Source organism: Notechis scutatus, chromosome 1, assembly GCF_049901735.1.
Source record: "Notechis scutatus isolate UNSWTSFEM ecotype Mainland chromosome 1, rNotScu1.2, whole genome shotgun sequence".
Taxonomy (NCBI): domain Eukaryota; kingdom Metazoa; phylum Chordata; class Lepidosauria; order Squamata; family Elapidae; genus Notechis; species Notechis scutatus.
This window is the reverse complement of record NC_142009.1, coordinates 20,642,693-20,714,781: the sequence shown is the minus strand read 5'-3', so window position 1 is coordinate 20,714,781 and position 72,089 is coordinate 20,642,693. Positions and strand designations below refer to the sequence as shown.

At 42.6% G+C, this 72,089-nt stretch overlaps 1 protein-coding gene across 1 annotated transcript; it reads right to left on the bottom strand.

Annotated features, from left to right (window-relative positions):
• Nucleotides 1-38,113: 38,113 nt before the first annotated feature.
• On the bottom strand, nucleotides 38,114-70,154 carry SSC4D (scavenger receptor cysteine rich family member with 4 domains). The gene is made up of 11 exons (XM_087957962.1): nucleotides 69,914-70,154; nucleotides 67,240-67,275; nucleotides 62,724-63,029; nucleotides 57,046-57,117; nucleotides 55,564-55,878; nucleotides 52,511-52,594; nucleotides 50,897-50,974; nucleotides 48,250-48,564; nucleotides 47,004-47,081; nucleotides 45,128-45,457; nucleotides 38,114-38,537 (listed from the first exon to the last, which is right to left on the bottom strand). The coding sequence occupies exons 1-10, from the start codon at nucleotides 70,029-70,031 to the stop codon at nucleotides 45,141-45,143; spliced, it is 1,719 nt and encodes a 572-aa protein (XP_087814088.1). The 5' UTR covers nucleotides 70,032-70,154; the 3' UTR covers nucleotides 38,114-38,537; nucleotides 45,128-45,140.
• Between the last annotated feature and the right edge of the window lie 1,935 nt (nucleotides 70,155-72,089).

The window sequence follows — 72,089 nt, the reverse complement described above, 5'->3', positions numbered from 1 at the left end:
GCTATATAACAACCGTCCCTGTCCTATTGTTTCTTTTATTTTTCTTATATGTATCCATGTATTCATAACTATGTTTTTACTTATACCTATTATCTTGTAAGCAATTGACAAACCAAATAAAATATAAATAAATAAATAAATAAAAATAACTGTGATGGTGAGCCATTTGTGCGGGCACGCGAACCCCAGCCTCCCCAGCTAATTTTCGGCCCATTTGAGGCCGTTTTCACCCTCTCAGAGACTTGAGGGAAGACTCTGCAGCCTCGGGAGGCTGAAAAACAGGCCCATTTCAGCACTTCCGGTATTTCCAGAAGGCCCGTTTTTCAGCCTCCTGAAGCTGCAGAGGCTTCCCTCGTGCCCCCGGGAGGGCAAAAACGGCCTCAAATGGGCCGAAAATTAGCTGGGAGGTGTGCACATGCACAGTGCAGGTAAGGAGGTGGGAAGGGTATTGCGTGCACATGCGCAGGGGTGGGGCGCATTGCATTGGGGTGTTGGCATGCATGCACCTTTGGCACACCACAACAAAAAGGTTCGCCATCTCTGCTATATAACAAGAGATGGAGCTTCTGTCACATAATTTGCATAACTTGATTTTTTTCAACACTCTCCCCTTTCCATAAACATCCTGGAGTTCTTTGCTGCCATCTAGTGGCACTCTGGGTTTTGGCAGCTAAGGAATGGACATTTCTTCTCTTTTCAGTTCTTTTGAGAATTATAGCATGCCAATATCCATTAAATCCCTCTAATATTAATTGAAATGTAAAGGAAAAATTTAGAATTATTGTCACTTCTTGAATCACAGCTCTTCCCAGCCATGAACAGATGAACTGTTTGCAATTAAAAACCGTATTGATGCATCCATCAGTACATAATTCAAATACAGTATCCAAAGGGGCAGAAGGTACGACAATGATTTTGATGATGTTATTCACAAGGATGGAATAGTTGACCTATTTTTTTTAAGATGAGATGGAGGAAGTTATTTTTAATATTAATAGATGTGCTAAGTCTGATAGAGGACTATCAAACAATATGATCTTGGGGTATTCCTTTAAGTCACTGAACCCCTGCCAAATCTGATTAGTGTTTCCAGATTTAGATGCTAACTATGCGTGGTTATTTTTCCAGGCCCCATTGCTCTCCAAGCTAATTCCCCTTTAAATTGGGTTTGAGACAGGGCATTTCTTCAAAGGGTGGGCACATGGCTCTTAGCTTCTAATGATCAACTATCTTTAGCCTTACCTTAATATTGTTCCCAGGTCATCTGTTCCACTTGTCCCTATCTGCTGGGGATGGTCTCCATTCTACCGTGTTTCTCATATAATAAGGCTGGGTCTTATTTTTTTTTGAGCCCTGAAAAATGGCTAGGCCGTCTTTTCGGGGGTGACTTAATTCCCACCCCCTTACATCTTCGGGCGGGCGGCGACGGCTTGGATGTTGACCTCGGCGTTGGTGGGGCACTTCGTATCGGGGTCAACGCAGGCAGCACCATATCCGGGTATGCAACAAAAGTACTTCCTAATGGCAAGCCCCCCCCACCATTCCCCCACCATTTCGCATGTTTTAATATAGGCCTTAATTTGGGGGGAGGGGCTTAATTTCATTTCATGCCTATAAAACATGCTTGGCCTTCCTATTGGGGGAGGCCGTATTGTTGGAGAAACAGGGTATGTTTATTATACAGTATCCCATTTTGGGATTTAGTCTGATGAAAAACAAGCTAAACATTGTTATAAATAAATGGAAATATAAGTATTCAGGAACTCGTCCTTGGCAAATCCTTGTCCTATTTAGCCTTTAAGGGGAAAATTGATTTGAATTTGAAGGAGAGATATAAGAGTGTTTCAGTTTTATCTTTCTGTATCTAATAAGTAAGAAAAAAAGGTAAAGGAGTCCTTGCAGATTTTACTTCACTAGTCAATTTTAGGGGAGTGGTGCTCATCTCCATTCCAAGACCATTGAGGCAGAGCTATCCAAAGTCATTTCTGTGGTCACATGGCCAGCATGATGTCACAGAGCACTGTTACATTCCCACCGAAGTGGTTCCTATTTATCTACTGGCACTTGCGCACTTTTGAACTGCTCGGTTGGCAGGAGCTGGGCTGGGGCAAGGACAGGAGCTCACCCCATTGCATGGCATCAAGTCTCAAACCTGGGCTGCCAGCCTTCCAGACAACAAAGCCAGTATCTTAACCACTGAGCCATCATTCTACTCCTATCTACTAAATATCTAATTGCAATTCTACCTTGAAATGAGGGTGGGCCACCTTTAATCATGGAGCTCAATTCCATTCAGAGTCCATGAGATCACAACAGTGTTTCGCAACTTGAAGTTGTATGCTGACTGGAGAATTCTGGGAGTTGAAGTCCACAGATCTTCAAGTTGCCAAGGTTGAGTAACACTGCCATAAAGAGTTGAATCAGACTAAAGATCTCTCCAGTCCAGTTTCCTGATTCCCATTATGGGCAAGCAGTTGCTTTCAAGATGCTCCCAAGCATGTAGGCAGAAACTCTTGCGTGTTGCTTTTTACCATGCATTGTCTTGGACATGAAATGCTATCCAAGAAAACATCCATAAATGTCTGAAACCCTTTTTAGTCATCAACCCTTTCATCTTGTGAGGTCATTGAGTATTGTTTTATTAATTTGAGGGTATGTTTATTTTTCAGTTGGGAAGCAGGGGAGAACCAAGAGTCCTAGGGCCACATGTAGCCCATAGCCTAATTTCAGGCAATCTATCACTTTTTTGTGGGAATTGCTATCTGTTTCCTCGCGCGCGTGCAAGGACAACGGGCCTTCTGGTAGTTGTTTGTAACACAGGCGAGGGACAAGGTCGAAATGTTGCCACTTCTTACCCAGAATTGTAGCAAACTTAAACTTTACAGCTTTGTATTCTCATATGGTATTTTGTGTGATGTAATGAGTTTGTAACAACACACTAACAAAAATTGCAAACGTTAACAAAGATTGCTTCTAATAAAGAGGGTGTCAGAGCTTGCCCTGGGCTCTCATCCCGATTTGGCTTCAAGACGACTGCCTCAGTGTCTTCATTCATGAGAGACCACCATAACTGGTGACCCCGACGTGATCATCTGCGAGGTGGTACGTCTTTGGACCATCCATACTCATCGGCTGGCATAGCCTTGGTATACCTCATCCCTGATTCGATCGCAGGCGATCGCCGTGGATCCTCGTGAGTATGGGTGGAGGATTCTCTCGGGACCAGAAATTGCACATTGAGGAACTAAGAGAATCAACCAAACGAAATTTTTTCCTTTTTAAAGAGGGGGCTCTCTTGAAAAACCCTCAGTAAAGCCTCTTTAGACACTTCCGAAATGATGGCTGCAGCTATCACCAGAGGTAATAAACCATCTGGTAATTGTTACAATTGTGGGAAGCCTGGTCATTTTAAATCACAATGTCGAGCCCCGGCGGGGGGGGCAGCAAAGCCCTCCGCCAGCAGAGATGCTCGACAGTAGAGGGGCCGGCAGCTAGCCCCTCTCCCAAGGCTGCCCATATACCATCCACTGTGTATGAATTATCAATGGCAGAAGATGTGTTCATATCCTTTCCCCATCTCTGTCAGCACACAGCTTCCTCCTTCTGCCTCCTTCTTCTCCGATAAAACTGCTCTTGCAATCTCACTCTCATGCCCTTCTCAAAGGAATCTCTGTGGTTCCCGATCTGCTCTATCCTTCCTCAAAACTCTCAGCCTCTCTCTCTCTTTTTTTTAACAAACTTTGTTAATTTTTAAAGACATGCAGAACATGGATACACAGAAACACAAAACATAAAAGCATAAAAAATCTCTTTTCTGAAAGTTGCTTAGTCCCAGGTCAAAACTCTTGGTACAGACACAGATTCAGATTCGTGTTCATTTTGCATACCATTGGCATTTTGCATACCATTGGCATTTTGCATACCATTGGCATTTTGCATACCATTGGCATCTTACTGGCATTTTCAATTTTCTACATAGCTTCTCCTCTCTTTTGAATTTTCTCGGTTTTATTTTGTTTATCTCCTCTCAATTCGAATCATAGTTTGTTATTCTTTGTTCTATTTCCAGCTATCCATTTATCTTTCTTCTTTGAAGAAAAACTTCTCCTGTGCACTGAATGGAGTGTGATGCCTTTAACTCTTTCCCCTATATTTGTAATACTTAATATAGAACACATAATTTGCACTGGGATTCTATCTGGTGCATTCTGAAATTGTGCAGTATTGTTATTCATTAGTGTTGCTGTTCATTTGTGTCTTGAACATTTGGTGCATTGCTTTTCAGTTAAACCACATCACATATTATTGATCATTATTTCATTGCAGTGTTCCCCCTTCTCCTACTTCAGATCTCTCATTTCACAAAAGGTTTCGCTGGGATAACATAGTCTAATCATTGATGTTGACAATCATTTATGTCTTAAACATTTTACCCCTTTCGGTTAGATATCATGCCTTTGTGGAAACACTTATGCTTTCCGGGATTGTTTCCCTCCCCCCACATCCCATGTCTTAAATCATTGTTTCATTACAGTACTCTCCTTTTCTTGGCAAAGGTTTCACTAGATTATACTGAGTGTTTTGTCACATTTTGAATTGCATGTTGTTTCCAGTTTTCTATGGTTATTTCTGGATGCAGGTGTAGAAATGCGGTCTTGTGTGCCTTTCTGAAATCCCTTTTTCAGTGGAATTTGTCTATTATCTCTGGAGAACTTTTGCTTAAGGCCTCTCATCTCTTCCTTTCTCCCTTGCTTCTTCTTCTCCTTGTAAAATATTGGAAAAGAGTGCCTAGGACACCTTTCCCTTCTTGCTTTTCTTTTTTTAAATTTTGATATACAAGTTTCAGTCCATCCACACGTGATGCCATTGTGTAGACATCCCTCGTACAATTACAACAATATTTAGGGGCTATTAATTGGACCCGTCCCTATTTTGGCATTACTACACACATGCTCAACCCCGTTTGATGTGTTAAAGGGAGGAACCACTCCAGGGGATAAAATTACCCTTACAGATCATCAATTAAAAATCACCCAGGACATATAGCACATTATGCAGAAAAGGTGGGTCAACCGATGTCACAACAATGCTCCTATTTCCTTAATCTTGCTCAATACACCCCCTCCTTACCTACTGCTATATTAACCCAAAAGTCTCAGCACACTAGCAACCTCCTTATCTTAGAATGGATACATCTTCCTCAACACTCCTAAAAAATCTCTTAGTCTGTTAAAACTGGTTGTTCAAAATGCAAATGAGGATTGAAAGAGGATTCTGCAGCCTCTATCTTCCCGAGGTGGGGCTTCCCTCTCGGACTATCTAAAGGCTTGCAGAATCGTGGGAACTGAGGACCATGATTGTTTGTTGCAAGTAGGTGGATGGGTCAAGCAGGGTTGAAGAAGGAAAGAGGAAATCAGGATTTGCAGTCATGATAGGAGCAGGGGAGGTCATAAAAGGGCTCCCTCCCTTCCTTCATGGTCTGTGCAGAAATGTGAGTTGTTAGGATTGGAAACCTGAGGAAAAAGAGAAAGATGAGTTGGGAAACTGAGAAGGGGTGAAGGTGGTTTCTGTGAATGCAAAGTATGTTTGAAAGTAAACAAGAAAGTAGCAAGGAAAAAAGAAATGGGAGGGCGACCCCTGATGGGCTGGCCTTTCCAGAGAACACAGATTGATTTCATCGAAGTACTAACTCCATACGCATAAAATGCTTTCAACTACTGCCTATCCTTCACTTCAGTCTCTGTCTCTAAAAATCTTCTCTCTCTTTTTGTTACATTGCAACACCTTGTTGCACAGCACCAGCACCCGCTCTTTGTAGCACACATTCGCAGCCACCAACCCTTCCCAGGAATTCTCCAGGAAGGCAATGATATGGCTGATGCGGCAGCTGCAACCGCAGACAGCGCCATCTCTTGCATGATTCTTTCACAACAAACACCCTGGGACAGTCATAGTTATTTTCATCAAAATAAAAAAGCCTTGGCCAGACAGTTTAAATTCAAATTTAAAAATGTCACAGGGTTGCCAGGACTCCAGAATGCATTGAATGTTTGCTTGTTTACTCTTAACTTCCTCAATGAGTCCGGATCCCCCCCATGCACAGCAGCATCACGTCATTTCGCTTCTTCGCCTCATCCTGAACCCAGACCAATGGTATCAGCTTCCAGATCCTCAGTGGAAAGGTCCTGCTGAACGTATAACCTGGGGACGAGGGTACGCTGACAACAACAACACCATCTGGGTCCTGGACGACAAGTAAGGCCTTTTCTACCCAAACCAGCCTTGCCTACATCAGCATCATGAAGCTGCCCACTGCATTCATCATTTGCTTCCTGGGTTTCCACATCGTTCCTGCTGATACGACAGCCACCCCATCCTCCTGCGATGCCTGCATCAAAACTACTCGCAGCGGAACAAAGACCCAGTCCACCCTGATCTATCATACTTTGAAGCCTGAGTGCAACTCCATGACAGTGTCCCCTTGTCTGCATAACAACACTCAATATGCACGATGCTACACCAAACAAGGTATCCAATGCTACGAACCAAAGGCTGTGGGGCCCATCACCGCCTCACTATATGTCTATGCCTACAAAGAAGGATCCAGCTCTGACCTTGCCTCAATGTTCTCTACCAGTCAAGCAAAAAATGGGTACATTACCCATAATGTCACTCGGGGGGTTACCAACACTTCTGTGTGTTTTGATGCTTGTTTTGCCATCAACAAAGGCCAAGGTCCTAACGACGCTGCAGGAGTCACCTGCAGCTCACACAGCTGGCAAAGATCTTATCTACAGGAAAGGAAATATCTCTTCCAAAAGGTGTCCGGGACTAATGTGGGGGGCCACCACTGTTTACAACTACTGATACACCCCACCTATTGACTCTGCTCAAGTAAGAGGCCCTCAAAATATTAATATCACTGTTAAATCAAGCTCTACTTCATGTACCACTGACAAATGTAATCCTATTTGCTTGTACACTCACTTACCTGAAACAAGGGGGTACCATACCCCCACATATATATGCTCAATAGAATTATAAGGTTGCAAGCTGTATTAGAAATTATAACCAATGAAACTGCTCTTGCTTTGAAAACATTAGCTAAAGAAAGTGCATTGTCTAGAACATATATCATGCAAAATCGTTTGATCTTCTTGCCAAAGAAGGAAGAGTGTGTGGAAAATTTAATCTTAGTAATTGTTGTATTGAAATAGATGATAGTGGAAAAGTTATTCAACAAATCACTGATAGAATGATCAAGATTGCACATGTACCTGTACAAACATGGAATGGTCTTGATTTTAGAGACATGTTTGGATCCTGGTTCCCAAAATTACCTGGTTTGCAAGCTATTGTAGCGCTTATTGGTATGATTGCTGCAGGATGTATTATATTGCCTTGTGTATTACCTATCTTTGTACGCACTATTTCTAACAGTTTATCCCTTTTGGCTGAGAAAAAAGCCACTGCACAGGTAATGGCTCTCTGGAATCAACAAATAACTAACCACTGCCATCCGAAGAAGAGACGGGAGAGCCAACCTGTGATGACCCAGACGAGGACAAGATGTTTGTGATGGTCGAAGAAGTCACGAACGCCATGGATAACATCAGCATACACAGCACTCTTGCCTACGTGCCTAACAAAGGCTGCTGTTGGAACTAAAACACTCCCTGTCTTTTAAAAAAAGAAAAACAGAGGAGATGTGGGAATTGCTATCTGTTTCCTCGCGCGCGTGCAAGGACAACGGGCCTTCTGGTAGTTGTTTGTAACACGAGGCGAGGGACAAGGTCGAAATGTTGCCACTTCTTACCCAGAATTGTAGCAAACTTAAACTTTACAGCTTTGTATTCTCATATGGTATTTTGTGTGATGTAATGAGTTTGTAACAACACACTAACAAAAAATTGCAAACGTTAACAAAGATTGCTTCTAATAAAAGAGGGTGTCAGAGCTTGCCCTGGGCTCTCATCCCGATTTGGCTTCAAGACGACTGCCTCAGTGTCTTCATTCATGAGAGACCACCATACTTTTTAAAATCACCCATCTGCTTCCTACAATTGCCAGGGGAGATGGAGAAAGAATATGTGTCTTTGTATATGAGAGATAGGGAGCAGTCCCCCCCAAAGATAAAAATGAATATTAAAAATAAGGAGAATACATGGACAGATCTTCTTTGGGGATGGCCCTACTCACTGTTTTGGCTGACTTATGGCCATGACCTCAACCACCCACTGCATGTGGTTTGAAACAGATTATTCACATGAAAATTCATCCCTCAAAAAGAAAAAAAATAATGTGATCTATCCTTGATTTTATGTGCCACAGGCACTTTGCAAACATGCTACTCTGCAGCAGAGCTTGGGAAATTGCCCACACAATCAACAAATTTGGCATCCAGCAAAAAAAAAAAAAAAACATGGTGTAAAAGGCAATGAAAGGCTGAGAAAAGAGTATTACAAGATCCTTTGAATCAAGGAGAAATCCTCTCCTCTCTCTCCAGTGAAGCCACAGCCAAGATAACTTGTGCCTTTAAGGCTCATGGAATGAAATGTCTAGGCGTCCTCTAGTCCAGGGGTCTCCAACCTTGGCAACTTTAAGACTTGTGGACTTCAACTCCCAGAGTTCCTCAGCCAGCTTTGCTGGCTGAGGAAATCTGGGAGTTGAAGTCCACAAGTCTTAAAGTTGCCAAGGTTGGAGACCCCTGCTCTAGTCAACAGGGCCATTAATGGGAGGTGGACCCTCCCAATCATATCTGAAGGCAGTGGTGGGATTCAATTTTTTTACTACTGGTTCTGTGGGCGTGGCTTGGTGGGCATGGTGTGGCTTGGTGGGCATGGCTTGGTGGGTGTGGCAGGGGAAGGATACTGTAAAATCTCTCATTCCCTCCCCACCCTACTAACCTGTTTTCCAGCTCCGTTCTCCTGTGGAGGGCAACCAAGGAAGACCCAGCCGACCAGCTGGGACTCGGAAAGCAGAGAATAGATGGGGGTGGGGCCAGTCACAGGTGGTATTTGCCGGTTCTCTGAACTACTCACACTTTCCACTACTGGTTCTCCAGAACTGGTCAGAACCAGGTGGGGAAAAGTGGGATGCAAGATCTTCACACCCCAGTGCATTAAGCCATGTTTTGTTTGATTTTAGCTCTGCATCATGTGAGAACCCAGCCAATTATTCAATCAGTCATGGTTAAGCAATCTTGGCTTAGAATGCGAGTTCTATGTGAGTTCCCATAGGCATTCAGGTTAAATCAATCTGTAACCATTTGCCTGAAATAGGGCAACTGCCGGAATCCTGACAGCAGGTTTCCTGCCTGAGCAGGGGGCTGGACTAGAAGACCTCCAAGGTCCCTTCCAACTCTGTTATTCTATTCTATTCTATTCTATTCTATTCTATTCTATTCTATTCTATTCTAAATAGATAAAGCATCAGTGTTATGCATCAAGTGTTATACACTGTTATAACACAGTGTTATCAGTGTCAGCACTGATGCTAAAGTGTCAGTGTTATCAGTGATAGGGAAGCCTATCCATCAGTGCCAGCAGCGGGGCTCTTGCCTTGCTGGTTCCAAGTCATCTTCTGAGGCAGGCTCATGAGCCTGCATTGCAGAAGACTTAAATGTGAAGATGAGGGCATGAGTCATTGTGACTTGGGACTCCAAGTCTAGAAAGACCCACAACTGATACATAGAAGTTCAGCAAAGACTTTCTTGACCACAGCTGGCTTATTCAAGGGAGTATATAATCTCATCTAGAACTAGCTTCAGAACTTCAGAGTTTCTTGCAGGGATTCCATTTAAGCTTGTTTTGTCCCCTCCAATCCTTCATGCCTCATCTCTTCAATCTGGTCTAGGGTAATAATATATATTTAAGCCTCAAGGGTATATTGGTTATATACCCAAAATCAGCAGATGACTTCCTGCAGTGGTTTTATGTAACAGTTGAGTAAGCTGTCAATATAAGATGGATGGCTACATACAAGTTTTACATAAAACAAATAACGTGGGGAAAAGACGCTGTAGTAAAAACCCACACTGGAGCAACCACTGATCTATTTTTCCCCCAACCAGAATCTCCTTTTCAGCACTGAGAACCATTGTAACATATCAATGAGCTGCTTTCCTTTCCATATGTTACACACATGCTACAACTGCTGAGCCACATACACATTCTGTACCAAATAGCAGAGAAAAGCTTTCAGCCATAACTCTGTTTGCTTGGTTTGCTTATCCTTGGTTAACCTTGGTTTACTCCATGAACCCACTTTTCTGGCTTTGCACAACCTTCTCAGCTGCAAATTAGTCGCTCGGATGGAGTTCATATAACACATTACTAAGACGGCAAAACCTTAATGGGGTTAAAACTAACCAGGCTTAGGGTGATTTGCAAATGCAGCCCACATGAAATGGGAGAAGATCAGTGGCTGAAGCTAAGGGTAGAATATTTCCAGCTGCAAAAGGTCAGAAGCTATACGAGACCACAAAGTCCTTTGGTGATGTCATCTTTAATGCATAGCTATCCAGGGGTATGCCTCAAAAGTATTCGGTGGGTTTTATTTCAGGAGGTCCATGCAGGATTGCTGTCTCATTCTTATGTTCAAATCACCCTTTCCCAGCACCGCACCAAGCTCGCTGCAGTCCAGGGGCTGAGAAATCCCTGTTTTTACATCTCTTTTGCAATCTCTGAAACTGCAGTGGAATTGCTGGTGCCTTTGCAAGTCATTATAATTCCAGGACTGCAATAGAGGCTGCCAACAGCAAGAACTGTTGCCCTCTATTCACTGCAGCTTGAGAGCATAAAACAGTGGTTCTGGAACAGCTCACAGCAGGTGTGTCTGTGTGTGTGTTTTAAGATGCACTCACCCAGGGAAAGGGAGAGGAAAGACTGCTGCATGGACTACATGCAAATCAAAGAGGAACAGCAGAGGGAGGAGTCTGGGCTAAGCCCAACCTGCAGAAGGTTTACAGAGGGGATCTCTGATTCTTGCAAAAAAAAAAAAAACCCCTTCAGGACTCCCACTGCATAATACAGTCACTGAAACGAGGTTGGGCATTTGAGGTTGTACATTACAATGTTGCACAAACCAGCCCTTCACATTAAGACAGGCTGTGATGGATTTTTCTTGGCATGCCATGATGTTACATTAGGTTTAGGGTTTAGTTTACCTGAACTTCAAAGTGCCAAATAAATCTGCCAGCCTTTTATAGCCTGAGGAGCTATAAGGTTCCTCCTGCAATGGGAGTAGGTAGAAGCAAATGAGAAAAAAAAACCCTTCCTCTTTTTTCCCCCTGCCCATCACGTTTTCTCTCTTCCAAGTTTTTGCTTTCTTGAAACTAAACTCTGAGTGTTATTACTGCTATGAAAAGGGAAAGCCTCAGAGTTGAGCTCTCTTGCTGGTAACTACATGGCCATGCCCAGTTGTTTCCTTGGCAGCAATGCAAAATTAGTTTGCTCTTGTATCAAGGGCTACTGCATGGGGACAGCAGTATTCCTACTGGCAGGAATGAGGCCGCTGTTATCCTCCCCTGGCCTTTCTGCTCATTGCAGTGGCAAGATGTCTTAACTTTAAGGGGCTCTTTCGTACCGGCCTGGTGTGCCTATTCTGAGAGATCCCAAGACAGGCTATGGGGAAGGACTCCTGATTACAGGCAGGCAGGCAAGCAGGCAGGCAAGCAGGCAGGCAGGCAGGCAGGCAGGGAGAAGTGGGTGTCCTAGGTATGCATGCATTGTTTTGGCAAAAGCACTACATGCTGGCACCATCAACAGCTGCATTGCAGCATTTCTTGAATAGGCAGAAGCTAAGTGGAGGCCAAGTGCTGAGGGTAGAGCTGTGGATGACCTGTGACTTGCCCTCTGCTCATGAGTGGACTTTGCTTGTTCCCATCACTAGTTGCAGAAGAGGCTCAGGATTAGGGCGGAGAGGGGGGTAGGGCAGGAATGAGTTGAGGCACTGCCTGGTTTTTAGCCTCCAGCATTAAAATATCTTGGAAAAGCTGCAGACCTCTCTGATTTTTTTTCTTTCAAATGCAAGGCTCTTTCCTTGCAATGGAATCCAAACACCTGCACAGATTTCAGGTCCCCACAAGGTAAAATCCCTCTTTTTTTAAAAAAAAAAAATCTAAATGTGCATCCGAATGCAAGCTGCCTTTGCTTGCAATGGGAGACAGGGCCAGTTTGCTAAGCTACCACAGCTGTGTGCGCCTTTGGCAAGCAACCAAACCACCTGTGCACAGATACAGGTGGGATTTAGACCCACACTGTTCCTGGGTCAGCAAAGGAAAGTTGCAAGATCAAGGGGTAAAATACACACTGATATCTGCCTAACTGGGACTCACTCATGGGGGTGGCAAATATTAATCTCAGAACTTTGAACCCCAGTATACAGCAGCCACCCAGAGAAGAGTCTGTGTGCTGCAGTGACGTTTCAGCAGCTAGTTCAACATTGTAATTCTTCTGTTCCATATTCATCTATCTGAGGAGTGATGGCCTGAAGTCCCAATGACACAAGACTTCTTTTGCTCTGAGCACTGCTGCTTAAAAAGGGCTGCTTAAAGTTCCTGCTATTTTAGACTCATCCATCCATCACAATAGAGGTGGAAGGGCCCTTGGAGGTCTTCTAGTCCAACCCACTGCTCGGTCAGGAGATCTTGATAGATATAGCTAGATAACTAGAGAATGAAAGGGGGGAGGGAGAGAGAGAGATTCCCCCCCATAAACTTAAAGAGGGTTAAATAGAGGTAGTCCTCGACCTATGAAAACAATTGAGCCCAAAATTTCTGTTGCTAAGTGAGATAGTTTTTTTTTTTAATAAAAGTTTTTTTATTTTTTTTATAAGTACAAACAATTCATCTTCCATTTAACTGTGTGTCATCTGGGTAGAGATATCTTGGGCAACAATAATCAAAATTATTGATTACATTGATATTAGTTCTCCATTGTTATTTTGTTATTAATATATATAATATCTCTTACACTATGACATGTTTAGATCTTCACTTAGTAGTAGTATATATATGTCTATCATTATAACAATCCTCTTCTTACCATGTTTAATTCCATTCAGATATTTTCCTTATTTCACTACTTTTTTTAGATATTTCTAGCTTTCGTGTGAGATAGTTGTGAACTGAGTTTTGCCCCGTTTATGTGATTGAAAGGCAGGCAAAAGGGAGAAAAACAAGATCAGACAGTAAGTACCGCACACAGGAAACGTGCTGGATTCCAGCTCCCACCAAACGCAGCCCGAGCACGATGGGTGTTCTGGTACCGGCGTTATCTGAGCAGAAGTAGGGCAGGGAAATACTGTAGAGAAATCTCTTGAATAAACAGGGAGCGTCGGAGCATGGAAGCAGCAACTGAGTACACAAAAACTCAACGTTCTCCTTTACAAGGAGGAGGAGGAGAAGAAGAAAACTCCACAGTGATAACAAGGGAATAAAGAAAATGCTTTGCTCCTCCAAAAGGAATCATTGTTTAATAATCCATCTTTAAATATTGTTGTTTGTCTTCTCTCAAAATGCCATTTCTTACCTGGGCCTGTCCCCAGGACTATCTGAGGTTGGAGTTAAAACAGGCCACACCCTACTGCAGTGTTTCCTCAACCTTGGGCGCTTTAAGATGGGTGGACTTCAACTCCCAGAATTCCCCAGCCAGCGATGCTGGCTGGGGAATTCTGGGAGTTGAAGTCCACCCATCTTAAAGCGCCCAAGGTTGAGGAAACACTGCCCAATTGATTTAAGTCTCTTGGAAAGAAGGTGATATACCTAGGAGCTCTTTTGACAATTGAGTCAATTGATTATATTTCGTACTGCCTCCTCCATCCGCTCACAGCTGGACCAGGAAACTCTTGCCTGGCTCCTCCAGCCTTCCAGCTTCTTCTGAGCCTGGCTTTTTAGGATGGGGGTGGAGAAGAGTTAGAACACGGGCAGAGGAATTCCTGCCCGCCCCCCTTGGCTTTCCCCTCCCTTTCCAACCTCTTTGCTTCCAATCCGGCTCCTTTGGCACCTTCCCTCCCTCCGTCCTTTTTTTTTCTCTTCTTCTCCAACCTGCCAGTTCTGCAGATGGATCCCAGCAGAAAGAAGCGAGTAAGCATAAAGGGCTTGGGCCATAAAGCACAATTAACTGACGCATTAATTTTAGGCGGGAGCAGGCAGCGGCAGCTCAGTCCAGCGCAGGCAAGGCAGGCATCGGTGTGCTGCAGTCTGAAGGAAAAGGGCTCTGCAGGGTGACTCAGCAGAGAAGCCAGAAGGCCTGAGTCGGGCGCCTGGACTTCTCCAGCCCCAGCCACCGAACCATAAGCTCTTCTCCTTAAGGATATCCTGCCAAATGCTTATATCCTTTCATTAAAAAATTACAGTATTATTATTTGATTTGGATCCTCAAAGCCTTCCCTGATAGCCCCGGGCTTTGATAAGTGGATTTTTTTAGCCTGTGATTTTTGTTTTTTTCAGGGCACAACTATAAACAGGTAGTCCTCGGTTTACAACCGTTCATTTACTCACTGTTCAACATTACAATGGCACTGTTGGAAGTTAAAACCCACCCCTCTCCTAGGAAAATGAAACATTTTAGGATATATTAAAAAGGCAGAATAATTCCCCTAAAAAGAGAAGTAGAAACTCAGAAGCGGAAAGTCACCTCAGAGAGGCAGAAACCCAGTCCCACCTTTGCTAATGGGCCATTAAGGCCTGGGCCAGAGTATTCTACATAACAAAGGCCTCTACCCATCTCACCACCTGGCCTGGGAAGATTGCATCAGCCAGCACTCAGGTGAAGAAGCCATGTGGTCCAGACAAAGCCTACAAAGTTAGATAAGACCCCCGCCCCTGGGAGTCTGACAGCCAATGGGATACATTTCTTACACAGGAACAGGAAACACTAAGGTAGGGCTCAACAAAGGGTATAAAATTAAGGGTCGCTCAGCATCTTAGCCCATCTTTTCCTTCACCCACCATCTTGAAGCATGTGATCGTCCTTTTCATTTTGGAGTTCCAAGCCATGTGGTCCTGTCCACCATTAAACCATCTTTCCAAACAGCCTCCATATTTCCAGTGTCTTTTCCCCCACTTGGAACTGAACCTAGAAGGATAATTCTTCCAACAGCACTTTGTGATTTATCACATTTTTTTAATATTTAGGACCGTTGCGGCAGCTCCATGGTCACATGATCAAAATTCAGAGGCCTGGCAACTGACTCCTATTTATGACGGTTGCAATGTCCCGTGGTCATGTGATTCCCCTTTTGTGACCTTCTGACAAGCAAAGTCAAGGGGGAAGCCAGGTTCGCTTAACACGGGTGTCAAACTGGCAGCCCGCGGGCCGGATGCATCACACGCCGCAGGCCACGCCCACTCCAGCTCAGCGAATGGGGAAAAAAACATCATAAAACGCCACGTGATGGCAATGTGATGTCACAAGTTTGACACCTGTGACTTAACAACAGTGTTACTCATTTAAGAACTGTAGTGACTCACTTAACAACTGTGGCAAAAAAGGTCATAAAATGGGGTAAATTCACTCCACCACTGTCTCACTTAGCAACAGAAATTTTTGGACTCTGGTGGTCGTAAGTGGCGGTTACCTGTGTAGAATTCCCACCCAGGGCAACTTAATGGATGACCAACTTTCTATAGGGACAATCAAGAAAGTGGCCCAGTGATGCTGGTGTTTTCAATCAGAGCCTTGCAGGTGTGTTTGAAGGCAGGGGTGGGATTCAAATTTCTTAACAACTGGTTCTGTGGGCGTGCCCTAATTTGTGGGTGTGGCTTGGTGGTCACGTGACTGGCTGGGCATGGCTTGTATGTAAATATTGTAAATGTTTATGTAAATATTGAATTTTTTTTATTAATAAAAGAGCAGCTTTTACCCAAAACGAGGCAAAGCAGGCAGGCAAATTGAGTTGCTTGCAGAATCACAGAGTCACTCGCAGATCTAACTTTCTGCAATCTGCTGCCTGAGTCTGCACTGAAAAATAGAAGCTTCAGTCCAAAGGAAGATTCAACTCCACTCTCAGGCCAGTGGTGTGAATTGCCAGTTCTCCAAACTGTGCAGAATTGTAACAACCAGTAACAACTGGTCCAAACCGGTAGAATCCCACCCCTGTTTGAAGGGCAATTCCCTGAAGGCTTAGTTGGGAATTCTAGAAGTGCTGTTCCAGCAGATGTGAAGCGTATCTGATTGGGAAAGTTTAATATTATCTATCCATTTATTGGATTGATTCCAGAGAACAAATGGCTCAGTCATATGACCAGTAATGAAAGGTAGGGGTGTGTGTGTGTGTCCCAAAGGTATTTTTTCAAGAGGCAACTGGACTTTCTGGTTTTTCTTTGAAGACGTTTCTCTTCTCATCCAAGAAGCTTTTTCAGCTCTGAAGACAACCATGACCTGGATGACTGAGAATGTCCATAGACATGTATGTACACATGTGTGTGTGTGTTTATGGCTCCTGACAACTGCCTGGATTAGTCCTTGCCATTTTCTTGTCATGGTTTTCCAGACATGATTTGTCATTGCTGTTGAGGTAATTCCCCGTTAGGAGAATGAGCACATACAGGGAGAGGTATTGAGAGAAGTGTTTGAATAATACACACACAGCACACATATACACTGTACAGTAAATGTAGGTTTTTACTTCCAGAAACGTTTAAGCAAAGTTCAAAATAGGCAGTCCAAAGTCATTCACAGGTAAGATCAGTCAGTTTTTAGTCCAGGGATAATCCAATAACAAGGTCCAGTGTCAATAACAGTTCAGTATCAGACTTACATCAAATTCAAGAATTTCAGTCAATTAGGAAAAATGGAGGAACGGCAATTCTCTCCAACAGAAGGAAAAAGACTCACTGAGACACACTCTCTTCTGAGACTAAGACTAAGACAACCCAGGTTTCTGGCTCCATCTTATGGCTCTTTGAGAAACCACACCCAATCACACTTTTATGATTCTCTTAAAGATACAGTATTAAAATGTCTAACCTGGTTTATATATTTCCAACCCAAATACCTGTTAGGTGACTTATATTCCTAACAATTGCCTGCTTTCTAGGGCTCAGAGAGGGAGACTGGTCCAAGATCACCCAGCCAACTTTGTGCTTAAGCAATAGCACTTATATACCACTTCATAGTGTTTCAGAGCCCTCTCTAAGCAATTTACAGAATCAGCCATTGGCTCCTAACAATCTGGCTCCTCCTTTTATGCACCTCAGAAGGATAGAAGCCTGAGTCAACCTTGAGCTGATCAGGATTGAACTCCTGGCAGTTGACAGATTTAGCCTGCATTCTAACCACTGCACCACCACGGTTCTTAAGGCTAACATTCACTGTCTCCCACTTTATAATCTGGTGCCTTAACCACTGCACTAAAATGTCTCTCCAATAAAAACTAGGAAGATGGTAAACTATGGCTTTTACTCTTGGTTTGCCAGATGCCATCCTGACTATACCCATAATAGCATGTTGGCTCTCCCTCTTTGCTTCCAAATTCTATCCTGGCTTTATGTTGGACCAAACTCTTCCAGATGTATCTGGTTCCCTTTATTTCTGACTATCCTCTGCTATCTGGTTCAGTTTAGATGTTCTCAAAGGTCACATTTTCAGAGTTCATGCTCATATAGAACCCATCAGTCAACCATTGCAAGGATCAGGTTGGCCATCACCTGTATCAAAATAATAGCTATGTTTGAAAGCACACCAACCATGGTTAATAAAATAATAATTTAATAAAATAGCTCAGTTGTCTGGATTCATACCAACACATGGGCTGAGTTTGCACAATATTTATTATTTATTTACATCCCACCTTTATTATTTTGTACAAATAAGTTATAACTAAAGGCGGTGAATATATCCAACATGAGAACAACCCTGTGAGATGTTGTGCTGAGAAAGAGTGACTGATCCACAGTCACTGAGTGGGTTTTCATGGCCAAGGCAGGTCTTGAACTCATTGCCTCTTGCTTTCTAGCCTGATGCCTTAACCAATAGACCAAACTAGCTCTCATGGCACACTAATGCAATGAGGCAGTAAAAAAAAACCCACATCTGAATAGTATTTTATGTGAACCCAGGGAGTAGGGTAGGGTAGGGTAGGGTAGGGTAGGGTAGGGTAGGGTAGAGTAGAGTAGAGTAGAGTAGAGTGTAGCTTAGAAAGCTTTTGGGCACCAGGGACCGGTTCCATGGAGATAGGTTTTTCCAGGGACCAGAGGGGGTGTTGTTTTGCATGCTTGTGTGAATACCACGGATGGGGCTTCACTTGTTTGTGTGGCCTGGTTGCTGGCATGCCACGGACCAGTGCTAGCCCACAGACTGGGGATTGGGGATCCCTGGTGTAGCGTGTGGAATGGAATGGAATGGAATGGGGTGGAATGGGGTGGAATGGAATGGGGTGGAATGGAATGGAATGGAATAGAATAGAATAGAATAGAATAGAATAGAATAGAATAGAATAGAATAGAATAGAATAGAATAGAATAGAATAGAATAGAATAGGTTTTATTGGCCAAGTGTGGTTGGACACACAAGGAATTTATCTCCAGCACAGAAGCACTCATTAGCTCTGTAGGAAAGTCAAATTTCCCTTAAGTTGTATTTACGTCATTGTGACTTGCATCCTTGGATTTCCCTGATGGAGCCACATCTAAGTCCATCCTTCTTAGGTTTCTAAATTAATGAGGGTCAATCTTAATTTGTTTATTAAGTTAGCTCAAAAATATGCAGACTTTTAAACTTCACCCTGGGGAAGAGCATGTTCAAAGGAAAGAAAGAACTGTAGGGTCTCCTGCTTGGGTAGCGGGTTGGACTAGATGACCTACAAGGTCCTTTCCAACTCTATTAATCTATTATAGTTATAGTCATAAGCCCAGAACCTGAGCAAAACATATCCTCACCCTTCCTTGATGGTCTTGTTTACAATTTTGTCTGATGGAAGAGTTCTGTGGGACCAGAAAAGTCATGCATTACTTCTCCAGTTTGCCTTTGGAAGGACATCCAAATTTTACAATCGGTTTTGTCATATTTTATCAGTGATGTTTTTAAAAAAGCACAGCTTTAATGATTTCTCACATGTCAGGGATTCCCAAATACCTCAGTAGAAACCTGTCCTTTTCAAGGATGCTACCTAAAGCCAGAAGCCCTCTTTAAAATCTTTTGTTTATTAATATCTGATTCTTCGCATTTAGATAAGCTTTGAAAATCTATCCACTTATTGTTTGCTCCTTATTTTATGCATTATTTTAATCCGCTAGCAGTTATTAACAAACACTTGTTTTATTGTATTAATTGCAGCATTGCTAATTAGATTTTATTTTGCTTTAATCTCAGCCGATCAGCAGAATGATAACCTGGGCAGAATTCCAGCTGAAATTGACTTCAGTGTAAGAGAAAAACAATGCATACAATTCAGGGTGAGATCCCAAGATTTATTTATATATATCTATACATACAGTTAAGGAAATCAAAACCCTGATTGTTCTTTGGAAGGACAGATACTGATGCGGAAGCTCAAAAACTTTGGCTGCCAAATGAGAAGAGAGAACTTAATTGGAAAAGACTTTGATGTTGGGAAAGATTAAAGGCAAAAGGAGGAGAAGATGGCAGAGGAGAAGATGGTTAGACAGTGTCATTGACGCAATGGGCATAAATTACAGCAAAGTTTGGGAAACAGTGGAGGTGGGGGAGCTGGCATGCTATGGTCCACAGAGTCACAAAGAGTCAGACATGACTTAGTGACTGATCAACTACACCAGGGATCCCCAACCTTTTCGACGCCGCGGCCCGGTTCCGGCGTCAGCTGGGCGCCGCCATTTTTGACAAAAATCACTTCCGGTGACGTCACACCGGAAGTGATTTTTCGTCAAATGGCGGCTGCGCTTCGGTGAGCTTTTTCGGGTAGAAATGGCTTTCTACCGGAAAAGCTCACGAGCGCTGGCGCCGCCATCTTTTTGACGAAAAATTGCTTTTTACCAAAAAGATGGCGGCGCCCAGCAACCAGCGGCCCGGTAAGGCTTGTTCCGCGGCCGGTGCCGGTCCGCGGACCGGCGGTTGGGGACCCTGAACTACACCACCACATACAGTTACATATTTGGCAGTGGTGGGATGCTGCAGGTTCACACAGGTTCAGGCGACCCTGTAGCTAAGTTTCTGCGCAGTTTGGCGAACCCGCAAATCCCACTCCTGGCTGGCCCTGCTCACCCTGCCCTGCCCCTCCCAGGAATCCCCACAGGGCCCATTTTGGATGCCAGGTAAGTACAGGGCCTGTGCAGAGGCTCGGGGAGGATGAAAAATTGGCATTCCGGAAGGCCAGAAATGGGCCTGTTTCCGGCCTCTGGAGGCCAGGGAGGCTGTTTTTGACCTCCCAGAGGCTTGAGGAAAGCCTCTGGAGCCCGGGGGAGGGTAAAAACACCCCCCCCACACTGTGGTGCAGGAGGTCAACTAGGCCACGCCCATCATGGCCACGCCCACCCAGCAACCGGGCAGAGAACCAGTTGCTGAAATTTTTGAAGCCCACCCCTGATATTTGGTGGATCTCAAAAAAGCTAAACATTTTTGGATCTACGGTAGTTAATGATTGAATGGGAGACTATTAGAAACATATTTATAACCTGGAACCCACCTGCAGTCACCTTATAGAGGAGATAGGTGCCTAAAAATTTAATCTAATCAATCAATCAATCCTGGGAGTGGTGACTAGGCTTGAAAGTCAAAGAAATATCCCAGATGAAGACCATATCAAAATATGTTCACACTACTTCCAAAAAAATAAATCGTGTGTCATGTATAGGATCTATGGAGCTAAGAACAACTCAGAGGAGTGGCTATCTTTTTATATAGTATATACAAGTATATAGTATATACAATAAATAGCGTGGAAGGAAAGTTTGAGAACATTCCTTTATAGTAGAGAGATAGTGAGATATATATATCTGAATGGCAAAAATAAGGCAAGGTTGGAAAATTTGTGGCCCTCCACATTGTTGAACCATCACGACCAACATCTCCAACTACTTTGACTATACAGCAGATGCTGAGAACTGCAGTTCAGCTCTCCAGAAACATCTGGATAGCTGGGAGTTTTCTTCTCCTTGGCAAAGGAATGATGTCACCCTTTTTATGAGTGTCCAAAGATTTCTGGGTGGCAGTTCCTGGAGATGACATGTTAAATCAGATGGAATTTTTGATCTTTTCTAACAGGGTGATTATGTAAACAGCTCCCATGACTAACCCACGACAGTGCTAGATAAGGGTTGGTGGTCTGTAATATTTTTGCATGTCAGTTGTGGTATTGTTCCATAAAACATTTTTACCCAGTCAATACTAAGAGTCCCTGCCTTATGAAGGGGGAGGAGGAGAAAAGCAGCATTCTGTATTGAAAAGCAGCATTTTGTATTCCATTCTGTCTGTGGAATATGTTTTACTTGAAAAACATATAATCAAACGTCTTTTGGCATAAAGATTGAGAGGAAGAAAAATAGTAGTAAAATTCTTATTGGTTTCCTTTCTAGCAGGAAGGACAAAGCCACAAGTTCCCTTGCTGCTCTTCTCTGGCTGAGGTGTGAGATCAACATTGTTAGGAATGATAGTCACCTAACAGTTGGGTTGGAAATATATAAACCAGGATAGTTATTTAATACTGTATCTTTAAGAAAATGCTGTAATTGTGATTGGCTGAGGTTCTTCCGATGGCCATAAGATGGAGCCAGAAACCTGGTTTCTTTCTTCTTGCATTTCCTGTTTTGCCGTTTTGCCTGATCGTCGTCCTGCTTGGATTGCTGTGAGTCTTGCAACTGTTAGCAAACTCTGTTTACTTTGTTTATGATACTTGACTTCGTTTTTGGATTATCCCTGGTCTGATACTAACTGCTTTAACCATGTATGATTTGGACTGTTTGTTGGACTTTGTTTACCCATTTACTGGAAGTAAAACCTACATTTTACTATTCAGTGTATCTGTATGCTGGTTGACATCACTCTCACTACGTTTCCCTGAGTGCACTCATTCTCCTAATGGGGAATACCTCAACAAACATTAGCCATGATGTCAAGCTAGTCTTCTTTGGGGGGAGAAGTTGTGGTTTCCCATTGGTTATGATCCCACCCATCCGCTCACCTTGCCAATGGATGAGGCCAGATACATTGCCTTTCGACAATGTAGACCCAGGACAATTTTTGATTGGAGCAGAGCAATTCTCTAAGCGATGGTTGGGGTCAGGTTGTTCTACAGGTCTGCTGTGCTCTACCAGGAAAGCAGGAAGTGGAGCTTCCAACCCATTGATTTTAAAGCATTGGGCCCAAAGGATCTGGCTGGAGTCCAAAGGAATCAAGAAACCTCCTGCTGAATCCTGCAGGAGCATCATTTAATCAATTCCCTTTCTAGTTAACAACAAGGTGGCAACCTTGATATCACCAAAAAGGAGAAAACACACCACAATACCCTCTCATTACCAAGGAGGGCAAAGAACCACATAGGTTTGCGCACCTTGCATGAATGCTAATTTCTAGCCAAGTGAGATGGGGAGGGGAGGATGAGCTGGAAGAGAGAGAAATGCTGTAATTTTTTAAAATGTTTTTTTTTTAAAATCAGGGAAGATTGTGCCCAGTGACTTATGTTCAGTAGGCTGGATAATTTTCTGCTTTCCGTAGATAAGTCTTTTCAAGCTCATTTCTCTCCTCTGACTGTACACAATCTTTGTGGGAGAATTAAGGTGGTTCAGAGTAGTTTGAGTACACCAGAAACCTCAGGGATAGTCTACAGCTTACACATGTTCAAAACACTTGTTTAAAAAAAAAAACCAAAGGAAGATCCATAAAATGCCCATTAAGGACTGAACATCCTCAACAGTCAAAACAAACAAACCAACAAACAAACCACTGTGTTTATTGTGGAGAAGGACTGAAAACCTGATTAAAATGGATTTTTTTTCATATTGTTACAAGTCCCATGTCTTAATTAATATAACCTTAGTTTTGCTGAGAATCTCAAGGTGAAAAAAGATAGGCTACCTTCTAACAGGTCTACAAGCGATTGCTTAGGTGCCATCAAGTTGTTTTTGACTCCTAGCAACTGCATAGATATTCTCCATAACAATCTGTCCCTAGCCTGGTCTTTCAATGTTTTCCCCATTGTCACTGTAACGGAGTCCATCTTGCTCCTAGTTGTCCTTTTCTTCTCTTTCCTTCCATCTTTCCCAGCATTAAGAGTCTTCTCCAAAGAGTTAGATCTTGACAAACAATAATGTGTCTGAAAATAGGATAATTTGAACCTGCTCCAAGTAGTTAGGGTACCACTAAAGAAACTATGGGTCACTGGGACCCTTGCTTCAAGGATGCTACGCAGATCCAAAATTAAAACACCAACATGGTTGAACACTTAGTTTTATACAAAAAAGACCATTGTTCCTTTAACATTCCTTTAACTTGGGAACATTTCCAATGATTATCTTTGAGTAGCCCTGATGGAAAAAAAAGGAGATGGTAGAACAAAGTAAAAAAAGAAAGATTGATGATGAGTTTGAGTTTTAATGCCAGAATTGCTGAATTTTCAGATGGGTGTCTTTTAAAAAATAAAATAAAATGCAATAATCCTCCCTCTAAATCTCTGGCAAATAGATTGGCTTTTTTCTACCCAAATGTATAGGATCTATGGACTTTGAGGCATTTGGTCATCTCCTTTTAAGGTCTATATGACTGCAAAAATTCTTTGTGCTGTCTAAACCCACATTCCTGGCAGGAATACCATCTTGTGCCAAAAAAAACCAAAAACTTTGACTTCTGGGAAACCGAGGCAGTCTCAGCAGGCAAAGTTGCTTCTGAAATTCAATGAGCTGATGGCATGAGTGACACTGCAGTTCCTTAAAATAGTAGTGTTGTTCAGCAAGACTGCATGGGGAACAGCAGAAGGAGATCCAAGAGACAACGTCCATACCTGAACAGACTTCACCTCAAGGGGCATCAGGCAGGATTTGAAACAAAGGCTAGCTAGGGTGTCTCTCCCAGCTAACTGCAGCTGAGAACCCAAAGTCGTGGTAAGTTTAGCAGCTGTATAAGGATTGAGTCTTCCAATCGTTCACAACCCTCCCTGCTCTTCCATCTTTAACCATAGCAGTTTTCTCTACCCCAGGATAAGAAACCTGTGACCTTTCAGATGTTGCTAAACTACAGTACACCACCTCACCATGGGTTATTCTGTCTGTGGATAATTATATTTATCAGCATCTGGGATGATTCATCTTTGTGTTCAACTTGAAAACAGATCCTTCGTGTACAACCAATTTCAGAAGGCCTATTTTTCTTCGTTTTTTTTTTAAAGATTCTGCGAGTTGAAGTCCATAAGCCTTAACATTGCCAAGATTAGTCACCCCTGATTTCAGGAGTGGGATACTAATATTTTTACTACTGGTTCTATGGACGAGGCTAGATGGGAGTGGCATGCGACTGGATGGGCGTGGCTTCTTTTTATGCAGCACTCTCCCTATGCTCCATTTGTTGGCCTCCTGGGCCTCAGGAAAGCCTCCTTGGAGGGTGGGGTGTTTTTGCTCCCAAAAGGCTTCCCTGAGGCCCAGGAAGGCATAAAATGGAGTGCAGGAGGGCCACAACATACACACTCTGCATACTCTTTTTGCCTCCTGGGCCTCAGAGAAGCCTCCTGGGCAAAGCAGTAAGACAGCGAGGGAGATCCTGGTACAGCTGATTGTTGGAACAGCTGATCGTGGGGAGGAAAAGAAGAAGAAGAAATACCAGTTCGGCCAAACCAGTAGCTGTTTTGTTACTACCAGTTCGGCCGAACGGTAGCATTCTTTACTACCGGTTCGCCCAAAATGGGATGAACTGGTAGAATCCCCCCACTGCCTGATTTATGTCATAATGTTGTAGTATGCAAACTCAGACAATGAGTCAATTCATTCACCAAGTTAAGTGTTCTGGGTGAACATAACCATAATTTGGGCTGTGGGAGCTACTGAGATCCTATGGATGGTGCTAGATGCTAGCATCAAACTGCAGCTGTCTAGAAAACCTATATGAGGCCTCTTGGCTACTGGCATGATCTCATTCCCTATATCTTGGTGAAGTCCCAGACTTTCCGTACTTATAAGTGACCTCATTTTACTAACATCACCACTACCGTGTTTCTCATATAATAAGGCTGGGTCTTTTTTTTTTCTTTTTGAGCCTATGGCTAGGCCGTCTTTTCGGGGGTGACATCTTCAGGCAGGCGGGCGGCGACGGCTTGGATGTTGATCTCGGCGTTGGTGGGGCACTTTGTATCAGGGTCAATGCAGGCAGCACCATATCCGGGTGTGCAACAAAAGTACTTCCTAACAGCAAGCCCCCCCTGCCGCCGCCATTTCCCCCCCCATTTTGCATGTTTTAATATAGGCCTTAATTTGGGGGGAGGGGCTTAATTTCATTTCATGCCTATAAAACATGCTGGGACTTCCTATTGGGGGAGGCCGTAATGTTGGAGAAACAGGGTAGTCTTAAGGATTGTTTGGGAGGTTGTACCAATGTGGTTGAGAAGTTTCACCCATGTGGGATCTATTATCCAATCCAGATGCTGTATCTATGTTGCCGTTGCCTTCTTGTAAAAACCCTATAAATGTAATAAACACTGCCCAGGCAGTCAGACATCTTGGCACCCTGCACAATGACTGGTCTTTGAAATCCATCAGTGGGCAGGATGAGGTGACACAGTAACTGCCCATTCACATCTTGTCTAATTCATAGTTTGGAACTTAGGGCTGGAAAGGGACCTCAGAGGTTGTAGTCCAATCCCCTGCTCAATATCATCCCAGTCAAATGGTTGTCCACTCTATTTTTTAAAACCTCCAGTGATGTTTCTTTGAATAAACCGCAATTCCTTGGCTTCACACAGCATGCTAAACTAAGCACTGTAGTTTCAAATTAAAACGTTTGAGTTCATATTATATAGTAAGATAAACATGTTCCACCAGAGCTTAATGCACATGGGAATTTAGATAGTCCTTTGAGGGTTAATGCTGAGAGCCTTTGGAAATATCCTAGAATAACCCAGTCAGTTCACAATCCAAGGGCATCTTCCAAAAGGGGCAGTGGCAATGGAAAGCGTTTAAAACAAAAGTCACAATTGTAGCTGCAACCCCGAAATCAAAACTTGCTGTTTTTTGACATGTGGCACAATATAATCACACAGTTGCAACTACCTTCTTGACATTTTGAACAAACCTTGCTGCAAAGGACACACAATATATTTAAGGTACTTATTGTATTGACCTGTGTAGCACAATATATCAGACTATAAAAAAAATTATGGCCAAATTTCATTACTGTATGCTAAGTAATCTTCTCGCCCTGCCCCAGAATGTTCAAATTTAAATGTAGTCATTGGGAGTTTAATAGCTGACATTTCTGCACCAATAGCTGGTGTGTGTGTGTGTGTGTGTGTGTATAAAACTTTGCATAATGTCTTAAAGTCAAGAAGGTACATACACAACAAGCAAGCCTGTAGGATTTATTTTTAGTTTTATTTTTTAGCTTTAGAGAGCTTACTAAATGTAAAATAAATAGCATTTTAAAAAAAATACAAATCCCTGTTTGGAGAAATATTATACAACCATGTATTTTTGGAAGTGCTGCTTTTATAAATTCAATAGCAGGAAATAATTAGACTTGGAACCCAATTATCTAAGAACAAACTATCCCCATTTTATTATTATTATTATTATTATTATTATTATTATTATTATTATTAGTATTAGTATTAGTATTAGTATTAGTATTAGTATTAGTATTAGTATTAGTATTATTAGTAATATTAGTATTATTAGTATTATTAGTATTATTAGTATTATTAGTATTATTAGTATTATTAGTATTATTAGTATTATTATATTGCATAGGGATCGATTACAACAATTGCATCTCAGAAATGGGCGGGAGTCTATGGGAGTCCAAAAAAGGCAAGATGGGCTCCACAATCGAAGCTCTGCCCATTTATTGAACTGCAGATAAAGGGGGGGGGCTTTGATTGTATGATTGTTGTAACCACCATCCTGACTTTTCTAAGAATAATAGGTCCCTTCCAACTCTGTTATTCTGGTTCAACTATTATTAACCTAAGAAACCTATCTGATGTGCTGGCTGGCCTTCAGGAATCAATGCTGGAAATGTGAATCCCGTGAAGAGAGATATTCTCATGTTTGACAGGCATGGAAAACAGCTGGAGGAAAAATGGGATTCATCCTTTCAGAAAACTTTAAAGTACAATCAAAACATGGAAGTTTTTCTTTGGGGATTGATGGACAAACAGTTGGAAAAAATACACAGAACTTTTTTTTTTGTACGTGATAACGGCAGCAAAATCATTGTATTCAAAATGGTGGAAAAATTCAGTACCATCCATGAAGGACAGGGGTTGGAGGTGGAAATGGAGAAATGGTTGGGAAGATGATGGAACTTGCAGAGAGGCCTGTGATGACGTGGGGCGTGGCACAAAGGCAACACAGTCAGATAATCGATGAGTCCCTTTATTACTTCAAACTTTGCCCCCAATGTCCAGGTTACCTTCTGGCTGGAGAAAAACTCTCCCAGGAACCGCCTTTGACTGCAGAAAATTACATCCAAAACATGGTCAACACAAACAGTAACTTTAAGTCCAATCAAGCCAAACTGAGGTAATTAGTTTGTCAGGGCAGGAGCAAGAATTCCAGATGTGCAGGCACAGCAAAACTCACACAGTTGGGAAGATGCCAGGAACACAGATAAGCAAAGACAACACAGGATAAAGTCATGTTTGCTCCCGTCAGCTGCCACAGTCAGCATTCAGTTCTTATAAACTTTCATTCCTAGGTGTGGCTAATGAAGGGAATCAGGGCCCTTTGCTCCCCTGAAAGCCACGCAACCCATGTTCCTCCCTGCATGCCCTAGGATGAAGAGGGGTAGGCCTGGGTCTTCCTCTGAAGTCCCTCTCCCTTGTTCTATCTCTTCCCTGCTCTGCCAGCTGGACTTTGCCCTTCCCCAGTTTCCTCCACAGCCAATGGAGCCACACTCCCACTCCCTATCAGCTGTTTGGCTTCCTCCTCAGATTCAGACTCCGACAGGGGCATGACAATGCCTAAATTAACATATTTGATTTAAAAAAAAGACAAAACAGGTAGTCCTTAACTAACGACCACAATTGAGCCCAAGATTTCTGTTGCTAAGTGAGACATTTGTTAAATGAATTTTGCCCCATTTTATGACCTTTCTTGCCACAGTTGTTAAGTGATTCACTGCAGTTCTTAAGTTAGTCACATGGTTGTTAAGTGAATCTGGCTTTCCCATTGACTTTGCTTGTCAGAAGGTCGCAAAATGAGATCACATGACTCCAGGACACGGCAAGCGTCAGAAATATGAGTCAATTGCAAAGTGTCTGAATTTTGATCACATGACCGTTGGAAAGTCACAATGGTTTTAAGTGTGGAAAACGGTTGTAAGTCACTTTTTTGAGTGCTGTTGTAACTTCAAATGGTCACTAAATGAACTGTTATATGTCAAGGACTATCTGTATCTATATTTTATGGCTGACTGGAAAATCCCTTCGAGATATTTTGCATGAAATAGAAAAAATACATGTGTGATTTGATTTTGATTATTATTTTAAAAATTGGATAATAGAAGAAAGTGAGCTTTTTTTGTACTGTAATCATAAAGTTAGGGATAACTTTGTAATTATGTCTGTATATGCTGCAAAGGGAATTGGAAGCTTTTTTTCTGCACTTCTTTTTTTCTTTCTCTCTCTGTTTGTTCTGCATTAGTTTCTTTTGGTTGTTATGTTCTCTATATTTAAGCCATTTAAGCATCCAACTCCAGCAGCCAAACTATGACATAATTAGACTTTTTGTGCTAATTTATTTGAACAAGGCCTTTGACTGGCATATTGGGATATCCTTCAAATTCTGGGTAAGGTCAGGACAAACACCCAAATAATAAAATTAAGTGTACCTAATATTAATATTTTCTGGCACTGCTCCCAAGGCTGTTTGTAGGAAATATACTATCTTAGGTCATGTAACATGAACAGTGTGGTTAGTTTTACCTTCAACGGAAGGATTGTAGATGTGTATGTGTTAGATGAGTCATTTAGGATCCAATGTATTGTGTAGGTCCAGGAAATGAATTTTTAAAAGGCTTTCTATAATGGAAGCCGTGCCACTAAATCACAAGCTGGTCCATTGTGTTTTAGCCTCATAGGTTGTATGAATCCAGAAAATTTAGTTTGGGCAGGGCTCTGGCACATAAGACACCTTCGTGTGTGTGTGTGTGTGTGTGTGTGTGTATGTGTGTGTTGTGTAGGTATGCATTGCAAACTAGAAGCATCAAGCTGTGCATCCCTAGCATAAAAATTTGTTCGTCCTTCTGAGCTCATGGTAAAAACCTTTTACTTTCCCCACAACCAATGGGAAGGTGATTCAGGAGGATGTACGCTGGTTACCTAGCAACCACCATGTGCATTTCTCTTCCCATTTTTCTTCCAGCCTGCACGAAAGAACCACAGAACTCGAAGGTGGGAAAGATGCTGGATCAAGAGAAAGTGTAGAGCTGTAGAAAGAAAGGAGAGGTGAATGAGAGAAAACTGGGGGGAAATCCTGGATCTGGCAAAATAATTGGATTGAGGAAAGGAGAACAGGGGGGACAAAGAGATTTAAATATTCAGAAATGCATTGTTGTCTGTATCAGGCTTCTTTTAAGAGATGACCAGGCTGAGACTGAGGTAGGAGTCAAACGTGTTATTAGTCTTGAGTGCCTTCATGCCCACAAGGGATCTAAGTCCAGCCCCCTTTGAATTCCATTGACTCTTATCTACCAACAATTTGCTTGGATCATTAGTAGTTCAGATTCTTGTAGAGAGCATGAGCTTGCAATAAACCTTTATATTCATTTGAACTGCCTGCATTTCCTGATTTCCCATGCTTGATACATCTCAATATTTTACACGTGAAAGGGGCTCCCCTTCCCAGCAATGCTATTTATCTATCAAGGGCTGTTTCTGTGTTTCCCCAGAGGAGGACCCACATCCTCAACCTCTTCCCTTATTTATTCTGCCATAAGCATTTTGTGAGCTTTTCATTAAATGCTAGGAATTAATCTTTTTAATCTTCTCTAATCAAATATTTGGAGGAACTATCGGCGGTGAAACAAGGCCACTGTGGAAGTAAAATTTCTGCAGAAGAAAATATTCTGAGAAGCTCGCTGCAGTGGTGGGATTCAAAAAAATTTACTACTCCTTCTATGGGCGTAGATTAGTGGGCATGGCATGGCTTGGTGGGTGTGGCAGGGGAAGGATACTGTAAAATCTCCATTCCTGCCCCACTCCTGGGGGAAGGTTATTGCAAAATCCCATTCCCTCCCCCACCCCACTAACCTGCTTTCCAGCTCCGTTCTCCTGTGCAGGGCAACCAAGGAAGACCCAGCCAATCAGCTGGGATTCAGGAGGCAGAGAAGAGATGGGGGCGGGGCCAGTCAGAGGTGGGATTTACAGGTTCTCCGAACTACTTAAAATTTCCTCTACCAGTTCTCCAGAACTGGTCAGAACCTGCTGAATATCACCTCTGACTCAAGAACCAAAAGGCCTTTGATAGAGTTTTTACTTTGAAACACACTAGTCATTTTTGATCCTATCTGCCTGTTTGTATATCCACAGGATTACTACAGTGGCTATTAAAAAGAAAGAAAGAAAGAAAGCCTCACCATTTGTGGTGCAAATTCCAGAAAATGTTGAAAAAGACCAGAAAACAGGCACAGAGTTCGTACGGCTTGGCTAATCAAGCAAAACCAAGATGCTTCAATTTATTTTGTAGTAATTACTGCTAGGTAATATTTAACATATGCAAAATGTATTAATCTGTGTTATATGCAAACGTAAGTCCTTTTTGGAGACTTGTTTGGGTGGGCACTGTAAAACATTTCTGTACAACTACTGTTATTCAATGTGGATTATTAATGATTAATTCCACATGTATATTATTAATATATTCTCCAAGAGTAACTAGGGGACGCTTTGAAAATTTCAAAACATGATAATTCAACCTGCTCAGAGGCTAAGGAGTGTTTTAGGAGGTCTTTTGAGTGAGAGTGGAAAATGAAGAGAAGACAGAGTTAGAAGGAAGTATGCTTGATAAGGGCATACTTCCTGGGCACAAGCACCGCACACAGCAAATTTGAGGCTGGGGAGAAAAATGTGTCGCAACAAGCATTTGCTACTGTTGATCTAGATTTTTATTGTATTTGTGCCGTAACCTTTTTTCCGTAATTACAAGACCCATTGTAAAATTAAATCTTCTGAAGATTGTATGCATTGGACTTTTTAAAATTACTTTAAAAACTATTACTACTAACCTGCCTTCAATCAAGGACCTGTATACTGCACAAGTCAAAAAGAGGGCTGTGAAAATACTTACAGACCCCTCACATCCCAGACATAAACTGTTTCAACTCCTCTCAAAACGACGCTATAGAGCACTGCACACCAGAACAACTAGACACAAGGACAGTTTTTCCCCCAAAGCCATCACTCTGCTAAACAAATAATTCCCTCAACACTGTTCAACTATTACAAAGTCTGCACTGCTATTACTGTTAATCTTCTCATCACTCCTTATCACCCATCCCCTCCCACTTGTGACTGTATGACTGTGACTTTGTTGCTTGTACCCTTACGATTTATATTGACTGTTTCCTAGTATGATTTGATTGCTTATTGTACTCTATGACTATCATTAAGCGTTGCACCTTATGATTCTTGACTCTTGACGAATGTATCTTTTCTTTTATGTACACTGAGAGCATTTGCACCAAGGCAAATTCCTTGTGTGTCCAACCACACTTGGCCCATAAAGAATTCTAATTCTAAATTAAAGAAGCACTTACGAGTTCATGAACAGTCACTGTAACAGCCACAAATGCATTTCCAGCAGATAGGGGATAGAGATAGAGCCACACTTTTGAAGACAGCAAAGTCCACATTTTGGACAGAGACGACTGCTGGTTTGAAAGAGGGGGTCAAAGAGGCCATCTCTGTTAAAATTGAACGTCCCTTTCTCAACAGAGGGGGAGGGATACAATATCTTCTATTTGCTGTCTACAACACTGTCCTTTCAGCAATTCCAAGAAAGCTCCACACCCTTTTGCACCACTCAGGTGACCCTGAGGACACAGATAAACCTCCAAGTGGCCTCAAGGACTCTCTAAAAGAATGCAAATAACCAGCTGTCTGCAAGGAATGCAAATCCTTCCATTCCCCACTATCCTGTCAGAGCTGAAGAAGCTTCTTGGATGAGAAGTGAATGGTCTTCAAAGAAAAATAAGAAAGTTCTGGTGCCTCTTGAAAAAAACACATTTGGGACAACCATGACCTGGATTATTGAGAATCTCCACAGACACAGATAGAGGAGAATCTTCCATAGTAGAGATAGGGGTGAGGGTGGATGGTTGGGGATGAGACGTAAATGCAAGAGCACCTCGGTTTTCTTCCAAGGTGATGTTAAATCTCTCCAGGGTTTGCACTTTTGGTGAGGAGAGGAAGGCAGATTCGAGAGTTCTTCTTTCTTGAACCTGGAAACTGGAACATTTGGGAAGAGAATAGCAGGAGACAGTCTGGAACGTTCCGAGGTTCTCACTGGGGATGAATCACCCTGTTAATGGGCCCCCTCCTGCTCGCTGGCTTGTCCTGATTTCGGACAGGCTGTAAATCCAGCCTGAAAATAACCTCCAGCTCGGCTTCAGACCTTGTGAAATATTTATTCCTTGCTCTCTCCCTCTGCGCCTGCCCCAACCACCATTTCCTGCTAAGAGATGATGAAGCAGGAACTAATCGATGCTATTGATCCAGGCAAATCGAGCAGCCGACATCAAAGCTGATGCAGGGGGAAAATCAGTTCAATCCCAGGAGAAATGGGCATTGTTCCCATTCGGGGTACACCCTGCCCCCCCTTGTCAATGCTGCCTTGCAGTTTGGCTGCTATTGTCTCTCTCTCTCTTCTCTCTAGTGTTAAATCCCATTCCAGGGCTTTTGGGCTTTATTATAAAGCAGAACACTGGCTCCTTCAGCATTTTCCCATTTCTGGAAGATGCTTCTCCCACAGCCTTGTTAGCTGGTTAACTAGATCAGTTGCTTTCTTTTCCTTGCAAAGCACTGATCAGGGAAGGGTGTCAGGAGGGGAAGAGGAAAAATAGTTAAGATATCAGCCACACTGTGCAAACCCTGCCCCCCTTTTATATGCAAAATCAGGTTTTGATTGGATGGACTTGGCAACTACCTTCCGTTTAGAACTAATATATTCCCTGTGTTTTTTTAAGACAGAGACTTTCTGATTTTCCTTCTCACAGCATTCGAGTGATCCAGTAAGCAGGCAGATTTTTTTTTTTGGTGATAATGGAGATGCCTGCATCTGGCTCTTCACACAACCGTCTCCTGAAAATCGGACAGTCTGAGAAACTATTGTTACAGTCAGACACGAGTTCTATTGCAATGTAATGGAGCCCCTCTTCTTCCATCAAGCTTCAATTATAGAATCTCACCAAGCCTGTATGTTGCAATAGCCTTCACCATCTGCAATTTTCCAGAGCTCCCTTTTCCAATTTAGAAGCTGTTTCTTAGACTATGTGATCCACGGTCAGCGAGAACACTGGATTAGGAATTGGAGCTGATGGGAGCTGTAGTTCTCTCTCTCTCTCTCCCTCCCTCCCTTTCCCTCTCTCTCTCTCTTACACACACACACACAGACACACACAGACACACACACACAAATACAACTGGAGAAAGCCATGCTTGTATTGGTAGTCCCAGGACAAGCTGCATTTAACTCATGATTGTATTAGTTGAAAGAACATCAGGAAAGTATCCTAAAGAAAGGAACGTATTCCAGCTTTCTTAGAGATTGTCTTTTTCACTCTTGGCAACTTTAAATAAAGTGTAGAATTCCACAATTCTGGGAGGTGAACTCCACACATCTTAAAGTTGCCCAGTTTGAAAAACACTCTTATAAGTGAAGCATATTTGAGAATTTTTACATGCGTAGGATGCCATATTTCCTACCCTCCGATGGTCAGTCTGAACTGTTTTGCTGACAGAAAGAAAGTGATAAATGTTGACGTGTGCTGTCCAAACATAATCAAATCACAGTGCATCATGTGCAAAGCAAGGGTTTTTGATAGGACCAAAAGTGTCCTATTTTACACCTTCTCCATAATAAAAGGCCAATAATAAGGATGCATTAAATAAAAGTGTACCTTAACTGCTTTTCCTACACTGTCTCTGTTGACTTTTTGCATCTTTCATCATTCTGGAGGACGCAAGTCCAAAACTAATATTCATAGCTAAGGAAGAATAGCTAAGGAACTAGCTATGTTCAGCTGAACAAAGAGAAAACTTAGGGGAGACCTGACAATCTTCCAGTACTTGAAGGGCTGCCACAAGGAAGAGGAGGTTGATTTGTTTTCCAGAGAACAAGAAGAAGTGGAAGCTTATCATAAGTGATATTTACCTGGAAATAAGGAGGAATTTCCTGACAGTGAGAAAGATACTATTACTTCTGTGTGCTTCTGCGGTGAAAGGATTTGCAAGTGGCATCACTGTTGCCCGGTTGGGGGCTCCTTTCGCATCCTTGTAAAGTTGCCAATGAAATGGTACCCATTTATCTACTTGCGGTCACCTGCTTTCAAACTGCTAGGTCAACCAGAGCTGGAGCATGTGATGGGAGCTCACCCGCCCCACACCAGTAATGGATCTCAAACATGAGGCCTCAAACAGGTCTCAAACTGATTCGTCAGCCCAGTGTTGTAACTTCATGACCACTACACTCCTTGAGTGAGAATGATTAAATGGATAAAGCTCCTGTCAGAAGCAAAATCAATGGGGAAGCCAGATTCACATAACAATTGTGTGACTAACTTAACACCTGCAGTGATTCGCTTAACAACTGTGGCAAGGAAAGTCATAAAACGGGGCAAAACTCACTTATCCCATCTTGTTTAGTGGCAGAAATTTTGGGCTCAATTGTGGTGATAAGTCAAGGATCATCTGTGTGTTCTACTCTGCTCTACCAGAGAAAGGACTGCAGTCTGGATGTAACACGGATCAGAGTTCAGCCTCCTCTTTGCTCTGAAACTACCTGAACAACCATAAAAATGAACAATGCCCTAATCATTCAAGTCCTGTCGGTGTGGCGGCAAATACATAATGCTGAATCACAACCACCTTTTCAAGGGCCTTTATTTATTCAAAACAAAAACTGGTAAGAAAAAAAATGACAATATGGAATATGAACACTGTATTATATAAAAGCACCTTTTCACATCCTCCTTTTGCAAAATGACATATACAGAATTACATAGTTGGATGTTGAAACTTCTTTTTTTTTAACTAAACACCTGCATTGAAACACTCTATGTAATATTCTGTTCCCTCCTTTGCCTCATTTCTACCACCCACCTTGTAGATCAGACTGCAGATCTGTCTTCCTTAAAAGTAGTCAAATTCTATTCAGCAATGACTTTGTTTAGGTCATTGAAAAGTAATTTAAATCCTATGTACAATGGAAACACCATTTATACGCAAACTGGCACCTTGGTGGAATTGAATGACTCAGTCCTCTACCCACGTTTGATTGTGCACAAGCCTCAGTACTCCAAAGGAAGTCCCTTTTGAAGACAAAAAAAAACCACAATGAGAATGGTTCCAATAGAAGAGAATGCAGCACAGCATTGATCTGTGGGTCCTTGGAGCCCTCTGAACTTGGTTGTTTGCTTGCAGGTGTTTCATTACCTGTCTACCTGTAAACAGGGAGTTTACAGGTAGTCCCTGACTTATGACTGTAATAGAAGTCGAACAAAGTTGTTAAGTCGTGCCTGTCATGAAGTGGGTCATCGCAACACTGGGCCAAATTAAGTAAACATGGGCAATCATAAAGTGAATGCTGCCATCATTAAGCAAACACATCTGCAATCGCTGTTTTTAGTTGGAAATTGGAAGTAAACACCTGTTTCTGACAAAAAAAAAAAAAAGTAAATTGTGATCAAGTGATCACAGGGCATTGGCAAATAGCCATAAATGTGGGCCAGTTGCCAAGTGCCCACAATGTCCCACTCCAACATCAGAACTTTGAATCAGGGTCTCAAAGAGATCTCATTTTTTTGGATCCATTGTAACTTTGAACAATCACTTAAGTGACCAGTCTTAAATCGAGGATTAACTGTAATTTACCCATCCTGTTTTGCTGGGAGTGTGTTTTGTTCCTTGGTAGTCCCTTGATTAAAGTATTGCTTTCTACTTGAATGATAGGTCTGACTTCAGTTTTTGTACACACACAAAAAAAGCTCCAAATCTTATTTCAGCAGATCTAAGCCATGTTTTGTAGCTGAGAGCTGTTCAAATAATGAGATAGTTTGGAGCAAACCCCATACTCTAATAGGATGTTGTTGCCTAGTTTGGCAATGAAAGGTCTACAAGCAAACCACGAAGCTCAGAGAGCATCAAGGACTTCACAATGAGAACTGTGTGGTTTGAGGGGTACTAAATCTGGGTTGCAAACATTTGAATCACCACTAGATAGCAGCAAAAGAATGAGAATTTTCTATATTCCTTTGAGGCCCTCTGGTGGTCACCTGGAATTTTGCAACTTAGTTTGAATAGCTCTAGCTCAGGGGTCCCCAACCCTCGCCCCCTGGACCAATACACTGGCCATGCCATGCCAGAAACCAGGCCACAAACAAACAAGCGAAGCCCCATCCACGGGCTATAGGCAGCACATGAAACCATGCCTCCTCCGGTCCACGGAAAAACGTCTCTCCATGGAGCTGACGTACAAAATGTTGGGGGCCGCTGCTCTAGGCATAGAAGATGCTATAAGCCAAATTCTATTCACCTTGGCTTAGCAACATTTGCAGAGCCAGGAATTCCCTATCCTTGCAAGGATTTCAGAGGGGAATAAATAACCGCTTTCACTCCAAAACTACATTCTGTCCACCTTTTATACAAATCGTTGGGTTGTTGTTGCTGTTGTTGTTGTTGTTGTTTTTAAAAAAATAAGAAAACAATACAAAGAAAACAACCTCACTCGTCAAGCTAACCTGTCTTATTTCTGCTAATTGCACAGCTTGGCTGAAATGGTCTGCACGCTAGAATATTACCTCACAATCTGAGTTGGATCTTGGAGCAATGTCTATTTTGATTGATTGATTGATTCGATTATGCAGCATTAACTCAGACAGACCTTCATCAGGATGATCTGTCCCCGGCCTAGCCCTTCAGGTCTCCCAAGGGTGCATCCATCCATGGCTGTAATCAAGTCCATACGCCTATAGCTGGTTGTCCTCTTCGTCTCTTTCCTCCCCTCCTTTCTTACCATTATGGACTTCTCAAGGGAGCTGGGTCTTTGCATAATGGCATACGAATTTCATTAGGCAGCTGGTGACAAAGGGGAGGGTGCCCTGGAGAGCCTTTTTTTTTTTGGTAAGGCGTCACATGTTTTATCTGGAGCTGAAAGACTGCTCACCAGCAATATGGGAAAGGCTAACACAATAACATTAGCTCTCTTCAAACGTGAGTATAAGGCACACACTCACTGTGACTCTGATTTTGGTTTCTGGGTATATTGGGCTGCAGCTGGGCACCGTGACCAAGTTTAAAAAACTGTTTAACATTTTCATACACATTTGATCCTTCATTCCTACGCATCCAAAATGTCCTTTTAAAAAACTCAACCTCTTATGGCCACTTTTCCCTCCACTCTATGGGAAGATAGGCATTGAATATTTTGCTGCTCTACGTGTCTGGCTCTACTCTTCCAGCTTCACCCAGGATTCTGTTCCAGGCATTCTGTTTTCCCACCTCTAGCTGCCACCTCACGCTGACTCTTCCACTTATCCATGGAGCACAAACCATCCTTATTAAAAAGTTAAACTTTGCACACCCGAAACTTATTTTTGCCTGGAAGAATTAAGAAGATACATTTGTCCTGAGGAGCCACCATAAAAAAAACAAGTACACACCAAAAGAAGAAACCCTACATTCAGAGAAAAAACAACAACACCCCAATATCAAAATGACAGACTAGAAGATACATCATATGCTGGGATAAAAGATTTCTGAAGATCTGTCGGGGATTTGTCCAATCTGGTTCATAAATTAACTGCACACTGAGATGGTCATGTTTCAGATTTAACTTGAAAACAATGCTTTGGGGTAAACAGGAATGAGAACATAGCACTTGTCTGTGACCTTTTAAAGCAGCGATATCCTTTTCCAAGATCACATGGTAGGCACAAGGGGTAACCATGAGATCCCAGGAAAAGACATGGATGCTTTAAAGTGCTGCAGGCAAATGCTGTATCTGTACTTCTGTATCCTCTGAAGCAACTTTTTGGAATGGAATCTGAAGTGCTGCAGAGCCCAGGTAGAGAGTCGTGTTTGCAGGAAATCACACAGACAAAAGTCACTGAGAAGTCACCATTCCAGCAGGAAGACTTTGGACATGCATGGAGGAAGTTCGGATTCTTACAGTTGATGCAGACCTGGAAGTCTATGAATTTCATCTGGAAAACAAAACAAAATACAGCTCTAAGCAGATTGAGCTGCGATCTAATACTAGAACAACTTAAGAAACTTTTTAAAAATATGGTTGCGTTACTCATCCCATTAAGCCACAAACAGTTCTGACTTAGTAGTTTACATCTGTGGGTGTGCACTCCACCTCGTGTTTGGGTTTTGCACAGTGAAGGCAACGCACTCTGGGAAAAGTCAAGGTAAGCCCTTGATAGCCAGTGTGATGGTTTTCCTGACTTCAAGAAAATGAGTTCATAAAATACAGTATCAGCCCTGAAGCCATTTTTTAAGTTGGAGCCATTTTAGGAGCATCTTCAGAGCTGCCACTGCAAGGCTGGTTGGAACTGTGTGTGTGTGTGTGTGTGAGAGAGAGAGAGAGAGAGAGAGAGACAGAGAGACAGAGAGAGAGACAGAGACAGAGACAGAGACAGAGACAGAGATAGCTGAGGGATGTGTAGCCAAAAGAACATTCTTTCCCGTGGGAGCCAAGGACACTCTGCCAGGTGTTGGAGAGGTGTTGACCAAAGCCAGCCAAGATGATGGCTCTTACCTGATTGAACCAGGTGACGGACATGTGATCTGAGGGGAAAGAATTTTGGATTATAGTGGATTATAGAAGGAACAGATCAGACATCCAGCCCTTGCTTATCAATGGAGACCGAGTGGAGCAAGTGCCCAGTTTTAAGTTTCTGGGTGTACCCTAAAAGAGGACCTGACCTGGGTGCCCACATTGCAGCCCTGGTCAAAAGGGCCCAGCAGAGATTATACTACCTGAGACTTCTCAGAAAACAACAACTGAATGAAAAACTACTGGTGACCTTCTACCACTGCACCATAGAGAGCATTTTAACATACTGCACCTCTGTATGGTTTGCCAATTGCACAGTGGCAGATAGGAAAGCACTGCAAAGGGTTAATGTCATTGCCCAGAAGATCATTGATTGCCCTCTCCCCTCTTTGGAAGAGCTTTATAGCTCCCGCTGCCTTAAGAAAGTTCAAAACATTCTCAAAGATCCATCTCATCCTGGGAACCCTTTTTTTGAACTATTACTATCTGGCGGATGGTACAGAATAATAAAAACAAGAACAAATAGGCTGAAAAACAGCTTCTGTCCCAGGGCAGTAACTCTTTTGAATTCTGCTGTATAGTGCAGTGGGTTTTTTAATTATTTATTTTGATTTGTCAATCGCTTACAAGATAATAGGTATAAGTATATACATAGTTATGAATACATGAAATGGGTACATATAAGAAAAATAAAAGAAACAATAGGACAGGGACGGTAGGCACGTTGGTGCACTCATGCAAACCCTCTACAGACCTCTTAGGAAAGGGGTGAGGTCAATAGTAGACAGTCTAAGGTTAAAGTTTTTGGGGTTTGGGGAAAAAACCATAGAGTCAGGTAGAGTATTCCAGACATTGACCACTCTGTTGCTGAAGTCGTATTTCCTGCAATCAAGTATGGTGCAGTTAACCTTGAGTTTGTATCTGTTGTGTGCTCTTGTGTTGTTACGGTTGAAGCTGAAGTATTGACAGGTAAGTCATTGCAATGTATGATTTTATACACATACTTAGATCAGACTGAAGACGGCTTAATTCAAGGTTTTCTAGGTCTAGAATTTCAAGTCTGGTGGCATAAGGTATTCTACAACGAGTAGAGGAATGGAGAACTCTTCTTGTGAAATATTTCTGGACTTTCTCAACTGTGCTAATATCAGATACGTAATGTGGGTTCCAGACTGATGAGCTGTATTCGAGTATTGGTCTAGCAAATGTTTTGTATGCTCTAGTTAGTAGTGTGATATTACCAGAGAAAAAGCTACATAGGATTAGGTTAACAACTCTTAACGCCTTTTTGGCTATGTAGTTACAGTGGGCTCTAGCACTTAGATCATTAGAGATGAGTATTCCAAATCCTTTACAGAGCTTGGATCATCAACAAGGTCTTGACTATTCAGCTTGTATTTTATTTTCTGATTTTTTTTGCCAGTATGTAGGAGAGAGCATTTATTTGTTGAGATTTGAAGTTGCCATTTGTTTAACCATTCTGATACATAGTCAAGATCTTTTTGAAGGGTAGCAATATTGACTGTGGTATTGAACAGCTTTACATCATCAGTGAAAAGAACGCAGTTGCTCTTAATATGATCACAGAGGTCATTTATGTAGAGTATGAAGAGAGTTGGTCCTAGAACACTGCCTTGGGGAACACCACTATTGACAGGCACAGAATTTGATAGGACGCTCCCAATTTTGACCATTTGTTGTCTGTTTGCCAGGAATGCTTCTATCCAGTTATGCAGTTGTCCAGAGATACCATAAGATTTTAGTTTTAGGAGTAGCTTGTCGTGTACCACTGAAACAAAGGCTTTACAGAAGTCTATGTAGATTGCGTCTATTGTTTTGCCCTGATCGAGTTGTATAGTCCATATGTTTTTGCAGTGTAAGAGTTGCAGATTACAGGATAGTTTTTTTCTGAAACCAAATTGTTTATTGGAGAATAGGTTGTTTGTCTCTAAGTGGAGGATAATGGATTGGTTAATAATTGATTCCATGACTTTACAGGTGACGCAGATAAGAAGATTTGTCTGTAATTTTCAACTAGGCTGGGGTCTCCCTTTTTGAAGATGGGGATGACCGTGGCTTGTGACCGTAGGTTAGGCAAGGAGCTGGTCCTGAAAGATTTTTCAAAGATTATGCTTAGAGGTTTGGCTATGGCAGTGGATAGCTTTTTTAAGAAGTAGGCACATATTCCATCCGGTCCAATAGATAATAGAGATGGTTTTAGACTGCATGGTGTTTTTTTCAACATTGTTTTCTGTAAAATTGATATGTATTAGATCATTGTAGTTTTCTGTGGTTTGGCTAGGAAATACTGGGCATGATCCATTGCTGTTTATATATCCTGAGCCAAAGAATGTGTTAAAGATGTTGGCTTTAATGGTGTCGTCATTGCAGTCTTTACCATTAGGTCCTATCAGGGGTGGAATGGACCTTGAGTCTTTTAGTTTGTTGTTTGCAAAATTGTAGAAAGTGTGGGTGGAATTGGTGCGTAGAAGGTTTTCCTCTTGTTTAATGTGATAATTGGTGCATTCAGTTTTTATCTGGTGGCATAAATTTTTGTATCGGCTTTTGAAGTTGGCAATGTGACAAGATTTGTTTTTCCGCCAGAGTGGTCTCTTTTTGGATTGAAGCTTCCTTATTGTTATGGGTAATCTGTTTTTTTTGTTTTGGGAGTTGTTGTTGGTACGTATAGTTTGATGACTCTTTTGACTTCAAGTAAAAATATGTTGTAATGGTCTTCATCCAGTGAATAGAGATTGCCAATCAAGGGATGAGAGATCGTTGTCTATAAGATCATAGTTGCTTTTTTTGAAGTTATAATTGGGGATTACATCATTGTGATGATTTTTGTGTGGGCATATGTTGAGACAAAAGTCAATCATATTGTGGTCACTGTTGGAAAAGAGTTCTTTAGTTTGTATTCCGTAAATTAAATTCAACCTATTGCAGAAGATGAGATCGAGGCAGTTGTTTAGTCTAGTGTTGTTGGTTACTAGTTGTTCCAGTCCCAGATTTGTAACGGCATTGTAGAAGGTTGCATGTATGGGTTCAGTTGTACATTCGTTTAGGGTCCAGTTAATATGAGGTAGATTGAAGTCACCAAGAAAGATAAAAGCGTGTGGGCAGGATGTTGCCCATGTTAGTAGTGAATTTAGCTTGTTTACATGTTGGTGTGGTGTTGGGGGTTTCCGGTTCAATGTGTGAAGGGTGAAGGATGTGTCTTTGTGTATATTTTCATGGTCATGATGTGCACTGAAGATGGTGTTTGATTTTGTTGTACGAGGTACAATGACAATAAAGTAAACTAAACTAAAGAACTTTGGGGTTTGATTTGGGTGGGGAAAACTCCTTCAGAGTCAAGTTTCCGGCAGATGTGCCAATATGACATGCCTAATAAATCTATACTTTGAGGAAGATGTCTGCCTCAGAGTTTTGATTCCATTGGGTGTGTTAACTGGAACTCAGTTAGCTTTGTTGGGTGAACTTTATTGTCACATCAGCAGCCCAGCTGGAAGGAGGGCACCCCGGCATTGCACAGAGATGCTTTCATGGGGATGTGGACTTTAAGATTCATCCATGCAAAGCACCCCACGAAGTTTTTACTCCTCTAGTTCAGTTTGAAAAGGAGGAGAAGGCTGATGGAGCTTTTGGCTTACTTCCCATATCACACTATGGCATAATGTTCTTTGCTTCTGTTAGCGTGTGATGCACCAGCCTCCACAGGAGAAGAAGAGGTAAAAAAATCTGCAAGAATATGGTCCTTCAGACTTTGATCCCCTCGTAGACCCTTCTAGTGAAATTTAAACCTATTTGTTATAGCTCAACAATAGGTCTGTACCTGTCACAATGGTTTATTCAACAAATTGGGGCTCAAAAGATTGTTTTGGCTTGGGAATACTGTCTGAATCCAGCCACCCTGGTTAATAAAACTGTCATTTTGGGTTTTGTATGATATGTGAAGCCAATCAGTTGACGCTTAGAGAACAAAGCATGGCTTAATTTATTATGGGAACACAGCCATTGACTCTGGTGGCTAACAACGTAAGGAAAGCATTGGAAATTCTCCATAGTACTTTTGCATCTGCAGTAACTCAGTCATGGGTCATCTGAGCATTATAATCATTTAATCTGTACATGGAAATATTATTGCTAATTGTCATGGTTCCAGTTATCAAATGCCAAGGACAGGGCAAGCTGGACTTCTTAAATGTGAAATTATTTATTTATTTATTAAATTTTTATGCTGCCCATCTCCCCTATAAGCAGGGGTAGGATTCTACAGGTTCGTACCTATTAGCTAGAACTGGTTGTTAACATTCTAAGCCGTTCGGAGAACCAGTTGTTAGAAGAAATTACTGGCCTAATCCTGTAAGGAAGGCAGGAAGGAAACATTCTGGTGTTGCTTACAGAAACTGCCTCTCCATTAACCCTTTTTACATTCTTGGCAGGACTAGACTTCCTGTCTCTGGAACTTCTCTGGAGTTTTTTTCCCCTCCTTTGCTTGTGTGGAGTGACCATTCAAAGTTACAATGGCACTGAAAAAAGTGACTTATAACTATTTTTCACACTTACGACTATTGCAGCATCCCCAGTCATGAGAGGCCAGGCAAGGAGATATGTGCCTCGATGTGAGTGATGTTGGGTTGGCCACGCCCAGCCAGTCACATTACCACCAAGCCACGCCCACCAACTAAGCCACGCCCACAGAACTGGTTGTTAAAAAAATTGAATCCCACCCCTGCCTATAAGGTGACTCTGGGTGGCATAAAAATATTTGATAATTATTTCCATAATCCCCATCAAGCCTCATTTGGGATTATGAAAGTGACAGTTCACCAAATTTTAGGATTGCCAGATTTGGGAAGATTACTCTATACAAACACGTAACTATATGAAGAAGGACTGTTTTGCAGATCAAACGAAAGAGTCCATTGAGTGATTGGCTATATCCTTCGGGGAAGCCCAAAGTAAAATACAAAAACAATATTTTTTTGCCCAAAATGGCCCCCAGCAATTGGTACTTGGAGACAGACCCTTCTGAACAACAACAACAACAAAAAATAGATCATGACTAAGAGAGACAGATTAAATTCATCTCCCCCACAAACGACTCTAATCAACTTCAGAATATTTTATTCACCAGTTCTTTCACTTCACTGGGAATTTCCCATCTGCATATACAGATAGTCCTCGACTTACAACAGTTCATATAATTACCGTTTGAAGTTACAATGGCACTGAAAAAAGTGACTTGTGACTGTTTTTCACACTGACGATCTTTGCAGCATCCCCGTGGTCATGGGATCAAAATCCAGAGGCTTGGCAACTGGCTCATATTTATGACAGTTGCAGTATCCTGGGATCACATCAAAGGTGGTCTTCAGCAGGTTCTGACCAGTTCTGGAGAACCGGTAGTGGAAATTTTGAGTAGTTAGGAGAACCGGCAAATACCACCTCCGACTGGCCCCTCCCCCATCTATTCTCTGCCTCCCGAGTTCCAGCTGATTGGCTGGGTCTTCTTTTGTTGCCCTGCACAGGAGAACAGAGCTGGAAAGCAGGTTAGTGGGGTGGGGAGGGAATGGGGATTTTGCAGTATCCTTCCACTGCCACACCCAAGCCACGACCACCAAGCCACGACCACCAAGTCACGCCCACAGACCAAGTAGTAAAAATTTTTGAATCCCACCACTGGATCCTGTGATCCCCTTTTGGGACCTTCTGACAAGCAAAGCCAGTGGAGAAGCCAGATTCACTTAACAACTGCGTGATTAACTTGACAACTGCAGTGATGTACTTAACGACCGTGGCAAGGATGGTCGTAAAATGGGGCAAAACTCACTTAACAACTGTCCTGCTTAGCAACAGATATTTTGGGGCTCAGTGGTGATCATAATTTGAGGACTACCCGTATTCTCTTTTGTGCAGGGTAGGAAATGGCTTGAGACGGAGCTTAGCAGTCAAAAAAGGGAAATAGCCACTTTCTGGGTGGTTCTTCAACAGACTTCCCATCCTTACCTCCAGTGCAGCATCACAGCAGATGGCAGAGGGCTCCGGCGTCTTCTGAGTGATCGCAGTTGTGCACATTCCAGCGGATATGAGAGCAACGCAGGAGAGACGTTTCGTCTCCTTTGCACTTGAGGTTGTCCAGGAAAATGTACCCTTTGCCCTGCCCGTACTGAGCTTCTCCGAAGGCTGCCAAGGCACCTCCACAGCTAAGCTGCCGACATACCACTTTCACGTCCTTGAGATCCCACGCATCGTCACACACCGTCCCCCACTGAGACAGATAAAACATCTCCACCCGGCCTTCACAGCGATGGCTGCCATTGACCAGTCGCAGAAAACCTAAACATTGGAATAGAAATAGAAATAGGAATGGGAATGGAGATAGGAATAGAGTAGAGTAGAGTAGAGTAGAGTAGAGTAGAGTAGAGTAGAGTAGAATAGAATAGAATAGAATAGAATAGAATAGAATAGAATAGAATAGAATAGAATAGAATAGTACAGAACAGAACAGAACAGAATAGCAGAGTTGGAAGGGACCTTGCAAGTCATCTACTCCAACCAATCTGGAACATCAACCCCCTCCCCACCCTGGGGGTCCTTTTTCTAGATAACACACACAATTTTATACACTATACTTTTTTCCCTCTAAGGCAGGGGTGTCAAACTCAATTTCATTGAGGGCCACATCAGGGTTGTGTTTGACCTCGGTAGGGGTGGGGGGTGTCGGTTGGGGGTGGGTATGGCCAACTTGACGTCACTCGTGTCGGGGACACATGTGGTGGCCCGGTGGGGCTGGGGAGAATCCATTGTCTCCAGCCTTCCTTCCTTCCTTCCTTCCTTCCTTCCTTCCTTCCTTCCTTCCTTCCTTCCTTCCTTCCTTCCTTCCTTCTTCTTCTTTTTCTTTCCCTCTTCATTCTCCTTTCTTCTTCCTTCCCCTCTTTCTTTCTTTTTCCTTCCTTGCTCTATTCCCATCTTTCCTTCTTGTTCTTTTTCTTTGTCTTTCCTCTTTCCTTCTTTTTCTTTGTCTTTCCTCTTTCCCTTTCCTATCCCTTCTTGCATGCTCAAATGGAAACGGAGAAACATTTTTTGTTTTGCTGTTAGTTTTTTTTTTGCTAGCCCTCTGCCTGAGGGGGCCAAATACGGCCTTCTCAGGCTCCATTTTCAGCAGCAATAGCCTCCTACAGCCCTCTGCCAGCGAATGTTAAACATTCAAAATGTTTAACAACCGGTTCTGTGGTGAGCGTGGCTTGGTGGTCATGTTATTGGCTGGGCATGGGCAACTCAATATCACTCACATCGAGGCACGTATCTCCTGGCCTCTCATGACTGTGGGGACTGCTGCAGCAGTCGCAAGTGTGAAAAATGGTCATAAGTCATTTTTTTCAGTGCCATTGTAACTTTGAATGGTCACTCCACACAAGCAAAGTACCAGCAAAGGAGGGGGGAAAATACTCCAGACGTTCCTGAGACAGGAAGTCTAGTCCTACCAAGAATGTAATAAGGGTTAATGGAGAGGCAGTTTCTGTAAGCAACACCAGAATGTTTCCTTCCTGCCTTCCTTACAGGATTAGGCCAGTAATCTCTTCCAACAACCGGTTCTCCAAACTGCTTAGAATGTTAACAACCGGTTCTAGCGAATAGGTGCGAACCTATAGAATCCCACCCCTGCACACAGCCCTCCCAAGCTCTGTTTTCACTGGCAGACAAACTAGTGGCAGTGTCCTACAAACAGCAAAGGCCAGTCCTTTGCTGTTTGTAGGGCAGCCCCATGGGCCCGATCTAAGCATCCCGCAGGCCACATCCGGCCTGTGGGCCTTGAGTTTGACACCCCTGCTTTTAGGCAAGAACAACATCACGTGCTAAGAGCAGCTGGGAGTTTACATACCCTCTTTGGGACGAGTGGTGGTTGAAGTCGTGGTAGCAAAAGTATCTTCTTGCAAGGAAACCCCTGATTCCTCTGCACCTGCAATCCAGGAAAAAAGGCACAGACTAGCGAAGAGGAACAGAATAAATGCATGTTAAATTAGTCAATCTTCAGATACGTCTTTGTTTTTAAAGGCATGTCTTAATTAGATGACTCTTAATTAGGACTGGTGTCCAATGCATCTCCTCTGGGACCTCTCACACTCCCACCTTGCCTGGCTATCTTTTTTTGGAAAAAAAAGTTTTTAATTCAAAAGTAACAATATTGGAAGCAGGCCAGAGGTGGTATTCAGCAAGTTCTGGCCAGTTCTGGAGAACCAGTAGCGGACATTTTGAGTAGAACCGGCAAATCCCACCTCTGACTGGCCCCGCCCCCATCTATTCTCTGCCTCCTGAGTCCCAGTTGATCAGTTGGGTCTTGTTTTGTTGCCCTGCACAGGAGAACGGAGCTGGAAAGCAGGTTAGTAGATTGGGGAGGGAATGGGATTTTGCAGTAATCTTCCCCTAGGAGTGGGGACGGGATGGGGATTTTACAGTATCCTTCCCCTGCCACACCCACCAAGTCACGCCATGCCCGCCAAGCCACTCCCACAGAACCTATAGTCAAAAAATTTGAATCCCATCACTGAAGCAGGCCAACCAAATCCGTAAATTCTAGCACTACTCTGGTTTGCAAATTTGCTTCTGATCTCTGCCCAAGCACCCTAATCTTTCCCCAAATGTAAGAACAGAGAATGGCTGCAAGCTGAGTGCTTTCTTCTATAGCCCGCCAGTCCAGAAAAATTTAATCAAAGATAAAACTGAAGCAACAGGAAATGCTCTCAACTGGAGAAGCTGCTTGCAGCAACTTAGCAGTTTTGCCTTGGTAAATGACTGTTTTGTAAGCGCCATAGCAATCAAGAAAATGTTTTGGGCATCAGCAAAAGAGAGCACTCATAATACGGTCTGAAAATTTCACATATGTTAGAAGAGGTTGCCTAGCCGGGAACTGAGCATTTGCATTTTTTCTGAACAGCAAATTAGAGGCAGAATGTGCCTTATTTTTCCAGAGAGAAAGCTGAAATGGGGTTTGCAATCCACTTCATACACACACTCACAAACACACCCAGTTGAGCAAAGAGCCTGTATATATGTGTGCCTGTATATACTCTGCAATTTCACTCCTGAATGGGCCAATCATGATGAACCTTGACCCTTGCATCTCTCACCTCTGCAGAGGACGCCAGCATCTTCATGATGCCCACAATTATGCTGTCCCCATCCCAGGTTAAAGCAGTCGGTCAGCTCGGTCTCTGTGCCGATGCAATCCACGTTGTCCAGGAGGATGGGCCCACTGCCATAGCCGAAGTAGCCCAGCACGGTAGCCCCAATGGCTGCGCCGCAGCCCAGTTGGCGGCATACTACCTGTGCGTTGGGGTAATCCCAGTCATCATCACAAACTGTTCCCCAGAAGTCCCCATAAAGGACTTCCACTCGACCTTGGCAGCTGCTGTTCCCATTCGCCAGGCGTATGCCGCCACCTGCTGGTCAGAGTAAGAGAAAAAATAGGCTGAACTGACATGACCATCTTCAGAGTTGCAGTTAATTTGGAGGGAGGGAGGGAGGGGAAGGAAGGAAGGAAGGAAGGAAGGAAGGAAGGAAGGAAGGAAGAAAGGAAGAAAGAAAGAAAGAAAGAAAGAAAGAAAGAAAGAAAGAAAGAAAGAAAGAAAGAAAGAAAGAAAGAAAGAAAGAAAGAAAGAAAGAAAGAAAGAAAGAAAGCCCACATCCTGGATTCACTCAGGCTGAAGAGTGTTTTTAGAGAGTTGTTCCATTCACTTGAGGCTCCAGAAATATTTTGGTGGACACAAATTTTAATTTTGTGTAGATCTCCTTGTGGAAGAGCAAACCACTTGGATAAAATTGCAGGCACCTGAGCTGTCTTCTTTCCTTCCACCCTCCAGCCTATTGGAGCCTTTGCCCCAGCACCAGCAGAGTTAAATAAATAAACAAAGCTGTAACCTTGGCACAGCTGGGAGTACAGACAGGGCTTTTGAAACACACAGAGATACAACAAAAGAAAAAAGCAGCAGCTCATACAATCATAGTATGTTAGTTCATTGTAAGGGGCTGGAGGGTGGGGGGGAATGGAGGAAGGATTGGCTCTGTTGAACACTACTAGTAAAGGAGTTGGAAAGAATTTCAGCAGCCCTGCTCTATCCACTTTCCTGGGTTTATTCATGTTATCAAAGCCAATCCCAGAACTTTCCCTGTGTGGTTTTGTACCAGCTATCATTCCATCTGATGCAAAAGAATTTGCTTTTGAGATTTCTTTCAAAGAAAGGGATTTTACTCATGCTTTCAATCTATTTAGTTACTAGGTAGCAGAATAGTATTTTTCTCTGTATAACAATCTCATAAAGGTCTGCTGGGAGGAACAAAAAAGACGACAGCTGTGACAACATGATTGAAACCTGACTCTTTTAAACATCTGCTTGGTCCATGCAAATGGGTAAGAGTTTCATTTGCCATTGTGGAAAGGGAACTTCACGAGGACAGTGGTGACACCCAAGCAGGAAGCCCAAGGGGAACATCAGGCCAGCCATAAAACAAACTTGCATAGGAAAAGGAATCAAATAAAAGGTTAAAGAAACCCCTTAGACAAAAGCCCAAATAATTAAGAAAACTAGGGAAACAAGAAAAGAAAACATGCCAAATCAGCAAAACAAACAGACAAAAGACACAAAATATATTGCAAAGGAGACAGACAGGAGATTGCCACAAAACAAATATAAGAAAACATTAGGACGAAACTGTCCGGCGGAAATGAAGACAACCCCTGACAGGATTTAAAACATTAAGAAATACAAACACAAGCACTCACACACAAAAGGAGAAAAAAAGTATAAAAATCAGCGGCTTATCATACAAAGCTAGCTAGCCCCAGGAACACAGACTTCTTGCTATCTCTCGCCTTCCTGAAAAATAAAAAGATCCAGCTTTCAAGCAGTTGTCTGTATCCTTGCACCAGAGCTCTCCCAGCAGGAAAATCGAATCCTCAGAAGAAAGGCATTTTTCCAGCCTTTCAACAATATAATAGAATTAGAGGGCTGGAAGGGACCTTGGAGGTCTTCAAGTCCAACCCTCTGCCCAAAGGAGGAGTTCTCATATTATAGCAATAGCACTTAGACTTATATACCGCTTCACAGTGCTTTACAGCTCTCTCTAAGCGGTTTACAGAGTCAGTCTATTGCCCCCAACAGTCTGGGTCCCCATTTTACCGACTTCAGAAGGCTGGAAGGCTGTCAGCCTTGAGCCTGGTGGGATTTGAACTGCCAAATTGCAGTCAGGCGGCAGTCAGCAGAATTAACCTACAGTACTGCAGGCTAAAACTGTGCCACCACAGCTATTTGGGACAAATGGTCATCCAGTCTTTTCTTGAAAACATCCTGTGATGGAGCACCCACAATTCTACCAGGTGTTCCACTGATTTAAAAGTTCTCATTGTCAGGAATTCCCTCCTTATTTCCAGATTGGATCTCCCTCTGGCAAGCTTCCACTCTTGGCTTCTTGTCTTACCTTCCTTATCTCATCTCCTACTCTTGTTCTACCTGTCTTGATTTTGTTAACTTTCCTTCCCTATAGATACCACAGCTGGGTTCCCTTGCTTTAATTCAGTCATCATGAGGAAATACTTCCCCTTGGCTTGAAAAAAAAAAGTATTGGAGAACTTCTACTTTTCCAGGATTAATCACACACACACACCCTCCCCCTCCCCCCCAGAAATGTGAAAACTAAAAGGGCCACTTGTGTCTGATCAATATTTGCATTATAATTTGCACTATAATATTTGCATAGCATCCAGGGCTAAAAACTTACTTTTTTTTTCCAACATAAGAAGGGCTGACGTCATTGCCATCTCAGTTTCAGAGGTGGGTTGAATTGTATCCTCAGTGACTGCAAAGACATTCAACTGTGAGCGCATTCCCACCCTGATATCTATGTGAAATGAATGTTAGGAAGGTGGGCTATTCTCTGTTGTTTAAACCCAGTTTATAGAATCACAGAATTGGAAGAAAAAGACAATCTAATCTCTCTTGTCATGAAGAAAATCGACAACTACAGTAGCCTTCTAGCCTCTGTTTAAAAACTTACACGGAAGAGGTTCAGCCTGAAGGCAAGGCTGCTGGATCCACGATCAAATGCAAGGATATTATTTAAAAAACCATTTTCTTATGTTTAATCCCTTTATCCAAGTTTAAATTGTTGGGCTCCTATCTACCGACAACGGGGATTATTGAGTTCATTGATTATTATCTAAACCAGTGGTTCTCAACCTTCCTAATGCCACGACCCTTTAATACAGTTCCTCAAGTTTTGGTGACCCCCAACCATATGGCTCGGTTCCTAAGACCATCAAAAATATGTGTTTTCCGATGGTCTTAGGAGACCCCTGTGAAAGGGTCGTTCGATCCCCAAAGGTGTCGCAACCCACAGGTTGAGAACCACTGATCTAAACGTATTAATATAATAAAATACGTATCTCCTCTTAATGGTTGCTTGTCCAGACCCAGCATTCCCCAATTCCTTCAATCTTGCCCCCTTTGAAACTTGAGTTTCAAATCTCCTACCAGTTCAAGTTATCCAGTCTAAGCCCTTTCAACTTTTCAATGTTCTTCTGAAATTATGATGCCCAGAACGGATAATGATTTTCTAAGCATTGCCTTAGCAAATCACTAGGTTCTCAATAGGCCCCCAGAGTTGTGTCTCAATCTTTAGGGAAGAGCATCTGAGTTTTGCCACGACTTGATCAAGCTCTTCAAAAGCCCTCCCTGAAATAGTAATAATAATCCTGATGTGGACATATCCGCAATGCAAAAGAGACAACAAAAACAACCCTCTAGCCCCAAACACTGAAGCCAGAGAGCTCATACACTGACCCCCAGAACTTGGGGGAGGCCCACAGCTCCTTCCAAATTGCCACCAAATTGTAATGGTTAATCCTTCCAAGGGCTAAAAATAAAATTAAACAATAAAGATAAAATTTAGATTTGCTCTAAGTTCTACCTAATTCTTTACCTATCAGGGCATCTGTAAGGATGTTGGAGGGATAGTGGGTAAAAAAAAAAGATCACATTTTCAAAGCCACCAACTTTTTAAAACCATCCCTGCAGAAACCCCTGGTTCCCTTTACTTCTTAGAATATAACCCTTGGCAGTCTGCTCAGAGGTCAAAGGTGACCCTGGGTCCAAGAGTTAGCTTTCCTGTAATCTGCCTGTTTCATTTTTCAGTACATCACTGGTAGCATCTGGCCTAGTTTTGGTAGCCTTCCTCAATAGGATGCCCAGGTATAATGCTCTAAAGTCTAAAGCTTCTTCCTCCCGCAGCATGGAAAGACACAAGAGCCACACTGGAAGAATTTGATTTAGCTCACATTCCCTCCCCTCAAATTTGGTGATTTATGGAGAGTGGAATTATAGTGGTCCCTCTTACCTGTGACTGTATCTGTGAATGATTCTTTATAGTCCTCTACCACTAATGTGGTGATTGGCATAATGGTGGTGGTTGTCCCTAGCCCTGTTGAGACACAATAGTAAGAAAGGTTGGCCATGCCAAATAAAGGTGCCAGCAACAGATTTTGTTGTCTGCTGAGGAGTTAACTCCATCGATCAATTTCTGGTGAACTATATTTGCTCATTACAAAATATTAAATGAAAAGCAATTGATGGGTACTTCAATTATTTCTAATAATTCTAAAAATCAGGAAAAAGGCAAAGAAGGATGCAGAAGGTTGATGTCCTTCAATTTAGCCTCTGGAAATCTTGTAATAGATGTCTGTGCATGCCGAACAAAATTACACAAAATAACTAACCACATCTTAGCCAGCAAGTTGGGTGAATCCAGTTGTGTGATCAATGCCTGGCTCAATATGTCATGTGAATCCAGAAAACTGGGTTAATTGAATACACCTTTGCTAATTATGGGAAGCTCTGTGGTGAGAATATATCCACTGTCATTTCTATGCCTAGTTCAAAACACACATTTTTTTGAGTCACAAACCCCTGATTTGACTTGAGATCGTGACAGTTCAAGGGCTGCTATTCCCATTTTGTCTATGAATGTCTGCCACGGAAGCCTTATCTAGATCTAACTTTCTTAGAAGTAGTAAAAGAACTTCCTCATCTTAGAAGGCAAGAACCAAACATGAGTTCTTTTGTACTGTTGCATTCCATCTCGAGAATCTTCTTCCTTCAAGGATGCCCTGGACAAGTTCTATGTTTTCATTTTCATCACATGTTAAATCTTTCAATTTTGCCAGAGCATTATTCTCCAGATAGGTTTAGGCCACCATGAGGACTATAAACATGGCCTGCTGGAGCTGCACAGGGAGCCATTCGGAGCGAGCGATCTGCTGCTCCTCACACTCAGCCCTTAGTAGAAAATAGGGTCCTACCCTCCACATGAGTTTTTTCCAGTGAGACCAGTCTATCAGGGCAACCTGGTCTACCCAATTATGGGAAGGAGCATACGGCTTCCACTTTCACCTTTCAGCCCCAATCCAGGAGCCTTCACAGGCAGTCGCTTTCACAACAAACTAATTTTGTGTTAATTTTATGATTTGCTGACAAAGAAATAAAGGGAGACTAGTATATATCTATTTCAAGCTATTTAGCTCTCATCAGCTAGCCACACCCTTTGGGATTCGAACCCGAGCCCAGGTTCGAATCGCAGAAGGTTTATAGCTAGCTGATGAGAGCTAAATAGTTTGAAATTGATCTATACTAGTCTACCTTTATTTCTTTGTCGGTAAAACATAAGTTTAGCACTCCATTTAACATAGAATAACAGAGTTGGAAGGGACCTTGGAAGTCATCTAGTCCAACCCCCTGCTCGAGCAGGAGAGTCTATTTCAAATATTAGCCTCTACCTAGGATCGAACTCACAGCCTCCTGATTGTGAGATGAGAGCTCCGACTCTAGGCCATGAAACACGCCCAAATGACTTGGGATTGTCATTCCTAGAATTCCCAAACTGGCAAAGCTGAACTTAAGTTTGTGTTTAGAGGTTTACTTATTTCAACTCATTTCCCGGGGAGATATAGCTTTATATCTATATTTAAACTATATAGCTTTAGAGCCTCATAGCTGCATTAATCTAATTAGGGGTTCTGTTTGCACACTGTTCCTTGTTAGGTGAAGCAAAGGACATTTAAGCTTCTTTGAGCTTTCTCCTTACGCCAAAGCTGCATTCACATGTTTTCTTAAAGAACAAAGTTCTCAAGGACACACAGGCTGCCATTGTAGTCTGGTCTTCTGCTTCATGAACTAATGTTAAAACCATCAGCATGTTACATGCAGTCCTTGACTTACCCTAGTTCTTTTAGTGACCGTTCAAAGTTACAATGGCACTGAAAAAAAAGTGACTTATGACCATTTTTCACACTTGTGACCAATGCAGCATCCCCATGGCCACCTGATCACAATTCGGATGCTTGGCAACTGACTCATTTATGATGGCTACAGTGTCCCAGGGCGATGAGATTATCTTTGGTGACCTTCTGACAAGCAAAGGCAATGGGGAAGCCAGATTCACTGAACAACTGTGTTATTAGCAATAGCACTTAGACTTATATACCGCTTCACAGTGCTTTACAGCCCTCTCTAAGCAGTTTACAGAGTCAGTCTCTTGCCCCCAACAATCTGGGTCTTCATTTTACCCACCTTGGAAGGATGGAAGGCTGAGTCAACCTTAAGCTTGGTGGGATTTGAATTGCCAAATTGTAGGCAGCCAGCAGGCAGCAGAAGTAGCTTGCAGTACTGCACTCTAATCACTGCACCACAGAGGCTCCTTATTAACTTAATAGCTGCAGTGATTCACTTAACAACTGTGGCAAGAAAGTTCATAAAATGGGGCAAAGCCTCACGTAACAAATGTCTTGCTTAGCAACAGAAAATTGTGGTCATAAGTCAAGGACCACCTGTATCAACAGAACCAAAATCTACTTACTTTCCTATTTCAGCTTCCATTGATGATTGCCTAGTCTCTCCTCCCCCCACCCACCCACTCCCCACAAAATATTTCAATCAATGTCACCCTGTTTTAATTAAAGAAAGCAGCTCCAAGGTTGGAGTATCCTGCTCCAAGGTCAGGCCACTTGTAGTATATCTACAACAGCCAAAGTCAAAGTCATTCAAAGAATCTTCCAAGTTTGGCCATGTTTACAGTTTGCACATCCCCTTCATTATGTTAGGGTTATGTTATCAGAGGCGGTATTCAGCAGGTTCTGACCAGTTCTGGAGAACCGGTAGCGGAAATTTTGAGTAGTTCAGAGAACCAGCCAATACCACCTCTGACTGGAGATTTTACAGTATCCTTTCCCTGCCACACCCACCAAGCCACGCCCACAGAACCGGTAGTAAAGAAATTTGAACCCCACCACTGTATGTTATGATTATGGTATGTTACACTAATTATACAGTTCAAAATCTCTCTGGGAGCTGCCTGCCTTGTCTAGGCGGTTGAGGCATCTTTTCCAACTTGCTCACCAGAGCAGATGACCCCAGCGTCTTCATGGTGACCACAGTTATGGATGCCCCAACCGAGGCTGAAACAGGCTGAGAGTTGAGGCTCGTTTCCATCGCAATTCACATTATCCAGGAGGATCCGCCCAGTGCCGTAGCCGAAGTAGGCGTTGGTCCTGTAGGCTACTGCATGGCCGCAGTCCATCTGCTTGCACACCACATTGGCATCATGCAGCTCCCACTCATCATCACACACAGTGCCCCAGTTTCCTTTGTAGAATATCTCCACTCGGCCTTGGCAGGCGTTAGCCCCGTTCACCAGCCGGATTCTCCCATTACCTGAAAGAGACCAGAGGATCACCCAACCATCTGCCTTGCTCTGTTTATCGCTTTTGAGAGAAAAAAAATGAGCTTGTGATGACCCAGGGTGGAATACAAAATAAACACAATCACAAAAAAACAGGTGAAGCCCCTTTTATTCCTTCACTTTGCTTCCAAGCTCCAAATATTCTTGACTGGAGACAAAAAAAACTCCCATGCAAGCAGTTACAAAGAGGAGGAAATGCCGTTTAAATTATAAAGAGTAAAAAAACAACACAAACCAAGGACTTGAAGACATCCACAGATATCAGAACACACACTGGAAAGGATGCCAAACTCAGAGAGGAACAATAAACTAGAGATATTTCCAAGCTGTGTTTCCAGCACTGGCCCGAACGCATGTCCATCCTCTTATCCAGTTGTCACAGCTGCAGCCCATGAAGAGGATCAAGGCCCTCTCCTCCCCAGTAGACCACGTCTCTCCCTTATCCTCTCCTCCCTGCGTGCCCCAGGATGGAGAGGGGATGGGCCTGGGTCCTCCTCTGACTGCCCAGCCGGCTTCTGCCCTTCCCCAGCCTCCTCCACAACCTCTGGAGCCACATTTCCACTCCCTGTCGGCTGTTCCTCCTCTCCCTCAGAGTCAGTCTCCACCAGGGGCATGACAGAGTTCTTTTTATGGAAGAGGCAGAAATGTCTACTAAAAGAAAAAAAAACCAAGAAGACCTAGAAGAGAAAACCCATTATTAAGAGGCCACTATTATGCAATATTTCAATCTTCTCCTCTGCTACGGTTGACTTTTTCTAATAAGAAAAAGAAACCAACCCAAAAAAGCCAATAGCAGTGAATGGAAGACTTGATCATCTGAACTCTTTCGTCCCGTGCTATAAAATTCCACGAACAAAGCAGAAAATTGCAATGGCTATTGAGTACCTGTAGTAAAAAGTTATTGTAGCTACCAGACACCACTCTATCCGACCTTAAGTAAATATATCTGAAATAAATGAATACTTTTCCCTACTTTCTATTTTCCCCTCTTTCAGATGCTGTCCACCATATGCTACCTGTTAGGTTATAAGGCCCTTGAGACAAATATCCTTTCCTTCCTTTTCCAGTCATACGCTTGCAAAAATAAATAAGCAAGCCAGCTAAAGATGATTTTTTAAGTAAATCTAGAAAGCACTTACTTTTCTTATCTTTTAATGGGGATGTGGTTGTTTTGCTGGCAGGGTCTTTTGCTGATTGCGTGGGTAGCAGTTCTACAAAGACAGAAAAAATGGATGCATGAAGATCAAGAAAACTATAGAGTAATTATATCAACACCATGGCCGTGTGCCGCGCCCCCAACTCTTCTGTACAGGCAGTGTCCTATAACTTCTATCCTATTTGCTAGCACTGGTGGTGTTACCTAGTTTGGTAATGAAATGTTTGCAAGAAAACCACCAAACTCAAGAGAGCACCATAATGACCCTACAGCTTCTATTTTAAATTATAGTTGGTTGACTTGATGAATTTACACAACCTTCCCAAACTTGTGCCCTTCAAATATATTTTAAGAACCTCTAGTCTTAGTTCATCTGAAAGACACCAGCTGAGGAAGATGTAAAAAAAAGCCAGAGGAAGAAGAGGGGGAGGGAGGAGGGGGGAGGAGGAGGAGGAGGAGGAGGAAAGAAGAAGAAAAAGAGGAGGAGGAGGAGGAGGAGGAGGAGGAGGAGGAGGAGGAGGAGGAGGAGGAGGAGGAGGAAGAAGAAGAAGAAGAAGAAGAAGAAGAAGAAGAAGAAGAAGAAGAAGAAGAAGAAGAAGAAGAAGAAGAAGAAGAAGAAGAAGAAGAAGAAGAAGAAGAAGAAGAAGAAGAAGAAGAAGAAGAAGATCATCAGCTATATGCTCCCCTTAGAAATAGTATTCAATCCATAGGCAAGGTTACTATTACTATTTATTTTGGTGACATCCAGACTTTAAATGGACATATCTGGTATTTCAGGGGTAGATAATGTGATGCTCATATCACATATTGTCTGGAGATATATCTCAAGGTGCCACTAGGTTCTTCACATATCTCTTCCTCTCTGAAAAAAAATATCTTGCTGTAGTCAATTCTCCAAAACAGATAGTGACCACTGACCACTAGATATAGAAGGATTCTGAATTTCTTTCCTTATCTGAAAAACTTGCTTTGTAATCTACTTCCTTTTAAGATTTTCATCACTTCCTTCATCTCCAAGTCCATCCCTTTCTCTTCTCTCTCTGACCTGTGCAGATCAGATGCTGTGCTTATAAAAGGGAGGCAAGCACATATTATGGACTCTTAACTTGTAGGCAGTACTGTAGGCAATACTGATGCCTTCAACCCCTAAACAAACTGGCTCTCCTCAGCACCAAAAGCAAGCTTACCATTATGTTTCTTTCACACATGCACCAGCCTCAATAATATTTTCTTATAAAAGTTATACTCACAACGCCAGTGTTTCTCTCTACATGCAATCAGCCCAACACATTGTGTCCGCTCCATACTGTGCCTGCTCCATACTGTGCCAGCTGTCCTGATCAGTTTAGTGTCTTCTGATCTCCTTTTGCACTACAACTGTTCCTGGTCTACTCAAAGCAGCTGTTTAAAAATGCTCTGAACATAGAATTCTCTTTTGCTTCTAAAGCTACTATTATTCAGCCACTCTTTTAATCAAGCCTTCCTCTTTTTTATCTATTAATTGATGAAAGCCCAGATTGAACCCGCTGCACTTCCTTTAATGAGAGCGAAAAACAGGAGACCGATAGCATCTTTTTCTGACTAACAAATTTTATTAAAAGGCATAAACTTTCCTGAACTGTATCATCAGGGGTGGTATTCCACAGGTTCACACCTATTTGCTAGAACCGGTTGTTAACATTCTAAGCAGTTTGGAGAACCAGTTGTTAGAAGAAATTACTGGCCTAATCCTGTAAGAAAGCAGGAAGGAAACATTCTGCTGTTGCTTACAGAAACTGCCTCTCCGTTAACCCTTATTACATTCTTGGCAGGACTAGACTTCTTGTCTCAGGAACTTCTTTGGAGTTTTTCCCCCCCTCCTTTGCTGGTACTTTGCTTGTGTGGAGTGACCATTCAAAGTTACAATGGCACTGAAAAAAGTGACTTATGACCATTTTTCACACTTACAACTGTTGCAGCATCCCCACAGTCATGAGAGGCCAGGTGAGGAGATGCATGCCTCGATGTGAGTGATATTGAGTTGCCCATGCCCAGCCAATAACATGACCGCCAAGCCACGCCCACCAACTAAGCCACGCCCACAGAACCGGTTGTTAAAAAATTTGAATCCCACCCCTGTGCATCATGTATCTTTGAATGACATTTCATACTTGGAAAGTATGCTACCAAACTCTTCCTGATTCCTTAATGAGAATGCAAGTCCTAGTTTAATGCAAGTTCTTTTAAGAGGTGGTTAGGAAAATACAGCTTTGGGACTAATAGAGCGCCAAACACTTCTTGACTGAAACTGCAAAAATGGTGAAATCACCAAACTTTTCCCTGGCAAAAGAGCCCAAAGCTGATACCTTATGCTCTGACCTGTCTCTGCCAGTTCCAGCTTTGAAACGAACAGAGGATTATGTGCTGAAGATCTGGAGTAAAGAGACAGACCAGATTCATATAATACACTGAGCCAAAATGAAATCCACGTTACGGCATAGTGCAATGTATGGTGTTTCTGGTGGTGACTGGGAGACAGGTAGTCCTCAATTTACAACCCATTGTTTAGCAATATTTGAAGTAACTATGGCATTGAAAGACATGACTTATGAGTAACAGATTAACAGAGTGGGAAGGGACCTCGTAGGTCATCTAGTCCAATCCCTTGCCCAAGCAGGGGACCGTACACCCGCGATGGCGAGCCTATCGCATGTGTGCCAGAAGTGGCACGCAGAGCCATTTCTGCTGGCATGCGAGAGGTCGCCCGGAAAAGACCCACTGTGCATGCGCACGGGCCCCTGCCAACCAGCTGATTGGGGCGGGGCACATGTGGTGGGGTCATGCACACATGCGCAGGGGTGTGCAGTACGTGTGCAGGGGTCGCGCATACATGTACAGGAGGCGGGGGGTCGTGTGCATTACACTATGGGTGCAGGCACGCACGCACACTTTTGGCATGCGACGAGGAAAAAGATTAGCCATCACTGCCCCTACCCCATTTCTGACAGATGGCAGCCCAGTCTCTTCTTGAAAGCTTCTGTTCCCTTGGTTGATTGCTCTCCCTGTCTGAAAATTTCTCCTTATTTACTTCTTGAACTTACAACGGTTGCAGCATTTCCAGTGTCACATGATCAAAATCTGGTTGCTTGGCAACTGGCATGTATTTCCGATGGTTACAGTGCCCTGGAAACATGTAGTCGCCATTTGCAACCTTCCCAAACCTGCTTCTCGCTAAGCCAAGTCAATGGAGGAAGCTGGATTTGCTTAACTGCGATTCACCTAACAACCGTGGCAACAAGGATTGTATTTAATAACCACCTTGCTCCCTGACAGAAATTCTAGCCCCAATGCTGTAGGTCGAGGGATATATTTCAAGGGATATAGTAAAGCCTCTACCTGTTCTGGCTTTCAAACACGACTTGAATAATGTATAATTTCTGGATTTATATTTTTTTTAATTATTGGTCCATTTCTACTAGATTATGCCCAATGGGGAGGGGCTTTAGGAGCACCAAACGGAAGCTGGTGGGCTGCATGTGGCCTCCGACGACACATGTTGCAACTCTTTTTGCAGAAGAAGACAGAAGAGAAGATTCAAATCTCACTCAGCTGTGGAGTTTGCCTGGATAACTTCGGGCTAAGGATAATTTCTCAGCCTAAAATGTTGGTTCTTTCGGATTGTCTATGGAATTTCCAAAAAAAAACCAGGGGGGGGGGAAGCAGAGGGGGATCCGACAGGGCTAAGCTACCAGTTCGGTGATTTACGATGTGCTTCCTTATACGCGCGTCTAAATCTTCGTCAGCTTGCTGCCCAGACAGCTGAACAGCATTGCGTGTAGAGAAGCAGCGTTTGAAAAAGCACTTTTTTCCTGCTTTTTCAACCGCAGCTGTGCCTTGCACAGCAGCTGAGGTTGAAAAATCAGGAAATAAAGGTCAGGTAAGAGCCCAGGCAGGCAGGTGGGCCAAAACAGCAGCAGACATAGAACCGGCTCTATGTCTGCTGCTCTTCAGAGCTACCGGTTCTACAGAGCCAGACAGAACCAGTAGAATCCCACCCCTGGGGGTAGGACTCTATACAAATAGTCCTCGACTTACGACCACAATTCCTTTGGCTAACCAAGACAGCTGTTAAGTGAATTTTGCCCCATTTGATGATCTTTCATGCCACAATTGTTAAGTGAAGCACTGTAATTGTTAAGTTAATAAAACGGTTGTTAAGTGAATCTGGCTTCCCCATTGACTTTGCTTGTCAGAAGGTTGGAAAAAAAGAATCACATGACCCCTGCAACAGTCATAAATATGAACCGGTTGCTAAGCATCTGAATTTTTGATGGGGAGGCTGCAATGGTCGTAAGGGTGAAAAAGGGTCCTAAGTCGCTTTTTTTTTTTTCAGTGCAGTGGTAAGTTCAAATGGTTATTAAATGAACTATGATAAGTCAAGGACTACCTGCACTCAGCACCATGATCTCCTAAAGGAAAGTCACCTGAAACCTACCACGAATGCTGAATCAATAAACAAATGAATCAGATTGGAGGGTAACTGTTCTTGGTTACAAGGAACATGATTTGCATTTACCTAATTCCAGTCTTCAAACATCAAGACTCAACGCACAAGCCTTTTAACCAAACTGAGGCAAATCTAAAAAAATAATAATACCCTAATGCCTTTTAAAGAAAACATCTGAACTTCCTTGAATTAAATAAATTACCAGAAGTGTATAAATTTGCGTATTGCGCCAAGATAGAAACTGTGGCTTAAAAAGTGCGGTGTTTGGATTCACATGTTGTGCCATGCCAAGCTTGCTTGCAACTCTATTATGGCTTAGCACAATCTGTGAAACAAGTCACTGCCTTTCTCACAAGTCAAAGAAAAGATAAAGATGGAGCAGAAAAAAATGAAACTAGGTCACAACTGTCCACACTAGTGACATGGTGGGGGCAGCAGAGGTGGTATTCAGCAGGTTTTGACTAGTTCTGGAGAACCGGAAATTTTGAGTAGTTCACAGAACCGGCAGTTACCACCTCTGACTGGAGACTTTACACTATCCTTCCCGTGCTACACCCAACAAGCCACGTCCACAGAACCGGTAGTAAAAATAAATAAATGAATCCCATCGCTGGGGGGCAGGGGGGAGGGCATCAGGGGGAGGTTGTCAAAATTTGCAAGATGACCAGTGCAGGATCATAATCAGAGACCTAAACTTTTGGCATGTTCAGTGCACAAACACATAAAGAAGTAGGCTTTGCGCCATCATCTTGCAAATTTCAACACTAATCCCAGAGGTGGTATTCAGCAGGTTCTGACCAGTTCTGGAGAACCGGTAGCAGAAATTTTGACTAGTTTGGAGAACCGGCAAATACCACCTCTGATTGGCCCCCACCCCCATCTATTCTCCGCCTCCCGAGTCCCAGCTGATTGGCTGGGTCTTCTTTTGTTGCCCTAGACAGGAGAACGGAGCTGGAAAGCAGGTTAGTGGAGTGGGGAGGGAATGGGTATTTTGCAGTAACCTTCCCCCAGGAGTGGGGAGGGAATGGGATTTTATAGTATCCTTCCCCTGCCATGTCCACCAAGCCACACCCATAGAACCGGTAGTAAAACAATTTGAATCCCACTACTGATCTACTTCGACACCAATCCCTTCCCCACCACCACTGCAATCCATCAGTCCCAAACCTTTGTACCATTACACATGACGGCCACATCTTCATAGTGGTAGCAGTTGTGGATGCCCCATCCACGGCTGCTGCATTCACTGAGGGCTGCCTCTCTTCCTTTGCAGTCCACATTGTCTAGAAAAATGGGTCCTTGCCCTCTGCCAAAAGAAAGGGTTGGTGGCATGCCGATGGCATGGCTACAACCGAGTTGGCGGCACACCACGTTGGCATCCACAATGTCCCAGTCGTCGTCACACACTGTGCCCCAGGTGTTGTTGTAGAAGATCTCCACCCGTCCCTGGCACCGGGTGCGTCCATTGACCAGCCGTACCTCTGGAAAGAAAAGGGCAGAGCTACTGTCTTGAAAAGCTCCAGAAGAAGGACTTCAGCGGGGGAGAAACAGCCGCATCATGGCCGGTGAACAACTAGGGTAGGGTCAGGCAAATCATCTGGGGATAATTTTACATATCGGAATTCAAAATCCGAAAGGTACCCTGGATCGGCATCAAGAAATTAAGTGGGGCCATGGCAAAAATTGTATTTCATTTAAATAGACAGTAATAACTAAAGTGTGGGAACAAATTTCTACCATGGAACTTCCCAATCTCAAAATGGGCCAATCTGAGTCTTCTGAAAGTAGCTGGACATCAAAACAAATTTCAGGATTGGAATCTTCTGTGACAGGATATTTTGCCTATCCTATTTATAAAATACAGTTGATATAATTATTCTCTGCATGCTGAAGATATCTCCCTTTTGAGTCCATTCAACTAACAGTTCAACTGGGTTTTTGAGGCATCCATTCAAATCTTTAGGGATGGTCATTCAAGAATGTAAAGGGTTATATTGCACCCTGAGGCACTGAACTAAGGGAAAGTAGGTCTGCTAAAATGAAAATGTATCTGGAATGGAGCTATGGCCCAGTAAAAGTGCAAATTCTTCTTGTACTCAATCCACCAAGGGAAACAATTATGGCGGCTTCTAGCATTAGAGCCATCAATCCCAAACTTTGTGGATCACTGTTTCTTCAGGTGAACTACTGGAACTCCACAGACAGGGGGTCTATGGAGAGTCTAAGTCATCCAGGTCATGGTTATGCCAAAGGTGCTTTTTTCAAAAAGCAACTGGATTTTTTGTGTGTGTTTTTCCTTGAAGACATTTTGCTTCTCAATCCAAGAAGCTTCTTTAGTTCTGACCGAATGACGGAGAATTAAATCCTTCCATTCTCCACCATTCAGTCAGAATTGAAAAAGCTTTTTGGATGAGAAGCAAAACTTCTTCAAGGAAAAACAAAAAATCCAGTTGCCCTTTGAAAAAAAAGCACTTTTGGGACTACAGAGGGAGTATTTTCATTAAGAGATGGTTTCTCTGGTTTGGCTTCACCATCCAGACTGCACCACATCTGTTATCAATTATAACCTGCTATATTATAATTCTCAGGCATGCTCTCTGGCTCCCATCTTGCAACTCTGCTCAGGCTCACATATAATTTCTAGTTTCAACTTGATGGTTTCCTACATTCAACTTGTCCCTTGAAGCATCCTCTCAGCTGGCCTTGGGTCTCGGCCTTTACAATTGGGGGGGGTTTTTTTTTTTTTGGGGGGGGGGGGGGGAAAAATCCCAAATATTGTTCAAAACCTACAGAGAGATGGCAACCATCAACTGGGAGGAAACTACCCACATGTTCTGGTGCCCAACCACAGCTTAAAGTACAAATTCTTGAAAGAGAATTTTTGGGATATGCAATTGAGCATCATTGGCTCCTGCTTCTATGTCCAGCTGTTAGCAATAGCACTTAGACTTATATTCAGCTTCATAGTTTATTTATTTATTTTTATTTGTCAATTGCTTATAAGATAATAGGAATAAGTAAAAACATAGTTATGAATACATGGATACATATAAGAAAAATAAAAAAAATATAAAAGAAACAATAGGACAGGGACGGTAGGCACGTTGGTGCGCTTATGCATGCTCCCTACAGACCTCTTAGGAAAGGGGTGAGGTCAATAGTAGACAGTCTAAGGTTAAAGTTTTTGGGGTTTGGGGAAAAAGCCACAGAGTCAGGTAGAGTATTCCAGACATTGACCACTCTGTTGCTGAAGTCGTATTTCCTGCAATCAAGTTTGGTGCGATTAACCTTGAGTTTGCATCTATTGTTTGCTCTTGTGTTGTTATGGTTGAAGCTGAAGTATTAATTGACAGGTAAGTCATTGCAATGTATGATTTTATATACCATACTTAGATCGGACCAAAGGCAGCGTAGTTGTAGGTTTTCTAGGTCTAGAATTTCGAGTCTGGTGGCATAAGGTACTCTGCAACGAGTAGAGGAGTGGAGAACTCTTCTTGTGAAATATTTCTGGACTTTCTCAACTGTGTTAATATCAGATACGTAATATGGGTTCCAGACTGATGAGCTGTATTCAAGTATTGGTCTAGCAAATGTTTTGTATGCTCTAGTTATTAGTGTAATACTACCAGAGAAAAAGCTACGTAAGATTAGGTTAACAACTCCTTTTTGGCTATGTAGTTACAGTGGGGTCTAGCACTTAGGTCATTTGAGATGAATACTCCAAGATCCTTGACAGAGTTTGGGTCATCAACAAGGTCTTGACTATTCAGCCTGTATTTTATTTTCTGATTTTTTTTGCCAATATGTAGAACAGAGCATTTATTTGTTGAGATTTGAAGTTGTCATTTGTTTGACCATTCTGATACATAGTCAAGGTCTTTTTGAAGGGTAGCAGTATTGTCTGTGGTGTTGAATAGCTTTACATCATCAGCGAAGAGAACGTAGATGCTCTTAATATGGTCACAGAGGTCATTTATGTAGAGTATGAAAAGAGTTGGTCCTAGAACACTGCCTTGGGGGACACCACTGTTGACAGGTACAGAATTTGATAGGATGCTCCCAATTTTGACCATTTGTTATCTGTTTGACAGGAATGCTTCTATCCAGTTATGCAGTTGTCCAGAGATACCATAAGATTTTATTTTTAGGAGTAGTTTGTCGTGTACCACTGAATCAAAGGCTTTACAGAAGTCTATGTAGATTGCGTCTATTGTTTTGCCCTGATCGAGTTGTATAGTCCATATGTTTTTGCAGTGTAAGAGTTGCAGATTACAGGATAGTTTTTTTCTGAAACCAAATTGTTTATTGGAGAGTAGGTTGTTTGTCTCTAAGTGGAGGATAATGGATTGGTTAATAATTGATTCCATGACTTTAAAGGTGACGCAGATAAGAAGATTGGTCTGTAATTTTCAACTAGGCTGGGGTCTCCCTTTTTGAAGATGGGGATGACCGTGGCTTGTGACCATAGGTTAGGCAAGGAGCTGGTCTTGAAAGATTTTTCAAAGATTATGCTTAGAGGTTCTGCTATGGCAGTGGATAGCTTTTTTAAGAAGTAGGCACATATTCCATCCAGTCCAATAGATAGAGATGGTTTTAGATTGCGTAGTGCTTTTTCAACATTGTCTTCTGTAAAATCGATATGTATTAGATCATTGTAGTTTTCTGTGGTTCGATTAGGAAATACTGGGCATGATCCAAGCACTCTCTAAATGGTTTACAGAGTCAGCACATTGCCCCCAACAACCTGGGTCCTCATTTTACTGACCTTAAGGCTGAGCCAGTCAGAATCGAACTGCTGGCAGTCAGAGAGTTAACCAGCAATATTTCATTCTAACCATTGTGCCACCACAGCTGTATTGCTGGCACTGCTATGATGCCTAGCAGACACCTGCTAACTTTAGGCGTACATTATGTCCATTATGAATAAGTTGGGCTCAGATGTAATGAACCATCACTTTCTTGTTAAGGGTCAATTATTGCTAAGGTAATCAAGTTGAATGTTACAGCAGATTGTTTTCTATCTAAAGAGCTTTCTATTCTAAGCCCAATTTCAAGATAAAGGGCCATAAGAATGCTATTTTAATACCTGTTTAGCAGGCTGAGCTTTAAGCGCACAAGTCAAGCATTTATTTTGATGAAATATATTTTACTTTGAATTACTGTAACTATTTCCTAATTGGCATCTGTATAGATAAACTAGCTTTTATTCATTTGATCAAAATTCCTGAGCTTCCAACTAAACTGGTACAGTTAAGAAATTGACAAAATGTAATTGATGGATTATGGGATATCAAGTTGTGCTGAATTTTAGCCATTATATTGGTAAACTGGCAGAAGGCCTTAACACGGAATTTATTGATAAAAGTTTCCTGTGAAATCTAATAAGGAGCCTTAAAACAAGTAGAGGGGAAATAGAGTTTCTTAGAGTTCTAAGAAATAGCAAATGGCACATTCACACACACACACACACACACCAAACAAAACTGGGGAGTCCCAGGTTGCAAATATTAAAATAGAAAGTTTGCTATGTTAGTTGCCCTTCAGGAAAGGAGGAAGAAAATCAGCTGCTGAAAGAATGATATAGTAGGAAACAGAGCTGGAAGGGGATGGTATTGATGCTAAATCAGCACAGAGGCAAGATATGGAAGAGCCTTAAAATTCTATATGCATCTCCATATAAAAGAGTCTCACCTGGAACGGTCATCGGTGCAGCCCCAGTGCTGCCAGCTGCAACAATAAAAGAATAATATAAGTTCATGCAAATTCAATTATATCCCCACATCAGGAAATTGAACCTGGATATCCTTCTCCATCTGCTGACTTTCAGGTGTGCCAAGACTTGCAACAGGCTGTATAACCATTTGTCTAAAATTCTTTAGCAAATCCTCCACCAAGCAGTCTTACCAGCTTGGAGTTCCCTTCCAACTCTAGGATTCTAATAACTCACATTCCAGAATCCCTATCCTGTAGGTGACAGGGAAAGCACGGTGGAAAGCAACAAGATTGGGTTGGGACTTCTGGGAGATTAAATCCACACAACTATGTATGTATGCATATATGTGGGAAAAGATGACCTTGAGGGAACCGTTCTTATTTCAGGGAATACGAAAAATGGTTGCAGGAATTGGTTATGTCTAGTTTAATGAAAATAAGGACTAGGGGGCGACATGATAGCAGTGTTTCAATATTTGGGGGGCTGCCACAAAGAAGAGGGAGTCAGCCAGGGGTGGGATTCAAATTTTTAACAAACGGTTCTGTGGGCGTGGCTTAGGTGGTGGGCATGGCTTGGTGGTCATGTGACTGGGTGGATGGACATGGCTTGGTGGTCGTGTTATTGGCTGGGTGGGGCCAACTCAATATCACTCACATCGAGGCACGCATCTCCTCGCCTGGCCTCTCATGACTGTGGGGATGCTGCAACAGTAGTAAGTGTGAAAAAGGGTCATAAGTCACTTTTTTCAGTGCCATTGTAACTTTGAATGGTCATTCCACACAAGCAAAGTACCAGCAAAGGAGGGAAAAAACCTCCAGAGGTGTTCCAGAGACAGGAAGTCTAGTCCTGCCAAGAATGTAATAAGGGTTAACGGAGAGGCAGTTTCTGTAAGTAACACCAGAATGTTTCCTTCCTGCCTTCCTTACAGGATTAGACCAGTAATTTCTTCTAACAACCGGTTCTCCAAACTGCTTAGAATGTTAACAACTGGTTCTAGTGAATAGGTGAGAACTGGTAGAATCTCACCCCTGGAGTCAACCTATTCTCCATGGCATCTGAAGGCAAGACAAAAAGCAATGGATGGAAACTAATCAAGGAGAGAACCAACCTAGAATTAAGGAAAAATTTCCTGACTGAACAATTAACTAGTGAAATGGCTTGCCTCCAGACATTGTGGGTGCTCCATCACTGGAGGCTTTTAAAAAGATACTGGACAGCCACTTGTCTGAAATGGTATAGGGCCTCCTGCTTGACCAGGGGGTTGAAGACCTCCAAGGGTCCCGTCCAACTCTGTTATTCTGCTACATCTTGTTAAGTTTAAAAAACAAAGGACTAGGTAATCTTTTCACGGTCAAGGACTAGGTTTATTATTGGGGGAGGGAGGCATAAATGCCAGAAAATGTGTGAGGCTAGGGTTTCCAAAGATATATTAGGATTTTTTTTTCCTTTCTAACTGTGATTTTCTTACTTTGTAGCTTATACTATCTTTTTCATGTTTTGTTCTGAGCTTAATGTGGGTAAGAAATTATGCTATCATTTATTGCAATGATGGTCAGAGGAGGCTCTATGGCTGCAAAAGGGGGATTTAGGCAAACATTGATCACTTCTGGCCTAGTGCCAAGACTGAGCAACATATTTTCCTCCAGTGCATTTATTTATTCATTTTTAACATTTTAAGTATCTCAAGGCAGCAAATATAATGATATTCTTTTGCCCACAACAGCACCTCTGTGAGCTGAGCTGGGCTCACTGGCTTTCATGACTGAGGCAAGACTAGAATTTCACAGTCTTCTGGTTGTGCTGAGCTCAAGAAAAACTTCAGGCCACGGTTGGAGAACAGCAGATGCTGTCTAATTCAAGGACACATACACACCTGCTTTTTCAGTTTCTAAAACTTCTTGCTATTAAGATAAGAGTAGCATTTTCTCCTCTATTTTAGCCAAGAAAGATTGCTCTCCCACAGTCTTCCCAACAGCTGTTTGGTGGGCGGGAAGCAATAACATCTACATGGAGAAGAACCAGATACTGGCGTACAATTGCATTTGATTAACCTTTCACTGGAATTTGGGGAACCAAAGTCTATCATAGCTACAGAACCATAGGAGGAAAAGGCTCTTGCACATCATCTGACATTCATCCTCTTTCTAAGTCCTCACGATCTGCCATACAGGTACATCAAGTGCCCAGTTCCATCATCAAGCCCCCAACATTTGAGTTCTACATTCTTTGGGGGAGAGAATTAGGTTTACGGTTCTGTGCCTATTCAAGATCATGAAACACAGATTAGATGCTTGAGATTTGCATAAACATTTCCACAGTAGCTAACTTGCCCCAGTTCTAAATTTAGACACTGCATTTGGGAATTTCATATAAAAGTAGAAATGGAAATCTGTTTTCTAAACTTGAAAGCAACAAGAAAAGCAAGGGGATGAGAAGGTGACTAACAATTTGAATTTGATTTCTCAACATCTTTTTTATACAGTAGCGACCAAATATGGGTGCAATGTTCTGGAAATTCTGGTCTCAATCATGGTAATAAATCAGGGACTGCCTGTATTTGTCCATTTACAATCATCTGTATGCTATCTAATTTCATAACTATGGATGGCATAATAAGAAGCTGAAAAGGAGGAAAAGGAGGGGATTACTCACCTGTTAGTAAAAGGAAGAAGAATGGAGCCAGTGTTGGCAGGGTCAGTAAGGCAGGTGGTACGCAGAGTCCTGGCTTTTGATCTTTCTTCCTGTAACCTGGCCAAGGTCCAAAGTTCATTTCTGCTTCTTGCAGGATTAAGTGGAAGATTTTTGATGTTCTCCCAAGGGACGTCTGCCAAGCCACACCAGGAAGAGGGAAAAATAGTGCCAGGGCACCCTTCTCTCATCATGTAAAAGACATGAAACTTGGCACGATAGAGAAATATATGAAGGTTGTATTTTAATGCAAATTAATCCAGATTAATTTCATTATACACCAACCTTCCCCAATCTGGAATCTCCCCCCCCCCCCACCCCCCAGTCATTTTTCCGTTTCTGAGAATCACAGATTGTATGATGGTGGGACATCACTGGTGGGACTCAATGCACCAATTTTACCCAACATCTATCTAACTTATCTCTGCAATTCCACAGTTCAAAAAAGTTATGGAGCAATCTCTGGGACCGTGAAAAACTGCTGGGAAGGTTGTCCCAAAGGTACTTTTTCAGGAGACAATTGCTTTTTTTTTTTTTATTTGAAGAGATTTCACTTCTCATCCAAGAAGCTTCTTCCGCTCTGACAGGATAGTGGGAATGGAAGGATTTATACTCCTTGCAGACAGCTGATCATTTGCATCCTTTTAGGGGGTCATTGAAATACTTGGAGTTTTATCTGTGTCCTCAGGGTCACCTGAGTAGGGCAAATAGTTCCTGTAGTCTGCAGTATTTTTTCCCCTGGAAATCCATTCTTACTCCCACATCATTCAAAGGGTGTTCGTCTACTCAGGTGACCCTGAGGACAGAGATAACTTCCAAGTGTTTCCTGTCAGAGCTGAAGAAGCTTCTTGGATGAGAAGGAAAACGTCTTCAAAGAAAGAAAAAAACCAAGAAAGTCCAGTTGCCTCCTGAAAAAGCACTTTTGGAATAACCATGACCTGGATGACTAAGAATCTGTACAGACTTTTGCTGGGAAGGTTGCTTTCACCCAGTGCTTCTCCATCTTGGCTACTTTTAACATACATGAAGTTCAGCTCCCAGAATCCCTTAGCCAGCATGCTGGCTGAGGAATTCTGGAGTTGAAATCCATACATTTTTAAATTGCTAAGGCTGGGAAAAACTGCTCTAACCCTAAAGCTTCCCACCTCCTCTTAACTTCCATTAATCCAGCCTCACAGGGACTATTTTAGATAGTGTGAAAGCAAGAAATCCCCCCCCCTCACTGCCTACACATTCTTTCACACACACTTTCTCCATTCTTGAATTCTGCACACTGGCAGACCAATGGCACCTGAGAATGAAAAACTATCTACCTCATCAGTGTGTGTGTGTTTGAATGCTCTATTCATCCCTCACACGGCGGACTCTCCTTTGCAAATAATGTCGACTTTTGTCCTGCAGGGCCCTTACCTGCCTTTCCCTCTCCTGCTGGCCACTGAGAAAGACTGAGCGATGGCAGATGAGTCGGCCTCAAGCCAGCGGCGCGAACCTGTCCTGGCTTAAGGAAAGTGTGTGGCTTGGCCTCATGTTTTACTTCACCTGCCTCCCTTTCAGAATAGCAACAGGAGAAGCATCTTCGCCTTGCCAAATGCAAGTGAACTGACTGCATGATCTGCATATTTTACCAGATTTCAAAGGGAGCTATTTTGGAATCGTTCAATGCATACATACTGTATATAGGTATATCTTTTAAGGTACAGGTAGTCCTCGACTTATAACCATTTCTTTACTGTTGTTGGAACTTACAATGGTACTAAAAACGTGACTTACGACTGGGCCTCATACTTATGACTATTGTGGCATGTTTGGACTTCAACGAAATTAGCCAAATTCTCAGGCAAATTAAGTAGAAGAAGCATCTGCCAAAAATATACACACCTGAATTATATTTCAGGCATCTGATGCCTTCTCTTTTCCCCTTTCTGCCTTTCAGTTTTGTGCTACAGCAGGAAGGATAAAAAAAATCTACAAAATCTGAACAAGGCTTCAAACTGCATGACTATATAGCTACCTCAGGGAAGATAAGAATGAAATCTTTAGAAGGCCTGAAGTTTATGTTCTCTGGGACTGAGATTGAACACTCAGATTTTCTTTATCCACCCTTTAATATTTTCTGGTTTGTGACATGTCCTTTAGCTGG

What these genes read in the sequence shown, in the direction of transcription:
- SSC4D (XM_087957962.1), bottom strand. Translation starts at nt 70,031, where the DNA reads ATGAACTTTGGACCTTGGCCAGGTTACAGGAAGAAAGATCAAAAGCCA. An exon ending in CGCTGGGGTCATCTGCTCTG is followed by an intron (nt 52,595 to 55,563) that starts GTGAGCAAGTTG and finishes GTGTCTCAACAG; the next exon opens with GGCTAGGGACAACCACCACC. An exon ending in ATTCACAGATACAGTCACAG is followed by an intron (nt 50,975 to 52,510) that starts GTAAGAGGGACC and finishes ATGTCTTTGCAG; the next exon opens with TCACTGAGGATACAATTCAA.